General features: G+C 44.9%; 4 protein-coding genes, 1 long non-coding RNA gene and 1 pseudogene across 5 annotated transcripts in view; 2 read left to right on the top strand and 4 right to left on the bottom strand.

The window, feature by feature from the left end:
- Window positions 1-11,833: 11,833 nt before the first annotated feature.
- LOC124654277 lies at window positions 11,834-12,691 on the bottom strand (annotated as a pseudogene).
- Window positions 12,692-14,966: 2,275 nt separating this feature from the next.
- Window positions 14,967-18,578, top strand: LOC124658316. Its single transcript, XR_006989121.1, has 5 exons — window positions 14,967-15,184; window positions 15,266-15,403; window positions 17,173-17,237; window positions 18,018-18,183; window positions 18,267-18,578. It is a non-coding gene; the product is annotated as an uncharacterized LOC124658316 (long non-coding RNA).
- A 10,808-nt stretch (window positions 18,579-29,386) lies between these two features.
- On the bottom strand, window positions 29,387-31,999 carry LOC124653477 (F-box/LRR-repeat protein 14-like). Its single transcript, XM_047192538.1, has 2 exons — window positions 31,882-31,999; window positions 29,387-30,977 (listed from the first exon to the last, which is right to left on the bottom strand). The coding sequence occupies exon 2, from the start codon at window positions 30,962-30,964 to the stop codon at window positions 29,519-29,521; it is 1,446 nt and encodes a 481-aa protein (XP_047048494.1). The 5' UTR covers window positions 30,965-30,977; window positions 31,882-31,999; the 3' UTR covers window positions 29,387-29,518.
- A 2,025-nt stretch (window positions 32,000-34,024) lies between these two features.
- Window positions 34,025-37,528, top strand: LOC124652869 (multiple organellar RNA editing factor 8, chloroplastic/mitochondrial-like). Its single transcript, XM_047191918.1, has 4 exons — window positions 34,025-34,377; window positions 35,268-35,365; window positions 35,470-35,535; window positions 36,614-37,528. Exons 1-4 carry the CDS (start codon window positions 34,025-34,027, stop codon window positions 37,243-37,245), a joined length of 1,149 nt encoding a protein of 382 aa, XP_047047874.1. The 3' UTR covers window positions 37,246-37,528.
- A 1,478-nt stretch (window positions 37,529-39,006) lies between these two features.
- Window positions 39,007-40,881, bottom strand: LOC124657309 (the record flags this gene model as incomplete). The annotated part of the gene is made up of 8 exons (XM_047195881.1): window positions 39,007-39,028; window positions 39,321-39,359; window positions 39,516-39,649; window positions 39,782-40,081; window positions 40,148-40,272; window positions 40,350-40,487; window positions 40,579-40,638; window positions 40,863-40,881. Coding segments are annotated over 8 exons (837 nt in total), but the record flags the coding sequence as incomplete, so codon positions are not given.
- Window positions 40,882-65,116: 24,235 nt separating this feature from the next.
- LOC124657308 overlaps window positions 65,117-71,689 on the bottom strand; it is an 8,360-nt gene continuing 1,787 nt past the window's right edge. The window contains exons 2-17 of the mRNA XM_047195879.1: window positions 69,769-69,879; window positions 69,530-69,667; window positions 69,299-69,429; window positions 68,923-69,198; window positions 68,626-68,777; window positions 67,945-68,000; window positions 67,665-67,718; window positions 67,436-67,573; window positions 67,234-67,358; window positions 66,872-67,174; window positions 66,609-66,742; window positions 66,157-66,195; window positions 65,899-65,937; window positions 65,620-65,679; window positions 65,364-65,402; window positions 65,117-65,159 (exon numbers count right to left, since the gene is read on the bottom strand). Coding sequence (XP_047051835.1) covers window positions 65,117-65,159; window positions 65,364-65,402; window positions 65,620-65,679; window positions 65,899-65,937; window positions 66,157-66,195; window positions 66,609-66,742; window positions 66,872-67,174; window positions 67,234-67,358; window positions 67,436-67,573; window positions 67,665-67,718; window positions 67,945-68,000; window positions 68,626-68,777; window positions 68,923-69,198; window positions 69,299-69,429; window positions 69,530-69,667; window positions 69,769-69,879 — 1,838 coding nt within the window. The remainder of the gene's footprint in view (window positions 65,160-65,363; window positions 65,403-65,619; window positions 65,680-65,898; window positions 65,938-66,156; window positions 66,196-66,608; window positions 66,743-66,871; window positions 67,175-67,233; window positions 67,359-67,435; window positions 67,574-67,664; window positions 67,719-67,944; window positions 68,001-68,625; window positions 68,778-68,922; window positions 69,199-69,298; window positions 69,430-69,529; window positions 69,668-69,768; window positions 69,880-71,689) is intronic.

Below are 71,689 nucleotides of genomic sequence, written 5' to 3'. Positions count from 1 at the left end.
GTGTGTGACGCTATATCTCCGCATTATATATCTACACATGGGTATGATTTCTTGCTTCCTATCTCAACTTCATATGTGTCAATGTCTTTTGTTAGAGCTCATGTTGGATATCTCTTATGTTGAGGCACCATACTCCTATGTGTTGTGTATTTGTATTCAAATGCAAATTACTTATATGCACACATGTAGGGGGAGTGCCTCTATGTCTCGCCATCATGCTTGTCTCTATTGTGATTCCTTGGCAAACCGTATATTGTCATCAAACACCAAAAAGGGGGAGATTGAAAGAACATCTCTTGCATTATGTTTTGTGTGTTTGATGTCAATATATGTGATACACTAATGTTTGATTAAGTGGTACAGGGATTACATAGTTTCATATTTGCGTGTGTTGGATTTGGTCGGTCCGTCAAAAGTTAACGGAAAAGTATGGCCAGGCCGGATAATCCGGGCCGGATATTCTTGAAATATCCGGCCCCCTGATTTTGGCTAAGTCTTCGAGGGAAAGCGGCGCGAAGGGGGGGCCGGACATTTGCCCGGATAATGTCCCGGTATTGTACCAGGGCCGGATTATCCGGGCCGGATATTTTGGAAATATCCGGCCCCCTCGTTTTTGGCTAAGGACTGGAAGAAATGTGTCTCTGGACAAGGGCCGGATAATTGGCCGGACAATGTCACGCTTTTGTTCTGAAGGCCGGATTATCCGGGGGGGCCGGATTATCCGGCCCCTACTTAGACCGGATTATCCGGCCCCCCGGAAGCAGCAACGGCTCAATTTTGGGAGGGGGTATAAATACCCCCCTTCTTCTACCTTGGTTGCTTGCTCAATCATTACACAAGAAATCTGCCAAGCCACCTCCATTAGAGCCACCTCAAGAAAGTCAAGATTTGCAAGATCTCCTTCCTCCCCCAACCAAAGCTCTTGATCTTTGGGGATTCGAAGGAGAAGACACCGATCTACATCCTCACCGAAGCGTTCTTCATTTCCCCTCTCTTGTTTGAGGGATCTCATGCTAGTGTTCCTATTTGGTTCCCTAGTTGATTTGTTGTTGATGTGTTGTTGTTGATTGTTGTATTGTTACAGATTTGGGAGCCTCCAATTTGGTTGTGGATGTGTGCCCCAAGAACTTTGTAAAGGCCCGGTTTCCGCCTCGAGGAAATCCCTTAGTGGAAGTGGGCTAGGCCTTCGTGGCGTTGCTCACAGGAGATCCGAGTGAAGCCTTCGTGGTTGTTGGTTTGGCTTGCGTAGCAACCACACTCCTCCAAACGTAGACGTACCTTCTTGCAAAGGAAGGGAACTACGGGAATCATCTCCGTGTCATCGCGTGCTACACTCTCGGTTACCTCCATCCCACTCTATCTACTATTGCGTAGCTATACCTTGCTTAGTTGATATCCTTGTCATATAGGTAAATTCACTTAGTTGCATATCTAGAGAATTTACCTTTCGTGTCAAGCCTAATTTGAAAAAGAACTAAAAATTGGTTAGCACCTATTCACCCCCCCTCTAGGTGCGGCATACAATCCTTTCGGAGGCGAAGCGACGCGGGCCCGACCCGTCGGCGGCAAAGGGAAAATTTGTCTCCCACTCCCGCCAAATCCCGCCCCTCCCGCCACATCGCGCCTATCCCGCCGCGCATTTCTGGCCTCCCAACACATATCCCGCCGCCGATTCATTTCTCCTATCCCACCAATTTGTTTTCCCCTCCCGCCGTCCACCCACCGCCGGTACCCTCTCCCCATTCCATGGCGCCGCCGACAGCCCCCCAAAAAGATGGCCAAGAAAGCGGCCAAGAAGCTGTCGGGCAATGAGACGAAAGGGGCGAAAGCGCCGTTCGCGAAGCCGCGGAAGGCGCCGGCTCCGAAGAAGAAGCCGGAAGGATGGACCGATGATCAATGTCAGCAAGATTGTCTGCGCCGGAAGATGGCGACGGCGGAGCGAAAAGGACGAAGGGCGGCGGAGCAGGAGAAGAAGGCTCTGGCGGCGCGCCAGCACCAGCACATAATGGCCGGGTGTATCGCCGCCACCAACGCGAGCCCATGGAGTACGTCCGTGCCGGTGTACGTTCCGGGAGTGATCTCTCCGTCGACATCCGTCTTCTACAACGACGGCCCCTCCGCCACTCCCGGGTGCGTGTCGCCTAACTTGTCGCCCCACTACCGGGATGCGCCGATGCATGGCGGCTTCAATCCCAACAACATCTTCTACTCCCCGGCGTACGAGCAAGCGCCTCAGCGCGAGCCGGGACCCGGTCCGGACGGCGCCCCGTTCACCGGCCGCAGGGGGCACTCGGATCCGACGGCGCCGATGCGTCGAGGAGGATGAGGACGGGGGTGAGGACGAGGAAGAGGAGGGGGTGGAGGACGAGGACGAGGACGACGAGGGCGTCAAGGAAGAGGACGAGGAGGGTGCCGGTGAGGATGCTCTTGTGGAGGTAGACGCGGACGGCGTGAGGACTAGGAAGAAGAAGAAGAAGAAGGCGTCGGGCACAGGAGGCCCCAAGTGGACGGTTTTGGAGGATCTATGTCTGTGCGAGTTGTGGGCGACGGTGAGCCATGACTCCATCATCGGCGCCAACCAAAAATACGGGAAGTATTGGGCGAGGATCAAGGCCGAGTTCGATGAGCGCAAGCTCATCAACAACGACTACAACAAAGTGACAATGAAGAGGAGCCAAAAGGCAATGTCGACGCGATGGGCCATCATCCAGGCGTCAACTTAGTGACCAGAGGCGACAACGGCGCCGACGTCGCCCAACTGGTACGACTCTTTCTTACATTATCTGTAGCGCCTACATTGTGTTCGATGAAATGATTCCGCTTCCTTTGGTTAGTTTGGCAAGGCCATTGATTTGTACCGGAAGAACTCGGAAGGTCACAAGTCTTTCACGCTGCTGCATTGCTATAGCAAGCTCAAAATGAACCACAAATGGCGGTTGACGCGCTCGTCGTTGTCCAAGGGGAAGGACGCCATTGATCCGGACGCGCCGCCGGCAACGTCGGCAGGCCGTCCCATCGGCAACAAGGCTGCCAAGGCCGCCAAGGCCGACGCTGCGTCATCTGAGAAGACGCATGCGTCGATCACGAAATGCCTCGCCGACGTCTCATCGACCTTTCTCTCCTGCGACAAAAAGGCCCACGAAAGGTGGGCGGAGCTGCTCAAGAGGCAAGAGGAGAGGTTGGAGCTCAAAAACACAGGGACGACATGTCCCTCGCCGAGAGCGTCGACAGAGGGAATGTCTCCCCGGACGCGGGCGGCGCACAACTTCTTCAAAGGCCAGATCCTCGACGACATCGAAGCCAAAATGGCGGCGGCCGAGGCGGCGGCCGACGCGGTGGCCCAGGCAGCGGCAACAACCACGGAGCAAGAGCCGGCAGACGCGTCTTCTACTGCTACGCCTGCATCGGCCTCTGCCTCTGCGTCGGCGACGGAGCAGACGGAGCATGCACAGCACCGGGCAGATCACGACGAGGTCATCGTGATCGACGGGCCTACGTCGACTCAGGATACATCGCCGTCGGCCAACCCCTTCTTCTAATTTAGCATGCACCACCGGTCTGTAATATGATCGCGCGCCCAGTACTTTGATCGCCGCTACTCTGATCGCGACGATTCGGCTGGAACGGTCTCTTTTGAATGCAAACTATTTGAATTTCTAATTAGGCGCTGCGTTTGCGGGGGACGCGGCTGGGAGCGACGTCCCCCAAACGCGGCACGAACAAAACACGTCGCTCAAACGGTCGATCCGACGCTCTTTGGGGACGCGACTGAAGATGCTCTAATAGATCATATTCAGAAGAGAACAACATTCAGAACACAAGTTATAGAACAGTAACAGCAACTAACATGACAATCATAATCACATGTCCACCATATCCAAATACATGGATATATCATTTTTTTTTTCTCTTTGGCCATGGGACAGGGGGTTTATTAAATAGGAACAATGTCTTTACAATCAGCAGCGAGCAGCTATGTAATGACAGGTGGTGACTAGAGCTGAAGAAACCGCAGCATCTACACCAACCCTTAGCAAACTGACCTAGACTATGAGCTACTCTGTTACATCCCCTGTTTACATGAGAAACCCGATCATCAGGGATCAGTCTACTTGACTCCTTTACCATTTCATACACCCCTTGTTGCATCACACCTTTAGCAGATTGCTTGACTATCAGATAAATAATGCCACACGTACACCCCTTGTTGTTTCAGCAACATTGTTCTTATTCTTGAAAGGGATGACACCAGCCATGCTGTAAGCACAGCTCCCACTGCTTCAGATTGTGTCCTAGCATATCTGAAAAGATTAGGTAGTTCTTTTTTCTTCAGCTCACTCTCTGTTCCTCTCAGCCTCGGAATGGAAACTTCAGAATCCTGTGCAGCAATCCTCTGCCACAGCTCGCTCCAAGTAGGGTACAAATAGCAGTACTCGTGCAACATGAGCCCTCTCGTCCACTCACGGTACCGGCAGTAGGTGGCCAGATGATCAGCAAGGGTGAATGGCCGCACAGAGGTTGGGAGCACACCCTTCGTAATGTCTTGTGACTGGTGTACCGTCACTGTGCTCTCCAACGAGCCATCGTCAAGTGAGTACACCATGACGGGGTGCTCGCCAGGCATGGCGAGGTAGATAGAGTTGCCGCCGATACAAGGGAGATCCCTGGACGAGACGGAGAAGCACCGGTCACGGCTGATGAACAGGGCCCGGTCGCCAAGGCTGGTTACCCGTGTGAGCTCCTGGCGGGGGAGATCAACCCTGAAGAGCGTGCAGGTTAGCGAGTCATCAACGTGCCCGGCAGCTCTGTGCAGGACGACAACAAGCATTGCTCCCATGGACTCCACAAGGAAGTAGATGCAGCGCTCAGGGTGACCACCAAGCTCCTTTGGTACTTGGGCAACCACCGGATTGGCAAGTGGATCATCATGAGGATACTGTAGAAGTTAATCTTGTCGTTCGTTTTAGGAAGGTTTAAACCGTATACGTACGGGTCACGTCGTGTTGGGTTCGGTTCGTGAGCCGTGTTGGGCGTGGAGTCTATCTGTAAAACGCCTATAAAAGTTAGAGAAGCAAGGAAGGAAAAATAAGAGATATGCACCAAACGAAAATCGTTCTTCTCTCGTTCGATCTAGGGTTTTTGTATCTGTTGTTTCTCGCTGTGTTTCAGGTCACGAGCTCGCAAGGATCTAGGGCAAAACCAACAAGTGGTATCAGAGCCCTGGTTGAACTCGAGGCCTAGCCAGTCGAGAGCACATGTCGGACGCCGACAAGGCGAAGGCGGAGGCGGAGCAGAAGGCTCTGGTCGAAGCGCAATCAAGCAGCAAGCCGCTTGTGATGATGCCAAGGACGAACGCCGTGCCGATCCAATACCCGATGCTGAACGACACAAACTATCTGGTTTGGGCCACCAAGATGAAGTTCATCCTTCGAAACCTCCGTGTCTGGAAGGCGATAGAAGGCGAGGAAGAAGTCGACGAAGAAGTCGATGGGGGCGCTATGGCGGCCCTCTCGCAGTCCGTACCAGACTCGATGGTGATGACCCTCGCAGACTATGCGACGGCAAGGGAGGCTTGGGATGCAATCCGGGAGATGAGGATCGGCGAAGACAAAGTAAAGCGCGCCCGTGCACAAGTGCTAAAGCGGCAGCTTAACAAGTTGGAGATGTCAAAAGGAGAGACGATCGCCGAATATTCTCGTGAAGATCACGAACCTGGTCGGTGAGATCAAGTCTCTTGACGGCAAAGTCACAGACACGGAGGTCGTAGAGAAACTGTTTGCCTCGGTCACGGATAAATTCACAGATATCATCGGGACCATCGAGCAGTTCACAGACATCACCAAGATGACTGTGCCTGAAGCGATCGGCAGATTGCGGACGCACGAGGAAAATCAGAAGGGGAAGAAAGATGCAAAGGACAGCGGTGAAAAACTGCTGTATACACATGCTGAGATGGAAGCTCGAGTAGCAAAAGAGAGAAAGAAATACCAAGCCTCAGGCAGTAAGAACAATGATGGTCGTGGCGGCGGTAAGGATCGTGGGCAAGCACGTCCGCGAAACCCTAGCCATGGCAAGGGTGACCGCTTTGTCGATGAACGCAGGCCCCCCGATCATGATGTTTCGGAGGTGAAGTGCTTCAACTGCAATAAAAAGGGGCACTTTGCAAAGGACTGCAAGGAGCCAGATAGAAGGCTGAAGGCTAATCTGGCAAAGAGAGGCGATGATCATGAGGAACACATGCTGTTGGCAGAAACCTGCGTTCTGACATTAGATGATGCTTGTCTGAACCGTAGCAGAGTATTCTTGCATGAGAGGAAGGTTTTTCCAAAGTTTAAAGGCAATCAGAACACGCGGTGGTACCTTGATACCGGAGCCAGTAACCACATGACAGGCTGCGAAGAAAAATTCACTGAGCTCGACAGAGGTGTCACTGGTTCAGTTAAATTCGGAGATGGCTCCATAGTGGAAATATGCGGAAAAGGATCTGTCCTGTTTGAGTGCCAAAACGGCGAGCATCGTATACTCACCGAGGTGTATTACATACCACGGTTGAAGAGTAATATAGTAAGTATTGGCCAGCTAGATGAATATGGCTGCAAAACTTTGGTCGTCGATGGTTATATGACTCTATGGGACAGGGCAAGGAAAGTGCTTGCAAAGGTTAAACGCTCGAGCAACCGGCTGTATATTCTGAATATCAACGAATCCAAACCGGAGTGCTGGGCAGCAAAATCAAGGGAAGCTTCATGGCTGTGGCATGGAAGGTACGGTCATGTGAACTTTCATGCCCTAAAGAAGCTAGCTGACAAGGAGATGGTGCTAGGGATGCCACACATTGATCAGCTAGAGCGTGTTTGCGATGGTTGCCTCGTTGGGAAACAGCATAGGACGTCATTCCCAGCTGTGTCAAGCTTCAGGGCGTCTACACCGTTGGAACTACTCCACGGTGATCTATGTGGTCCGATCACACCGGCCACAAATGCGGGGAAGAAGTACTTTCTCCTGATTGTGGACGACTTCTCACGGTACATGTGGATAGTCTTGATAAGAAGCAAAGATGAGGCTTTCGAGGCATTCCTGAAGGTAAAGGCAGCGACAGAGATGGAGCTGAAGCTGCAAGTGCGCTCCTTACGCACTGACCGTGGAGGAGAATTCACATCAAGGGAATTCAATGACTACTGTGAAGAGAAGGGTATAAAGAGGTTCCTTACTGCTCCTTACTCACCTCAGCAGAACGGAGTAGTTGAGAGAAGAAATCAAACTGTGGTGGCTATGGCTCGCAGTTTGCTCAAGAGCAAGAATCTGCCAAACTCGTTTTGGGGAGAGGCGGTTACCACGGCAGTATACCTGTTAAACAGGGCACCTACAAAGAGTGTGCCTGATAAGACTCCCTATGAAGCTATCTATGGGAGGAAGCCAAATGTGGCGCATATAAGGACGTTCGGCTGTATTGGACACGTCAAGAAGCCAACGCCTCACCTAACCAAGCTTGAAGATCGCAGCACAAAGATGGTCTTTATCGGCTATGAGACGGTTGCACACTCGAAGGCATATCGGATGTATGATCCGGTGACAAAGAAACTTCACATTTCTAGAGATGTGGTGTTCGAGGAAGAAAAAGCTTGGAGATGGGACAACGAACCGGACGGGGCTAATGCTAATAATGAGCCGTTTGTTGTTGAGTTTTCTACTCACCTTGATGCAGGTGTTGAGGTGGCTAAGGATGGTCTGCGAGATGCTCCACAGGAGATAGAGAACTCAGAGGATATTGGTGTGTTCGATACACCTGCCGATGATGGTCTGACCGAAGATGGTGATGGTTTTGCAGACCACTATCCTGAGCTTGAAGTTTGGAACCCTGAAGATCCTCCGGCAACGCCTGTGCAGGCTGCGCCGAACTCTCCAAGGACGCCGGCGGCTGCGTCGGTGGGTGCATCCTCGGAGAGCGAACCACTACGTCTACGCAATGTCTCCTCAATCTACAGGGATACGGTTCCTATAGACTTTGAGTATTCTGGGCTATGTCTTCTCGGAATAGAAGAACCAGGAAACTACAATGAAGCAAAGGATGTGCCAAGTTGGAGACGTGCTATGGAAGAAGAGTTGTCATCTATCAATGATAACAAGACGTGGACATTGACCACATTGCCTGCTGGTCACAAAGCTATTGGTTTGAAGTGGGTTTTTAAACTGAAAAGGGATAGCAAAGGAGAAATTGTGAAGCATAAGGCGCGTTTAGTGGCAAAAGGGTATGTGCAAAGGCAGGGCATAGACTTTGAAGAAGTGTTTGCACCTGTAGCTCGGACCGGAAACGATGAGATTGCTGATAGCTATTGCAGCTCAAGAAGGATGGCAAGTGCATCACATGGATGTGAAATCAGCGTTTCCGAATGGTGATCTAGTTGAGGAGGTGTATGTGGCCCAAGCGCCTGGCTTTGAGAAGAAAGGAGAAGAGCACAAGGTGCTGAAATTGCACAAGGCGTTGTATGGACTCCGTCAAGCGCCTAGGGCATGGAATTCGAAACTGGACAAATCGCTAGTTGCTCTTGGTTTTGAAAAGTGTCCATTAGAACATGCTGTGTATAAGAGGAGCCGAAAAGGAGATAGACTCTTGGTTGGAGTTTACGTTGATGATTTAATCATCACTGGAGGAAGTGCTAAAGAGATTGATGCTTTCAAAAATCAGATGAAGACGATGTTTAGCATGAGTGATCTTGGTTTGCTCAGCTACTATCTTGGTATTGAAGTGCATCAAAGCTCCGGTAAAATTTCCTTGAGTCAAGCGGCATATGCAGCAAAGATCTTGGACAAGTGTGGGATGAAAGATTGTAACCCAACTTTGATTCCCATGGATCCACGAGCAAAGTTGAGCAAGGAGAGCTTGAATCCTCTCGTGGACAGCACTCAATACCGAAGCATAGTGGGAAGTCTACGCTACCTGATTCATACACGGCCAGATATAGCTCACTCTGTTGGCATTGTGAGTCGCTTCATGGAGAAACCGACTACTGAACATCTTGCAGCTGTGAAGCAAGTGTTGCGGTATGTCAAGGGGACTTTGGATCATGGATGCGTGTATGAAAAAGGAGAAGAAGGGCTGAAGCTTCATGGTTATTCGGATAGTGATTTGGCAGGTGACATAGATGATCGGAAAAGTACATCCGGAATGGTATTCTACCTTGGCTGCAACCCGATCAGTTGGTGCTCTCGAAGCAGAAAGTAGTGGCACTTTCCTCATGTGAAGCAGAATATATTTCTGCAAGCTCAGCAGCGTGCCAGGCTTTGTGGTTAGGAAGGCTATTGGCTGATCTGATGATGAAGAAGGAGGTGGAACCAGTTGTGCTCCGGATAGATAACCAGTCAGCTATTGCACTTTGCAAGAATCCGGTATTTCATGAGCGAACGAAGCATATTGAAATTCGATATCATTTTATCCGAGACTGTGTGGAAGCTGGAAGCATAGATGTGCAATATGTTTGCACAAACGAGCAACTTGCAGATATCTTGACAAAGGCGTTGAGTAGGCCGAAGTTTCAAGAAATGAGGTGCAAGGTTGGTGTTCAAGAAATAAAGGAAGACAAGAAGCGACAAGCTTAAGGAGGTGATTGTAGAAGTTAATCTTGTCGTTCGTTTTAGGAAGGTTTAAACCGTATACGTACGGGTCACGTCGTGTTGGGTTCGGTTCGTGAGCCGTGTTGGGCGTGGAGTCTATCTGTAAAACGCCTATAAAAGTTAGAGAAGCAAGGAAGGAAAAATAAGAGATATGCACCAAACGAAAATCGTTCTTCTCTCGTTCGATCTAGGGTTTTTGTATCTGTTGTTTCTCGCTGTGTTTCAGGTCACGAGCTCGCAAGGATCTAGGGCAAAACCAACAGATACACCCGCACCAGCCGCCTCCCAGCTCGCGTCACGCCGTATTGCCCACCATTGAACGGCAACGTGTTGGAGAACTGGATACGAGTGTGGATGATCTTCCAGCCTGTGCTGCCGGGCTGCGCGCAGATCACGACGGGCATGTTGGGGAACCAGATGACGACGGCGATGGAGCTGGGGCTGGCGACGCACACGGTGGCGTTGATCCAGACGATAGAGTCCATGGTGACTGATTTCTGCTTGCTGAACAGGAAGTGAACGAATGTAGCGAGCTGGGGCAGCTCGACGACGACGCCGGTGAAGGGGTGGACCACGCGGATGACAGCGGCGCGGGTGTCGAGCAGGATTAGAAGGCCGTCGGTGATGCCGACGATCCGGTGCCCCCGGAGAACCGGCAGGCTGAGCCGGCAGACCCTGCTTGTGGCGGTGTGGAAGAAGGTGATCTTGGCATCTTCGGCCGGGCGGACGCCGTTGCCGTCGCAGAGCGCGACCCAGCCGCGCGGGTGGAAGCGGCGGTCGGCCAGCGTGGCGTCCCGCGGGGTAGCCGTCGACGTGCGCCAGTGCGAGCACACGGAGCGGAACCGCATGTACTCCGTGACGTCCTCGGCCAGCAGCCGCTCGGCGATGAGGTTGGTGATGTCGGGGTGGAGCGACGTCCAGTCCGGCGCCCGGCGCTTGCGAGGGAACGCGTCGGCATCGCCGTAGGCCTTGCGCTTGCCACCGGATACCGGCGCCCCCATCCTCTTCCCCTGTGGGCCGACCCTCCGTCCACACTCCGCCGGCGCCGGAATCAAAAAGTAGAGAGCTTTTCCCCGGAAACGATACCTAGATCTCGCGAGAGCGAATGAATTACCTCGCCTCAGACACGGGCGCACCCCTGCCGCCCCTGATAATATATAGAGACGCTGGACAGTAAGCACCGCCCAGAGATGCAAGCCGTCTCCGACTCCGACAACGAATCCAATAGTGATTGTTCGGATAGCAAAAGGGCTAGAGGGATCACCGGATCAGATTTTTAGGAAAATCAGTTTCATTAGTGTTTCGGTTCTAAAAAAAGGAGTATTAGAGCATCTCCAGTCGCGTCCCTCAAAAAACGTCCGGCACAAATGATTTGGGGCACGTTTAGGACCGCGCCGGACAAAAAGAGATCAAAAATCTGTACAGAAAAGAGACCCTTTCCAGCCGCGTCCCTCAAACAGCGTCCGGATGCATGCATTTTAATAGAAGGGACCACCCCATGTGGGAAAAGTAGGTAAGAGAAAATGTGGGGAAAGAGAATGGCATGTGGGGACTAGGGGCTGCATGCATGCATATGGGCTCTCATTTTGTGTCCGGCGTCCCCGGTAGAGACTCTATACATAGAGTCTCTACCGGGGACGCCGGACACAAAATGAGGCGTTATTTAGCTTTGGGGGACGCGACTGGGACGCGATTTTCTCCATTTCTTGTCCGCCGTCCCCCAAACGCCGTTTGGGGGACGCGACTGGAGATGCTCTTAGGCTGGTGCCAATGCATAGCCTCACTCTCACCCGCCACGTCAGCTTTTTTCCTCACTCTCACCCCACTCTCACCCCACGGTGCCAATGCACGGGCTATAGTGGCAGCTCTCACTTCTCTCTCCTCCATATCAGCTTTTCTCTCTCCTCGACATCAGCATTTCTTTTTCAGATTACAACATTAAAAATAATGCAAGAAAATTATTTTATTGAACTAAAATTGTTACCGATTACATCATAAAAAAATTACATAAAAATTTGAAAAGATTACATAAAAAATTGAAAAAATTACATAATCTAGGCATTAGCCCACACATGCTCAATCAAATCATGTCCGGAGCTATGTATACATCGGTGAGTCCCTCATTTCGTTGTCCATCCGAATCCTGGCTGCTAGGTTTGGTGGTGCATGGTTCAACTGTCTCATAGATGTTCTCCAAATTTGTACCACGCTCATCGTCGTCGATGATCATGTTGTGCAGAATGACACATGCACGCATGATCAACCCAAGAGTACGCTTCGAGTAGGAGCGTCCCGGAACTGCTAGAATGTTGAACCTAGCCTTCAGCACTCCAAAGGCACACTCGACATCTTTGCGCCAAGCTGATTGAGCAGCAGGTGAACACTCGGCGCTTTTCACTTTGTGGAAGAGTAACACCTTTCATGAACACCGGCCAGGAGGGGTAGATGCCGTCGGCAAGGTAGTAACCATAGTTGTACTCGTGTCCATTCACCGTGAAGTTCACTCCGGGTGCTTCTCCCCTAAGGACATCAGTGAACAACGGCGACTGGTTGAGTACATTGATGTCGTTGTTGGACCCGGCCACTCTAAAAAAAGGCATGCCAGATCCAACGGTCATACGACGCAACGGCTTCTAAGATTATGGTAGGCTTCTAAGATTATGGTAGGGTGCTTGATGTCTCCCCGTGTGAATTGACCAGCATGAGCCACTGGGCAGTTCCTCCACTGCCAATGCATGCAATCGATGCTCCCTAACATGCCCGGAAAGCCACGCTCCTCGGCTTTCGCTAACAGACGCTGGGTATCCTCGACAGTTGGTCGACGGCAAAACGTCTCCCCGTAACACTCAATGATGCCTTCACAGAATCTATCTAGACAATCTGATGAAGTTTGTCTAGCTAACTTAAGCCACTCATCTATTGTATCTGCAGCGGCTCCATAAGCTAACAGACGCAAAGCCGCAGTACACTTTTGCGAGGGAGAAAAACCAGCACGGTTGAGAGCATCATTTCTTTGGGTGAAATACGGAGAGTATTCACCCAATCTATCCACAATGCGCAGAAAGAGGGATCGTCTCATCCGGCACCTTCGCCGAAAGTAGCTCGGAGGGTAATTGCAGTCGTCGGCGAAGTAGTCCTCGAACAGCCGATCGTGGGCACCAAGACGATCACGCCTGATGAACTCTCGGCGGCGTCGCGGCCGTCTTGGCTCCGGCTCCTCGTTGAGCATCTCCTCCTCATACTCCGCCTGGAATGCAGCGATCATATCACCCTCCATTCCGTCGCTCGAACTCATCGCTAGACGAAGACATGGCGTTGAGAGGAGTGGAAATGGAGAGTGGAGGAGATGAAGTGAGGTGTGAAATGAGTGAAACCATATGGGGGTATTTATAGGGGGTTTTGGCATTTTTTTCAGGATTTTTTGAACCCCAACGGCTAGCTGAGGTGGACGAATCAGATCGCGCCACCTCAGCTAGGCGTTACACACTACCGCCCGCCTCTTGCCCGCTCTCGCCCGCCTCTCGCCCGCATCTCGCCCGCCTATCGCCCGCCTACCGCCCGCTCTCGCCCGCCCTCTCGCCCGCCCCTCTCTCGCCCCGCCCCCCCCACGCTGCCGCCTCGCTACCGCCCTCTCTCGCCTCCCTCTCGCCCCCAACGCAGGCGTTGGCCGGCGGGAGCGGGCGCTACCGCCGGGCGCCCGCGCCGTCGCTCGTCGGCCGGCCTCTCGCCCCACTCCCGCCTCTCTCTCGCCTCGACGCCGCCGCTACCGCCCTCACTCACGCCCGCATTGGCACCGGCCTTAGTTGGGAAAGTGCCTTTGGCACATAAGCATCGATTCTCCTTGGTTTTTAAAAACTTTAAAAACATATTTCTTAGACTCAAACAAATCTTAAACTAAATATGCACCTGCATATACCAATCTCTAAGGTATGGTATATGTTTCAAGGAAATATATATTGTATTTTAAATTATACGAAAAAGATAAATTTCTCACTAAAATGTGAGTTTTCAAACCTATACATACAACCACAAATTTATTTCTTTTCCACCTCAAAAGACAACACAATTTCTACTAAAATTAGTTAGGTAGTACAAACAATCCCGCAAAAAGAGAGAATAATCCGAGCAGAACTAAGTACCTATTTGGGTAACAATTATGTTCACTTTCTTTTGTTTATCATATTTTGAATTGATTGTCCTTGTATGCATCTCTTAGGTCGTGTACAAGCATGTGAGTCTATGTGCGTTTCAACAATATCACCTTGGAGCCTACGATGGTGGCTTCTTTTGGAACATCCACGAGGTTCCATTTCTATATTGTTCATGGCACTGGAAAAGAGCAACATTTATTTAAATAATTTTTAATGATTGATATATGAAAAATGCGTAGCAAAAAAAATGCAATCACTTACTTTGATTGTGGAACCCCTATTGTTTTGTGGACATCTTTAGGATCCTTCGTGTACAAGAGGGCGAGTCCAAACAGGTTCTATGGATGGCGTGTACCGCTTTGCTTTGGATGTTGTGGAACCTTGAGAACAAGTTTACGATTGACGGGGTGTTCCCTCGCCAACTCTGCTGATGATTTATACAAAATGTCTATGTATCTACGGGTGTGGAAGCCGGTGGCTAGGAGGAAGGACCGCGAGGCGGTGGAGTGGACGATTGGGCGTCTCCGCGCCCTCCACTCGACCATCAGGGACATCGAGTAGTAGCCCTCCTTCCATGGTCGTGTATCTCCGGTGGTGGCTTAGGCGGTGTTGGGGCACTTGTTTGCCATAGATGTCTTATGTTGTGTTAGCTTTTCGTCGGTTGTATGGATGTGTGTCCGTTGGTACTTTCTCTGTGTTTGTTCGTGTTGTACGCTGCCGTTGGGGTTTTATTAATTTAAAGCCGGGCTCTGCTCGAGCCTTCCGTCTTAAAAAAATAACACTACATATCTTCTCTTTCTTAATAGATGAGTCCAGTTTCCTGCTCCCACAATGTGCCACGTCACCGTCTAAAAAATTACACCCTCGCCAGACCCACACCCGATGGCGGCAGACGAACGACACGCCACTCCTCGCGACACGCAGACGCACATGACCAGATGCCCGTGCTCGCCGCTCGCCAGGTGACGCGCACACACCCGATGGCCCGCGCGTGGACCAGATGCCCGTGTTGGCTAGGCGCCGAAGCACAATGGGCCGACAACGGCCCATGAACGGGCCGATTCCCTTCGTCCTCGTCGCCTCAACTCCGTCTGTCCCCATCGATACCGTATGGACGATACACCACCGCTCCGCCTCGGCCGCCTAGGGTTCGTCTTCGTCCCCCACAACCGCCCCGCCTCCGCCTCGGCCGCCTCGGTTCGTCTTCTTCGATCGCCCCCGCTCGCAAATCGCAATGGCTCTGCTCTCATCCAATCTCCTAGCATTAAACACAATAAATCCGTCTTCAAGGCAATAGAAACTGCTCCGAAAATTTCTTCCGCCGCCGCCGTCTTAAAGGGCCGCGATGGTGCTGTCCGCCCCCACAACGAACTGGCCAAGCTACGCCGCTGCAGCCAAGACGGGCAGCTGCTTGAACGCCGGTACCTACCTCTCTCCATTATTCTTCCTCCTTCCTTTTCTACAATCCCTAAATCCCTCACTCCAGCTTAACAATCTACCAGGTTCATCTCCGCCTACGGAAGTTGTCGCGGCTCCGGATTTCGGCTGCTACCCCAGGCCCTACGGTTTTCTTGGAATTGATTTCGGATTGATTTGTACACCTGTTCATCATCCACAGTGTACACTGCATTCTTCAACTGGTACGCCTCCTGTGATCTCCTCCTCTTCTTTTGTGTGGAACGCCATTTGCTAGCAACAGACGTGAAAATCACGTTACAAATGTTGAAGAGCACATAACCAATGTTACTCTGTTTCAAATAAATGCCCAATTTAGTGTCTTCGCATATATTTGAGATAGTAGTCAAGTTTATCTGAACACTCAAACTTTACACAACCAGATGTAATATGTTGAATATTACAAGAGGATGGAAGGTAGTAGGCGTGCTCGACTGGACGCAAAGACTGATTGCCATGCCACCCTGCAGAATCCAGCACATTAAAACAAGTACAGATGATTGACATGACGCCTAAGGTAGTACCAGTCGTTTGATACTTAGTACTGATGCCCCACCCCACATACATGATGCCAAATTTCATTATCGATAAATTCCCTTGATCTTTTGTTTAGACAAGCTTGGAGCAATGTTCGTGTGACTCATTTTGGATTGGATTATAATATCTTCTTACTGTCGTTGCCAACTTTGATTGTCTTCTTTATGGCCACTAGGTTTGTCCTTCAGAGTCCACATACAAACCTTTAAAAAGTCCAGACATGAATAGACATGCAGTAGTACCATTGGTATGGTGAAGTTCCCAGACCAAACTGATAGGTTTTATATCGCACCTTGGACAAAAAACATAATAGAATCATCATAATAGTGTACTGTCTCCTCTGTTCTCACTGGTTTGCTTTGCTTAGTACAACAAACTGCAAGTGTTTTTGGAAGTGCTTCTCAGATTTGTTTATGCCTAAACTTGGCTTCTTTTCGAAGGATGCATAGTTGCATACCATATGGTTGCTGAGATGCATATGGATTTTACAGTCAAATCACTTGAAATCAGTACCGCATAGCTAACTGAATCAAACTACTTAGAGATCAAAGACAACATATATATATTGCTACTGTTTTGACAAGTGCACATGGGCCTATCCCTAAAAATGCAATGAGCACTTATCCTGAACTGAGGAAAGATTGTTAATTCCTCATGCTCAGTACAATCTTCTGTGCTGCTTATTTTTAATTTACATGTATCTGTTCCGAAAAGATGATACCCCGCCGGCGTCGCTGCGGCACACATATCAATAAACCGGTGAATCATAAATAAATAAAAACATGTTTGTCCTTAGAATGTTTATCTGGAGGGATACCGTCTGATAGCACAATTGCATATGCCTGGGAGAACATTGTTCGGCAATTCATGTACACAAATCATAGAATATTATTTACAAAGAGAGTGGTGGAACACAATTTTTTTCATATGCCTGGGAAACCACACAATCTGATAAAAATATTTCCTATGGTTATTTATTGGTACATGCCCAGCTTTTGGTATGATAAGACAAATATTGGTTCTTTTTCGTTAGTTTTCCGGAATACCAGTGTTCTATTCGCCGATATTTTGCAGTCTGTTTACAAGCAGAGGGATTATAGAGAGAAACTGGCATAAAAGGTCTCAATTGAGTGTTTAGGGAGTCAGGCCAGTCCTTCAATTTTCTCACTTTCTCTTTCTTTCCCGACAAAATGTACTTGAATGAACCTTACTTCAAACAAATTCACGAAGGAGATATCAAAAGCCGCATGTTCATAACTATTCGCCTACTGTAATCTCCTCCTCTTTATTTCAAATTTACATCTGTTCAGCGTGAATTTATTTGTTATGCTCAGTCCAATCTTCTGCGCTGCTTCTTTTTAATTGACATGTATCTGCTCCCAAAAGATGGATAGCTCTGAAAATAGACAACCTGCAGGTTGATCTCCGCGTACGGAATTTATTGGTACATGCCCAGCTTTTGGCCAACTTTGTGAAGGCAAGGTACTATGTTCTCATGTAACAACTACTTGCTCGCATTGTTTCTAGGTACATGCCCAGCTTTTGGCCAACTTTGTGAAGGCAAGGTACTATGTTCTCATGTAACAACTACTTGCTCGCATTGTTTCTAGCATTTTTACCGGCAACAGTGCATATAGAGTTTAAGGGTTGATGACAACAGTCCGCTCTGACTCTGTCTTCAGGACATTGTCTGTATCACTTTCAAATGAGTACACATCCACTTTATTAAAATTTGCATACATATTTTCTATATGTTTTATGTTTAAATTATATTGTTTGTTGGTTTCATATGAAAATTGACTGACTTGAAGAACTGTGCACATTTGAAAAATTAGCATAAAGTCAGTATCCTCCTTTACAATAATAAGCTGTAACATCAGACATATTATTCATTTCCTCTTATGCTTCTACTTTCGTGTGATGGAAAAGTGACACAGTTTACTGAACGTAGGTGGTGAGGTGAAAGCATGTATTCTGTCACACTACGCCATATTAATTTCTCTAACTTTCTCTTTGTTTCTTTCGATCATGTTGCGTGTGTTGCTCTCCTGATCTGCCTACCTCTTGATCAGGTATTTCCCCAACTGACAGTTTGATGCTTATGCAGTCAAACGCTACAAATTAAAACACACATAATTACATATTAAATATAGCACTAATTTCCAATAAATGCATTATTCAATTTCTTTGTCAAACGTACTATATACCATTAAATTTGCAACAAATGATTGATTCTATTATTTGTCAACCCTCTATTTTTAGGTACCGTAATTACGGCTGACCACATTAAGGACACCGCAACATCCCTCTATATAACAGAACACCAACAATACCAATTTATCTGTCCATATCAACATACATAACCAACTTTCAACCCGGAGGCTTCACCCATCACCCGGCACATGGACCAACAAGGAGGAAAAAACAGGTAATCCTCAGTCATCCATACATTCATATTAACACATATATATTTCTAATTCCTATCTTCATATACAAAATCTCTTTATGCAGCACGCCAATGAGGCCTGCCGCGTCCGTACTTCCATCGGCACCAAACCGTCAAAGAGAAGCTAACAAGATGTACATTAAAGCAATAGAAGAACTCAAGAACATCAAACGACCACTGCATATAACTTTACAGGAGGGTGACCAAGGGGAGCCTTCACGTGCTGACATGAAAAACATACTTGGAAAAGATGAGTTCTTCACAATGGAGTACATCAAAGAAGGAAAGATACAAGTGACAGCTATCATTTCTGCTGAGTATTTTTTTTAGAAAGGCAATAAGTAGTTACCAATTCAATAATCAGGTCCTCACATCATGTAACTTTTTTTAATCAACTTCCAAATAATGAAATGAACTCCCTTTAATCAAATGTTCAGGGTATGCTTACCCTATGAGTTGTTTGCTTTGCCTTTTCTTTGTTCCGACATGGTAATTTTTTCTGGGACCATATCAGCTTATTGTACTCTCCCAGTCTCCAGCAGCCATGCTTGCGACGCAACCAGAAATAGAGGTTCATCCTCCTTCTCTCTTTTCATAGAATTCCGTTTTGTTCGTACATAGTTTTGTATGATTTATTTTATAGGAAGCTAATTCCATATCTGCAGCCACATCCAATCTATTGCTGGATATTTGTTTATTGGAGTGCCTGGGATATGCTCAACAGAATGACTTTCTCACGTGCATCCATCACCATGTGAATATTTTATGAAAAGAGATGTTTTTTCATTAATTTTCAAGGTGAGGAGATGCTATGTGTGCTCTGGTCAATATTGTGCAAAGTGTACTTCAGATACTGTAAAATGTATGCTCACCACCACGTATGCAGGTAATTTCTTCCCATGTTTATGAACATCTGATTTTGCTATCATTCCTATACAAAGCAACTAGGTATGTAGCTGTAAAAATAGTAACTAGATATGCCAGTTCCCGTCTTTTATGTCTCCAACAGATTATGTAATCTTATGCAAGTCAGATTTCATGGGTTAACTGGCTCATAAATGTATTTTTCCATATAGACTTTTTGTACTGAACCTACGATGATGAGATTTCGGCATGGAAAGTGCAGAAATGTGGTGAACAACCATCTGATTTTAGAGATAAGGGTGTCAGATTCTGCATGTTTTGGGCTCATGAGACGTAAACAATTGACATCGCTACCTACTCCAGTTTGTATAATTGTTCTCTAAAATTAGTTATGAAATCTGTCATGCATTCACATGGATGTTATATTCTTTATCTCCGGAGCTACCTTTCATTTCCCATTTATGTGTTCTAATTTGGTTCAGACATGCCTTTTGCATGATTTATGATGCTTTATTGTTTCTTCATTTTTATGTATCTCCGAACATGCTTCTTTGATCTGTAAAATATCTCAAGTGAATTTTGCACTCTTAATCTGAACGTACACATGTGAAAAACAGTTAGAAATGAGCTCATCCTTAGTAAATATAAAAAAATTCACTTACTGTGAGTCATTTGTAATCAACTTCAAAGAATCTTTGTTCTTACCTGAAATAAGGCAATCCTCTTCAAATCAGTCAAATGTACAGGTGCACTGGTGACATTTGGTTCAGTTGGAGACCAACAATAAACTTTATAAAGTTCAGGTTTGCAAGATACTGATATCTGTGGCCACCAATGGTTTGTATTTTCAGATTTTGGTAAATATTCGCATTCTAACATATGATTGTTCTTCTCTTTTCTATCTTATTGTGCAGGGAATGAGGAATCACAAGATAATTCTTTGCGCCGTATAAATCGATAGAGATTACAGAATACTGTACACTAAGATTGTTAGAATGCTGAAGTATGGACAGGCGAGTACATCTCTCCTTTGTTTGCATCGAAATAGCGCTAAATTTTTTTTGGGAGTAAACAAAATATGTTGTTTCACAATGTATGATCAAATAAGCCAATGTATGCCTTCACAGTGTAAATATTATTTTGCAAAGTACTATCGCTGATGATTGTTTATCTCATCATCTGCATTGAAGTTGGTTTTCTCTAATATTTACTTGCAAGTGTCTCTACAGACCAAAGGTTCTTTCTATATGAGGCTCATGCTTCGACTAAGCATATCTTCTGTATTTGTGTTTTACATCTACTAATAAACAAAATACAGGGATGTAGCAATTGACCGCCTCTTTGGATATGTGTGCACATGGATGCATACTTTGACCATCGATGATTGTACAGTTTAGTTAGCAATACAGAGCATTGATCCAATCTTGGATCATGTGCACACAGAGGTCATAGCGGTGTATTACTAAATGAACAAAAAAAATCTGAACATCAACAATTGCACATTGTATATTATAAGTCATATCCTCTATCTGTCATGTCTTAGATCTGAGTCAAGTCTGTTTAAATGCTTACAATTTAGCATTTTTTGGATATTTCTTCAGAAAAATAATGTGTTTATCTGTAATATTTTTTTCCTAGCAACTTACTTGATAACACGACCGTGTAATTGTTTCCAAGAGCAACCTGTGCACTTAGTCACATTGTTTCCTGTTTTTTCATACTATATACATTCTAAAAAAATATGTTGCTTTCCTGAATAAATGTGCTGCAGCAACGCGCAGGGTATCATCTAGTTTACAAACAAGGACAACCTTCAACATAAACTCTGAATACACTCTCATGAACTCCTAATCACAACCTATTGTTTCAATTAACTCAAGACAAAAAAAAGTAGACCAACCAGGCACTGATACATAGTAGCATTGTTTAAAGACGAACGACCAAGAAACTAGTCAGAATATGAGACCTTCTACATTTGCGACACTCGGTTAGCTAATAGATCATATTCAGAAGAGAACAACATTCAGAACACAAGTTATAGAACAGTAACATCAACTAACATGACAATCATAATCCCATGTCCACCATATCCAAATACATGGATATATCAATTTTTTACTCTTTGGCCATGGGACAGGGGGTTTATTAAATAGGAACAATGTCTTTACAATCAGCAGCGAGCAGCTATGTAATGACAGGTGGTGACTAGAGCTGAAACAGCATCTACACCAACCCTTAGCAAACTGACCTAGACTATGAGCTATTCTGTTACATCCCCTGTTTACATGAGAAACCCGATCATCAGGGATCAGTCTACTTGACTCCTTTACCATTTCATACACCCCTTGTTGCATCACACCTTTTCAGATTGCTTGACTATCAGATAAATAATGCCACACGTACACCCCTTGTTGTTTCAGAAAAACATTGTTCTTATTCTTGAAAGGGATGACACCAGCCACCGCGGAGGATTCTCTATGCTGTAAGCACAGCTCCCACTGCTCCAGATTGTGTCCTAGCATATCTGAAAAAATAAGGTAGTTCATTTTTCTTCAGCTCACTCTCTGTTCCTCTCAGCCTTGGAATGGAAACTTCAGAATCCTGTGCAGCAATCCTCTGCCACAGCTCGCTCCAAGTAGGGTACAAATAGCAGTACTCGTGCAACATGAGCCCTCTCGTCCACTCACGGTACCGGCAGTAGGTGGCCAGATGATCAGCAAGGGTGAAGGGCCGCACAGAGGTTGGGAGCACACCCTTCCTAATGTCTTGTGACTGGTGTACCGTCACTGTGCTCTCCAACGAGCCATCGTCAAGTGAGTACACCATGACGGGGTGCTCACCAGGCATGGCGAGGTAGATAGAGTTGCCGCCAATACAAGGGAGATCCCTGGACGAGACGGACAAGCACCGGTCACGGCTGATGAACAGAGCCCGGTCGCCGAGGCTGGTTACCCGCGTGAGCTCCTGGCGGGGGAGATCAACCCTGAAGAGTGTGCAGGTTAGCGAGTCGTCAACGTGCCCGGCAGCTCTGTGCAGGACGACAACAAGCATTGCTCCCATGGACTCCACAAGGAAGTAGATGCAGCGCTCAGGGTGACCAAGCTCCTCTGGTACTTGGGCAACCACCGGACTGGCAAGTGGATCATCATGAGGATACACCCGCACCAGCCGCCTCCCAGCTCGTGTCACGCCGTAGAGCCCACCATTGAACGGCAACGTGTTGGAGAACTGGACACGAGTGTGGATGATCTTCCAGCCCTTGCCGCCGGGCTGCGCGCAGATCACGACGGGCATGTTGGGGAACCAGATCACGACGGCGATGGAGCTGGGGCTGGCGACGCACACGGTGGCGTTCATCCAGACGATGGAGTCCATGGTGACCGATTTCTGCTTGCTGAACACGTAGTGCACGAATGTGGTGAGCTGGGGCAGCTCGACGACGACGCCGGTGAAGGGGTGGACCACGCGGACGACAGCGGCGCGGGTGTCGAGCAGGATTAGGAGGCCGTCGGTGATGCCGACGATCCGGTGCCCCTGGAGAACCGGCAGGCTGAGCCGGCGGATCCTGCTTGTGGCGGTGTGGAAGAAGGTGATCGCGGCGTCCTCGACCGGGCGGACGCCGTTGCCGTCGCAGAGCGCGACCCAGCCGCGCGGGTGGAAGCGGCGGTCGGCCAGCGTGGCGTCCCGCGGGGTAGCCGTCGACGCGCGCCAGTGCGAGCACACGGAGCGGAACCGCATGTACTCCGTGACGTCCTCGGCGAGCAGCCGCTCGGCGATGAGGTTGGTGATGTCGGGGTGGAGCGACGTCCAGTCCGGCGCCCGGCGCTTGCGAGGGAACGCGTCGGCGTCGCCGTAGGCCTTGCGCTTGCCACCGGATAACGGCGCCCCCATCCTCTCTCTTCCCCTGTGGGTCGACCCTCCGTCGACACTCCGCCGGCGCCGGAATCAAAAAGGAGAGAGCTTTGCCCCGGAAACGAGACCTAGATCTCGCGAGCGCGAATGAATTAGGCCAATAAATCACCTCGCCTCAGACACCCCTGCCGCCCCTGATAATATATAGAGACGCTGGGCAGTAGGCACCGGCCCGAGACCGAGATGCCATCCGTCTCCGACTCCGGCAACGAATCCGATTGTCCGAAGTTGGGAACTCGACTGGGGCGATTAGATCGAGAGGCAGCCGCGTCGATCCTGTCCGATTCATCCTCGGGGCGCGTGGGAGGTGGGTGGGGAGGGGTTGCTCGCCGCCGTTGAGTATTGGTGGGGCGCTGAAAGGGGAAAGAGAAGAACCCACTGGGTTAGTTGGGCAAAGTTGAATAGAGCAAAATCAAATGGTGGCATGGGCTTCAGAGATATGAGGCTATTCAACCAAGCCCTTCTTGCGCCAAGCTTGGCGATTACTGGCGTTTCCTAACAGCCTGTGTGCACGGGTGCTCAAAGCCCGGTATTTCCCGAATGGTAATCTTGTTGATACAGTTTTTACTGAAAATCCATCCTCAACCTGGACAGCCATCTCATATGGTCTGGAACTTCTGAAAAAAGGATTGATTTGGAGAGTGGGAAATGGTCGTAGTATAAGAGTATGGCGGGATAACTGGATCCCGAGTAGTTCATACTTCAAAACTCTTACGCCTCAGAGTAACCGGCGGTACCGTAGGGTATCACAACTCATCAATGAGGAAGGCCAATGAAATGTGGATTTGGTACGTAGTCTATTTGTGCCTATAGATGCTGATGCTATTTTACTGATCAAACCATCTAGACGTTTTGATGAAGATGTGCTTGCATGGCATCCTGAACGATCGGGGATGTTCTCTGTGCGTAGCGCATATAAGCTAGGCCTCACGGTACATGCCGATCAATGTGCTATCCCTGAGTCTAGCTGTCAAACCAGTTCATGTTGGAGGAAAATTTGGCGGGCTGCGGTGCCACCGAAGGTCAAGACGTTCGCCTGGAAGGCAACGTCGAATGCACTTGCTACGGAGTCCAACAAAGTGCATCGGCACATGCGAGGTACTAGCCACTGCAAGATATGTGGATCAGATGTGGAGGACGTTGCTCATGCCCTGTACAATTGCCCGCACGCTCGCAGGCTCTGGGAAGAGATGAAAACTATCTGGTGCTTACCAGCTGATGCTGATCTTCAAGGGTCTCCCTTTAATTGGTTTCAAGCTCTTCTATCTCAAATACCTGATCATATGGTTGATACGACATTGTTGGTGGCTTGGCGAGCCTGGTTTGCTCGTAATGAGGTGACACATGATAAACCTCTCCCTCCGATTGAGGGTTCAAAACGTTTTCTTGCTAGCTACTTGAAGATGATTCAGAACTCTAAAGACTCTTCGACGGAGTCACTTATTAAAGGCAAGAACCCAATGCTAGATATTGGGACATCGCGACCAAGGAAGGTGAAGAAGCCCCCGGATATTCCATGGGTGTTTCCTCCGTTCGGGTGCGTGAAGTTAACTGTTGATGGCTCCTTCCGTTCTGAAGACAAATCTGCGGGCATCGGCTTAGCGCTTCGCGACGCTGATGGTATGCCGATCTTTACTGCATGTCGTTTTATGAGGGATTGTAATTCTCCACTTGAAGCTGAACTTCGGGCATGTGCGGAAGGATTGGAGCTAGCTCTACAACAAAGCGAACTGCCGGTTATCATCGAAACTGACTGCTCCCAGTTGGTTGTGGCTGTATCTTTACCGGGACAGAACAGATAGCCTCTCTTACATTTTGTGTCCCAAATTAAATTTCTAGCTAGTCAAAGGAGTGAGTGTAGTTTTGTAAAAGTGGAACGTTCGCAGGTGAGGGTTAGCCATGATCTTGCAAATCTAGCAAGACTAGAGAACCTCAATGCTACTTGGTTAGGTACGGGACCTGAAGCTATTTCTCAGGCTCTTGGCCTTGATCGACTTGTAATAATAAAGTTCCTATTTTACCCGCAAAAAAAAAAAGAACGGTGCAGGGGTGGAAGATGGAGTGAAAGAGGGGGGAAATTCTCGCATAGAATTATTTTCCGGCCCGTAGGCTTGTTTCTATGCAGCCCGTACACCCACGCAATGGAATTGATTCCGCCCAAGGAAGGAAAAGGCTATACACAACTATTGTACTGTAACGAAAACTCTAAACGGGCTGAGCTACATGTAGATTTTTATTTTAAAAAAAATCAAAAATTATAGTAGTTATAAGTTTTCAACAAATATGGAAAAAAAATTCTTGATGTTGACAATGATGAAATTTACAAACGTGAAAAATCTCAAACGGAAATTATTTGTATTGTATACTACATAAAATTGATAAAATCTAGCAGGCTGTATAGTTTTGAAATATGCACTATTCACTATTCTCAGATCCACATGTAGCCTAAATTATTAAGAATTTCACATTAAGATTTTACATATTTGTAGATATCATCATTGGCTGAATCTAGATTTTTTTTACAGAATATTTTAAAACTTAAAAATATGATTTCCGAAGTTTTGAAAATAAAGAGCTACATGTAGCTCTGCCTCCATTTATCCACTCTCACTATTGTAATAGGTAATACATCTGAAACCAAAAAAGCTACAATACTACAATTGCATCAGGTGGTTCATCTATCTACTTCCTCCGTATCTATTTAACAGATGCGCACGCAGTTTAAGGTAAAGTTTAACCATTAGTTTAGTCAACAAAATATAAATTAGATGTCTATAAAACTTATACAATTAGATTCATATTCAAACAAGGTTTTCAGTGACATATTTTTTATGACATATTTCTCATATTTTATTGGTCAAATTAATGGTCAAAATGTTTTCTTAAACTACGTACGCTGTTAAACCGATATGGATGGAGTAGATATTTTAGACTGAACCTTTTGCTAAACTAGCTAACTCATGAGCTACAGAAACTCATTTGCTTTATTCTGTAGTCAAGCCTTAAGGACATCGCTCTCGTAATTTGTAGAGGAGCTCCTGTGATTTGTAAAGGAGCACCCTCTGTAAACGATACTCCTTTTGGATTTGATACATAACCACTAACGAGTTGTCCTGCTCCTATCAAAATACTAAGAATTAGAGCAGTGCAGCGCTAATATTCAGTGAAGCGCTTGGTACTGAGCAGAACCGATGCAAGCGTACCATGGCGGTGATGCCAACGTGCAACATCTGTGGAAGGGAAACGGAGGACGGATTCCATGCAGTCGTGGCATGTACCAAGACCCGTGCACTACGTCATGAAGTTAGAGAGGTTTGGGACATACCGTCTGAATCGTCCTTCGTCAGAACATGTGATGATTGGCTCCTGATCATGATAAGTGCAGTAGATGACCTTACACGATCTCGCCTTTTGCTGCTGTTTTGGAGATGCTTGTACCTACGTAATGATATAGTCCATGCTAAAGGAGACGTATCAGTGTCACAGTCTGTCGGTTTTCTTCAGAACTATTGTGACTTACTGTTCAAAATCCGACAAGAGGATCGAAAGAAAACGGAGAATCAGGGGCGAAAGGGTGGCCCTCGGGCATCGGCTTGGAAGGTTCCACCAGAGGGCTGGGCAAAGTTGAACACCGACGCGAGTTTTAATCTTAAGTCTGGAGAGGCAACTGCTGGCTGCATCATTAGGAACTGCAGAGGAGAGGTGCTTCTGTCGGCTTGGTTTAATCTACCTAAATGTGCTGCTGCGGAAGAAGCGGAGTTCCTGGCATGCCTGCAGGGTGTCAAGCAAGCTCTGCAGTGGTGTGATATGCTACTTGTGCTGGAAGTCGACTGTTTGACACTTGCGGAAGGACTACGGGATAGTTGAGATCGGTCTCGTTTTGGACCCATTCTGCTGGAGATTAAACAACCTAGCCGTAGTTTTCGTAATGTCGTGTTCTGTAATACGAATAGGGAGAGTAATAGAGTGGTTCATGAGCTCGCGCAATTAGCTAAGAGGGGTGCGGTAGCCGCGGTATTGCGGCTTGAGGCTCCCCCGTGTATTGATGAGCTGCTTGTAAAGGAGCATACTGTTTTAAGTTAATAAAACTCCCTGTTCATCGCAAAAGAAAAAAAAAATTCTCTTACAGTGCCATGGCATTGCAAGGTCAACTGATAAAATAAATCCAAAATTTATCTATTACCTCTATCCATAAAAGAATGTCAAAAGTTTGTCTAAATTTAGATTTATCTAGATACTATTTAGCGTATAGATACATCCAAATTTTGATAAGTCTCCGATAACTTTTTATGGACTAAGAGCATCTCTAACAGAATCCGTCAAACTGGCTGAAACCGAAAGAGTTCGACGGAAATACGGGTTCAGGCCGATACTGGGCCAAAACGGAGCCCGAACTCGCGGCCTGGCCTGTAAAACGAGTTCGGGGGCCCGAAAAACTCCGCGGGCGTCTCGTATTAAAAGGGGCCGCGAAGGGGAGTTCGGTTTTCCAAACCCTACTCCCCTCCGCCGCTTCCACTCCCTCTGTCGCCGCCTGCTTGTGCTACGGCGAGCAATTCCGCTGCAGCCGTCGCCGCTCCGCTGCTGTCGCCACCCCCCTCCGTCCGCAATGGGCCGCTTTAGACGCGTAGGTAGGGGAGGGGCCGAATCGGCGGTGGGAAGCCAGCTCCGCGTCCGTCGGGTGTACGGTCGGATGCAGACCGCGCGAGGCGGGTGCGCTCCGACGACGCTTGGAAGTGGGCGGCACGGAAGTGGCCGCGAACTTTCGCGCGCCGGGCAGCGCGCGAGGAGGAGCGGGAAGGAGAAGCCGAGGAGGCACCCCCTCGTGCAACCCGCCGCTGCCGGCGTTTCCCCCTCACGGTGACGGCAACGACGACGACGACGCAGACGGGCCGCCCCTAGCCTGCGGGAGCTCGGCGGAGGCGGCGGCGTTCGAGGTGGCCGCGGTCATCGTCGCGCAGGAGGCGCCGACACGGAAAAACCCTCCACTGCCGCAAGAACTACCCCGGTGACAATCCGGGGCATAATAAGTAGTTTAGGTCTCAAATTATGGAATGTAGCTCAAACTGCTACGTATTTTGGCTAGTTTAATGTAAATTATTGACAAATGTAGCTCGATCGGAGCAAAATGGGTTCAATTTCGCAAGATCATATTTTCCCGTGACGTTTGGTTTCGTTTTTTCAGCCGCGAGTTCAGTTTCTATCTCCGCCGTGACAAAATCCATCTAAACTGAACAGTTCGGAAGACCGAACTCTGCGTTTTCGGTTCAATATACGAGCTTGCTAGAGATGCTCTAAGGGAGTAGTAACTTTGTCATCTTGGAATCTCATTGCGCTAAGGGACTAAGATGAAAATGAGCAGTTCACATGTCACTATGTTAATTGAAAAGGGCCTCAGAACATAGTCCCATCACAATTCTTCCTCATATCCAACTTGAATGCACAAAATCCTCCAATAGAATCAGTATCAACAACAAAATAACGAGCATGCCAACTTTCTACATGGTCATGTGAAACTTCGATAACTACACTGATCCATACCAAATTGCCACCCGAAAAATAGCAGGCAGATATACATGTCTTCAAAATCACTTCCGTAATAAAAAAGAAAAGGGTTCAACACATTTGCTAAGAGTCCAAAAACAATAAAAACCAAAGGGTCATAGTGAGATGCAACAAGTATATAAACCAAAACTGGGAAAACAGGAAATCTTGGGGCCAGATTATCCAAAACGGCTACAGAGAGTAGAAATTAAGCAACAAGTATATAATGCATAACTGGTGGCTATTATTCAAGATGCATTCATCAGATGCCGCACAAAGTTCATAGCTAGGCTGTCATACAGGAGAAGTAAAGGTAGAAGGCAATAAGAAGTTCAGAGAGTGAATCTGGGTCGAATGATGGGCAGCTTTGTCCAATGCTGCAAACTCAACAACTTAATGACTTCAGGAGCATCAACAGCCGCTACCCAAACCTATTTTCCTCCTCCGAGAGAAGCAAGGTTCAAAAAAGCGCTAGGCGATAAGCGAGCGGTGAGGCACTGCTTAGAGGAACTGTTGCTTAAGCGAGCTTAAGCGCTCAGGCTAAAATTGTACGAACATGAAACAACATGAAACGGGAAGTCAAAATGGGCACATATAACCCTATAATATGCTGTAAATTTTTATCTTAAGCATGTAATGCTACATTTCTGAGAAACAAGAGGATTAATACCTTGGTTAGCCTCGGTTTTGCTCCAATTTTCTTATAGAGACAAGCAGCTAAGCAAACAATGTAACAAACACAAATAAGCAGCTAAGCAAACAATGTAACAAACACAAACAAGCAGCTAAGCAGTACTGGAGTAGCAAGCAGCTAAGCAAGACCTAATCAAATTAACATAGCATCAATGCGTCGAGCAAGGAGCAGAGCAACACAGGCAACACACGAACACTCGCATAGAGGAGATTCTAGCACAAAATATGACCAGATTCTTTGTCTCGCTTAATCGAACGCTTAGGCCAAAAGCGAAGCGGAAGGCAACCGCTCAGCGCTTAAGCGTACCTAGGCGTACGCTCTTTTGAACCATGGAGAGAAGTCCTGGGAGTAGAGAACTGACTTGGCAACACCCTGCACACCTTGCAGAGAGACTTGGCCACAATAGTCAATGACCAAAGACTCCAACTTATGTTCGCGTCCCAGTTCAGCCACTCCAACATCAGTCACCTTATGACACACTCGAAGTGTGAGATTTCTCAAGCATGGGGTGTGTGCAATGAAGCGCATCCCAGCATCAGTAACCGCAGGACACAATGTAAGCTCGAGTGTCTCCAGATGTGGTGAGGATGAGATGGCCTTCATCCCCTCTTCATCCAAGAAGTTAGCGGTGTCTAGCACAAGAACACGAATTGGGCAGGACCGAATTAGTGCCAGAAAGCCCTTCTGTGTGAATCCAATTTCTGATGGCCAGTCACGAGAACATCCATCAAATTTGAAGTCTACGATCTGAAGCATACGACAGTTAACGGCTAGGGAGTAAAGGCTCTTATCGGTAAATGACGTCCTGACTTCACCAGCGCTGACGTCACTAGAGTAGTACTGAATATCGAGCCAGAGTGAGATGCTTTTAAGATTGGTGCAGCTCGTTGATAATGCAATCATTTCATTGTCATTCAGGGCATGAACATACTCAAGGCAAAGCTTCTCAAATGCTTTACACTTCCCTAGGACAACACGAAGTCCTACTTCTGGCAAAGTTTTTATATGCGCCAACCTTAAATACTTCAAACTCTCACAGCACCAATCATATATATCCCTGCTGTGAGCATCGTACGAGGAGTCATAGACCGTATCACCTTGAGAAATACCATAGAATCCTCTATTCCCCTCAAACTCAAACTTCTGGAGCTTCATCCATCCTGAACCAAACTTAAGGAGGTCATGGTGACTGATTCCTTTGCAATTCCTCACTACAAGCTCTTCCAACGATCCATCCCTACCAAGGTATTCCAACCACTCAACACTGTCGATTTTCTCGCAATCGATAAGGTGGAGAGCAGAGAGACTCGTGCAACCAACTGCAACAAAGAGAAGCCCAATTGACGTTATTTGTGGTGTGGAGATCAGCCTGAGAGACACCAATGTCTTGCAATGAGCTAAACAACCAAGCCCATAGTCATTGATGTATGAGCAGAAGCTTAAGGTGAGGTCAATCAGCGAGGAACAGTGAGATGAAAACACAGAGAGGCCTTTGTTGTTCAACTGATGTACACATCTAGGTACACAACCAGAGTAATCGACTTCCACTTTCCGCAGATTTGGGAACCGAGCGCACAATGTTGTCAGTGCTTCTGTAGCAGTGCAAAGACCGGAACCAACACGGATAGCAGCCCTTTGATTCCCCTCTATTTTGTAGAGCTGCTTTGACACAAGGGAAAGAGAATTCAGATCACTTGTACTGGTGATCTTGTTGAAAATCTCTGCCGCCAGATCCTCTGGTAGGTCCTCCATCGAGCAAATTCAGCTGTACCAATCAGGTAATATCAAGGTTTAGAAAACAACCGAGGAGCTGGACTAAAACTTATGATGTCAGGATAAAGCATGTGAAGATGGGGATTGTGCTGGCAACACAGGTTATGAATAACTTTGTGCATTTACTGAATCAATCAAAACTTGTTTGTTATTCATAAGAATGGACATGAACTATTAAAGTAGCCAACACCTTATCTATCTCTAAATTGCTAGTAACTTCGTAAGAAACAATGAAGCTACAAGCCCAACCATTAAATGAAACTACCACCGTAAGTAGGAGGAGAGCCTGAATAACAAACGAAGAGAACAGAAAGAAAAATTGAGTAATTGATGAAAGCAACTCCAGAAGACGAGACTCTTGTGCTGAATCTGAACCTACTTATTTGGAGGCACCTAGTAAATCACATGAAAACAAGGACATGAAATTAGCACTTGTAGCTCCCGGGCAAGATAGTAGGGATTCAAACAGAAACGAATTAGAGATGATTTTTTTACTACTAGATAAGGCCCAGCTTTGTTCTTCAGAACTATACCAGGGTGGGGATCCCCACCTGTATGTATTCCTGGAATTGGTGCTTGCAAATTCGCATGAAGCGAAGTTAGGTGATGAAGCCACACCAGAGCGTTTCCCTATAAATCAATATGTACCACCGATCTAGTATCTGTTCAACTACAAATTCATACTGTTTGCTGCAACCTACGCTGGTATAGTGGCATTCCATCGCAAAACGCTTACTTTCTACACAGGAGAATGGCTTTAAAACTAAAATGGATGATGCTGCCGGTTTCCCCCCTGGCAAGTCTCAATCAAGAAAGCGAATCGAAAAAAGCAAACCATGTACATGTCGATGGGGAACCAACGAAGAGGGGACAGGAGAACCAAGAAACGGCGGTACCTTCACCACGACCGGCCGGGAGATAGGAACGGCGACGGTAGGGAATAGGGGACCTTCGCCGCCGCTCGACCTTGGAGATGTCGACCGAGAAGACGAGTCCGCAGGCCGCAGCGGCGGTGGAGAGTGTAAACCCTATTCTTGCTCGCAACGCCCTTCGTCTCTTTTCCGGCGAAGAAACTGGGTCGTGCCGCTTATCGCGAGCTGTAGCGGCGCCACGCTCAGTCGCTCACATGGGCCAGCCCTTGAACGTTGAACTCTGAACTCTGAAGAATTGGGTTGTGTAAAAAGAAAAGTCTGAAGAATTGGGCAGCACTTTGGTCCGACCCATTAACAAGTAGGAGTAGTACAAATTGTTTTAATTTTTTATAAATCAAAAATATTTTTTACGGTAACGTGAGCTTTATTGATCATGAAACAATGTTGTTACAATCATTCATGATTATTGCTGACACGCAGGTTGGCGCTGAATCATGTAAAATACCACTACACTCACGCTAACCCAACTTCGCAAGCTCATGCGCAACAATATTACTTTCCCTGTCAAAAATATATTTATCTCAGTAATTTCATATAATTTTGTGATGAATAAGTAAAATGTTCCGGTGCTATAAAAGATGTTCATGCTTACCAAAACAAATGATCTTGCTTTTTTTTAAAAAAAAGTTCTTATGTGCGAAAAGAAATGTCATGTTTCCATATATTGTCCAGAATGTTCTTGTATGTAGAAATAAATGTTCACATGTTATAAGAAAACAGAAGTTCCATTATGTATCAAAATATATGTTCTTGTATATCACCATGTGTTTAAATAAGATTCTTAAATAATACAAAAATTTAGATGTATCTTATATGGATTTCATGTTTCCAAAGGAAAGTCTTCATGTATTCGAAAACTAGTGTTTGTGCATCTCATAAAAATAATCACATATTAACCTAGGAAAAAAATATACAAAAGGGAAATAGAGATACAAAAATAGAAGAGGAGGAAAAATAAATGGATTAGAGAAAAAAGACGATATGGCCTTATTGAGCCTCATATGTGAGCTCCTAGTATGAGCTGCAATAACGAAAACTCAAAATTGATGCCAGGTGCAAAATTTGTCTCGAGAAATTTGTACCCGGTATATACTAAACATACTTTTAAAAAGTAAAAAGTTTAGGAAAACAATTCACATTTAGAGGGATATGTTGTATGTGCGCACGTAAAGTTTCACATAAAACCGATATTTTTTTACCCTGTGTAAAAAAGAGAAAAAAAATGTCTCGAGAAATTGATTATTGTAGAACCAAAATTTGTCTTTTTTACATAGGGGACAAAACATGTTAGTTTTTTCTGAAGCAATTTCATGAGCATGTAACATGCCAAGATATACACGAGATATTTTTTTGTATTTGTTTGACATTTTTAAATATATTAAAAATGCATTTTCAAATAAAAGATGCATATGCACCCGGGTGCAGAAACACCATGTCTGTGGTATATAGTGTCTATGGAAGAAGATGGTCATGACAATGTTCTCACGAGAGTATTAACCCGCGCCTAAACTGACCAAGAATTTCTTTATAGAAAAAATGTTAACTATTCGATTATGTTGGTAAGTCTATTTGTACTTGGTATACTTTAATTCCCGAACATTATGTCATGATTTCCACAAAGGCACAAATTTTGTGCTACTCTTCATAAACCATAGCTTCTATGGAATGCTATCTTCTTTAAAGAAGAGACGATGTAACCGTTTTTACAACCAATAAGTCGCCACGATGACATTCCCTCCAAATAAATAAGTAAACTATGAAATTCACTTATTTTTTTATTTATCTGAGGTCATTTTTTTGTTGACGACTTTGATCCGAGGTCAATTCTTTTTTTTGTTTTGAAATCATCCGAGGTCAATTCTTTAGTACAGAGAAACTCTGTCCATCATATCCTGTTTTGCTGTGATGTCACTCTTTGGAAGGCCCATGTCCATGATACCACAGATCACACTTTTCACAGCCCAAGCCCAGTGTATAGAGATATTTCCGGCCCAACAAAACACGAGCCCTTTCTATAAACCCTAGTATAAGCCAAAGCCTTAAACCCCATTCCCATCTCCGCCCCATTTCCCCAACTTCCCCACTAGGGTTTTCCTTTCCATCCGCCATGGCGTCGGCGTCGCGCGCGCTCCGCCTCTCCAAGCTGTCGCTCCTCCCCGCCGCCGCCCCCTCGCGCTTCCTCCGCCCGCTCGCCGCCGCGGGGAGCCTCCTCCCGGCCGCGCCCCCCGCCGCGGCGCCCGCCAGGGGGTTCACGACGCAGCCCGCGGCCTCGTCGCTCAGGGACAACTCCCCGAACTGGACCAACCGCCCGCCCAAGGAGACGATCCTCCTCGACGGCTGCGACTTCGAGCACTGGCTCGTCGTCATGGACCCGCCGCCGGGCAACCCCGCCAACCCCGACGTCCCCCGCGAGGAGATCATCGACACCTACATCAAGACCCTCGCCCAGATCGTCGGAAGGTACGATGCCTCGCACCGCAGTCTCCATCCCCGTCCCGCGCTGACGCTACGCCTCGCATCCGCGAGTTTTTTTTATGACGCGAGTGTTTCGATCTGGTTGCTGTGGAGGGGGTTCGGGGTGTGGGGAATGGCGAGCGATGTGAATGTTGAGTTATCGTTGGCCGTGAACCCTGTTTGTGCGCATAGAAATGAGAATTGCCAGTTCCCGGTGTCACTTGCCAGGGTTTTGTTATGTTTTATATGCAGTAACAAGTTAATAATGGTAGATGAATGTTTGAAATTACCATGTCAGTTAAATAGAGACACCAATTTGATGATCTGGTCACCACTACAACTGTAATTTGAAATATTAACATGTTCATGTATACTAGGTTTTTTAGTGATTGTCTCCTCATATATTTCGTCTACATTATTGACTATGTTAGTATGGTCTCATTCTGATGCGCAAATATATTTGTAAGTGCTTGAAGATCAGAGGGTGAAGAAACTGAGTTGAAGAGGGCTCAATGAAGTTCGGTTATTTTATATATTTATTACTTATGGGTGACCAATTGATGATTTATGGCTTGAATTAGTCAAGTGCGAGAACTGTTTGTTGCTACCTGTTTTCTAAATTGTGTCATTTTACCATTACATGATGCTTTATATGCATCTTCTCTGAAGATTCAAGAATCTCATTTGTCACTTGTGCTGATGTTGATTCTTACTTGAGGACCATGCTTTAGTGTTAGTTTTTGAAAGAAAAAAAGACAGCTATAAGTTCACTAGACATCTGTTGCAGTTTAACCATGCTTTTGTATTTTTATTTGTCTCTTGCAATCGTAGCAAAACATGGGCTTCAGGTCATTATTTATAACGTATCCATATCTTGAATCTGTTCTATCTTCCAGTGAGGAAGAAGCAAGGATGAAGATCTACTCTGTCTCAACTCGGCATTATTTCGCTTTTGGAGCCCTGGTATCTGAGGAACTCTCCTACAAACTCAAAGGTATTGTGGTCCTTGCATGAAATTCTTTCTACATGATCTTTCTATTCTATGAAGGTGACTCCAAATGGCCTTGTTTTGAACTATTGCCACTACATTATTTCCAGAGTTGCCTAAGGTTCGATGGGTTCTTCCTGATTCGTACCTGGATGTCAAAAATAAGGACTACGGAGGTAATGATCATCTGCTTTGTACCTGACTGAATTTCCTTACTATAATACTTTTGGAATGGTTGTTGCTTTTCTGCTAACTAGTTAATGGATTTACTAGTATGTGCTGCTAGCTTTGATTTTCTGTTATACTATTTTAATTGCGTGTTGCCGTGTTCCAGATTTAGGAATTTTCAGATTTCCTATGTAATATTTTTTTATTCTGAGGCTGTAGTTTCCTCTGGCACATGCTTTTAGGACTCATATTAATCAAAGGCTTAAGACATACTTTACCTGTTTCATCCATTGGTTAATGATCATTATTGGTATCCTATTTGCTGCTGCCGGTAGTTTATGTACCCTATTTTTTGTTCTAGGTAGCTAGTGATGGACATCTCATCATTGATACGGTGTGGTATTTTTAGTCTTGGAGTATAATCTTGACTGCTCTCTGTATCTTCACTTTACAGTATCTAGTAAAGGATGTCACCAGTATCTAAGATACCTATTCAACTATGAAAGTAATGGCGATTGGTGACAACTTGGTTATTTGTGTTAAATAAAGTAGGGATTGTTTGAGCCGCTGTCACCTTTTTGTTAATGTTACCGACCACAAACTTCTGTCGCTGAAACCAGAATATTACGCAGTACACACACAATTGATTTTTAGAGCTATATGGCAGCGATTGCTTCTGTATTTGCTAGTGTTTTTCTGAAGTATAGATTGTCTTCCTATTGGTATGGTATTTGCGCTGCAGTTGTCTTATTATGGAATCAGAGTATATCTAAGGTAAGAGTTTAAATATGTGCTTTGGGGGAAGATGATATACTCCAAGATAAGAGTACATTATTTGCTGCAGTCGCCTTATTTTGGATCAGAGTATATCCAAGATAAGAGTTCGAATATGTGCTTGGGGAAGATGATTTACATTATTTGCTGCTTCTTTCCTAAGCCTCTGAGCCCATGAGGTGGCAGCTTTAACATTTTAACCATTTGTTTATTTCGTGGATGATTTGAGCTTGCGCACAATTTTCAGTTTTTCATCTGTGTCCAAATGGTTAAGAGATCTTGGTGTATCTAATGCCTTTTCTTGTATTTCAGGAGAACCATTCATAGACGGACAAGCTGTTGCTTACGACCCTAAATACCATGAGGAGTGGGTGAGAAACAGTGTCCGTGCCGGTGAAAGAATCCGGCGCAACGACAGGCCTCGCAGCTTTGACAGCAACAGGCCAAGGGGCTTCGACAGAAGGAGTGGTCCTCCTCCACCCCCACCCCCAGTGCCGAACCAACAGATGCCACCCCGTGATGCTCCTCCAATGCGCCCTGCACAGGGAAATTTCCAGCCCCAGGCACCACTAAACCAACAGCCGGGCTATGGTCCAGGGGTTGGACCAAACTATCCGAATGCCCCACACCCTGGCTACCAACCTGGTAACCAAGGTTACCAAGGTAACCCTGGTGGCAACATGCAGAGTGGGCCAGGCCCAGCCTACCAGGGCAACAACCCTGGGTACCAGAGTGGAGGACCTGGCAACCCGCCTCCACCCCCTTTCCCAGGTAGCAACCAGCCTCCTCCTTACCAAGGTGGTGGTCGTGGCTATGCTAGTGGTGCACTGGAGCAGCAAGGGCAAGCAGGTAACCCAGGCTACCAAGGCAGCGGTAACTACAACAACAATGCTCCCTTGCCTGCCTATGAGGGGACGGATGGGCCCGGGAGGCATTACCAATAGAGAACTGCTAAAAGAATGTCGTATAGGAAGCTAGTATGAGCTCTGGTCGAGGTGGTCTATGTTGCTCTCATGGACCTTCATGCGTATATTCTCTATCCCTGGTGATGTTTTGAGTAGAACTACTACAATCTTAGTTAAGTGTTTACGTGTTATTTTTATTCTCTTTGTTGAAATAAATACAGTGCTGACTATGTTTTGGTATAGAGCCAGAGCCTTGTTATTTGTTGCCTTATTGTAATAGCAACATCTTCTCTGTGGTCTTTCTACCAGATCTGTTGATTTATCAGGAATGTTGGTACTTTCCTATGTTATGTTTATCTGAGGCGCTCCTGTGTGGTTGATCATATGCTATAGCTTGTTTGTATTGGACCCTAGGAGACCACTTACTGGTTGCGGCAGTGGCTTGGGCTCTGCGCTCTGTCTGCCATTTCTAGCAGATGCATTGTATCAGAACCTGGGAGCTCTGATCCAGATTTTTGCAGTGGTTAATGGGTGAGTTCTGTTTCTATGGTTTTATGGATTTCGGAACATCCAAAAGAATTCTAGGTGGGTGTCGCATGACATTACAACTTCAGTAAGAAGAGAAATTTCTATCATGCAGATTTAGTCAACTATATGATTGACACGGTACAGATGAGGACATGAGATACATTCACTACCAGAAATAAGATACATTCACTACCAGAAATAAACAACAAACTATTAGCCAACATGGTTTGAAGACAAGCCAAACCAACAGGTTCACCACTGGAACTGATCAGAGCTCATACTAGCTTCTCCGAGAAGCCGCACTAAAAATTTAGGCGGCTTCTCCGAGAAGCTGCCCTCCGGGGCGGCTTCTCCAGGAAGCTGGGGGGAGGGCAGCTTCCCGGAGAAGCCGCCAAAAGAACTGAGCCCTAGATGGATAACTCTCTCAGCTGCTCAAACAAACAAGCGCACCAGATTGACGACATGAGAGCGCGAATCGAACAGAGGACCATCAAAAAAAAAATCAAGCAGAGTCACTGTTAACCGTTGATTTAACATGTACTGATATCCACCTTTCATCATTCCATGCTCGGTCAGATCGGGCGGCTGTAGTTAGTGGGTGTCGCCACCACTGCATTCAAGTTCTTCATAGTGCGCATATTCTGGAAGCTGCTTGCCTCTTTGCAATTGCTCCACCTCCCGTAGCACTTATGATATTTTTATGGGCGTGACAGATCAGGCTATTGAATTTTAGTTGCTACTCATGTTACACTAGCACAGATCATAAGACAAATCTAATAGTCTTGAGGCATTTTTCTAGTTGCAACCCAACTGAAAATTTATGGTAGAAATTCCAGTGTTGCCTAAAAATGTTATTTGAAGGGTATTATGATACAAATTCGTGGAACAATGGGGCACATTGCAAGCGAAGATGGAGCCTATAAGTATATATTTCGAAACCTAGATGGGACGAGGTGAACATACAATTTTTAGGTTTATAAACCTAGATGGGCCAGGAAGATTTGACTGTCCATTCTCAAAAGAAATTTTGGCCAATGGCCGCACAATATTACAGTTACGGTTACACTACAAAATACCACCAAAATGGAATAAGTATATATTTCGACTTGAAGAACAGTAATTACTGCATGCATATTAGTTGACTCCATCTGTTCGCACATAAAAATGTTTTTCAAACACAGGGGAAATGTTCAGGTATCACATAAACTAGCAAAAACTAGAGCTATGGATGACGTGGATTCACTCGCTAAACACCAAAATATCCGAACATGGTTAGAAGATAGAAAACTCTGAACTGCTCAAACAAACAGGTACACAAGACCAGATTGAATAAGACAGAGCAGAGCAAGCGCAGGATGACATCTAATGGTAGTCCACTCTGACTCCATCCGAATATGTGAATCCGAACGGCCCAGATTCTTCCCCATCGCCGGGTGGGAGCAAATCTTTGACTTCATCGTCTGGGTGGCGCCAACATGGTTTGGGTAGAGGCCACCTGTTTCCGTTATTCGATAGTTTTCCGCACATAGTAATGTTATCAGCATATTCTGCTTATTCAAAATATCGAAGTGATAATAAGTAAGTACCTGATTGGTGTACCACCACTGCCAGATTCATCAATGGTCCTGACACAGTAGCAAGTTAAGGCTAGATTTAATAAAAAGTATTTTTCAAGAAATCGTAAAATATCATGTTCATGCACTAATTTCAAATCTGAATACATATACTTAAAACATGACAGGCACTTCAACATGCAAAACAACAAATCTAGGTGTACATACCTTTTGCCCTCAAAATGTTTCAGAACTCGAATAATACAGTCCCTAAACATGAATGGGGTTCCTATTTTCTTATCATAGAAGTTCATGCCAATAAATCTCCCACTAAAGTCAACCAGAGGTCCTCCAATCCCAGCCTGGCAAACAAAAGGTGATATTGAAGCAGTCTCAATGGAGAAGTGCATATTTATATTAATGAAGATATATAAGGTTTAGTACATCATGTCATGGATATGTCAACTAAGAATATTCGCAATAGCAGTACTAACCTTAGTAATCTTACAACTGGAGTACCTAAGATCCCTGTAATCAAGCACGCCCGACCAGTCGGTTCCTCTCCCACATGTAGCCATTAAGACTCCCGAGTCAAAACAGCACCCCACAGCTACTACATTGGGATCTTTACGAGATCTTTTGGGATCTTTACGAGTTCTATTCAACGGATCTTTAATTCTAAATGAATGAAGAGGACAGAAATCCTTGACACTGACAAGAGCAACATTGTGGTGCAAACTGTAGTGTTGCAATATCCCTTCTTTGCATTGTTTGTTTGGAAGCAAAACTTTAATCTGCAAATAGCACTGTGAGACCTAAGCAGAAAATGTAAGGGACCAGCTCGACTATCGTGAACCAACCTTCAATTTTTCAGCAATCTTGTTTTCATCGTTAGGATCCCTAACCAAACTCGCTGAAGTCAGAATGATTGTGCATCCATTCCATTCAATAAATAAGCCCGTGCACGCGAAAAACCTCGTTTCTCCTGCATATATACAAAAGTTTTCATTGATGACCAAATTCAAATGTGGGATAGTGAGTAGCATATTACTGTGAAATTACCGCTGAATGAACCAAGTGAGACAACAGCTCGACATAAGTTCTGACAAACTGTTTTGTCGAGTTGGCTCCAAACACCTTCACCAGAATCATACAGGTCACCAAAAGTCTCTTCGAATGTATTAACCAATTTCAAGCCCTCTGTCCAATGATAGATGCACAGTAATCGTTAGTGGCAGAACAAAGCTGTAAACAAGCGCAACCCGTGACCTACTTACAAGCGCTAACTCACCACTGATAGTAGCTGCTGAAGGCTTTGGATAACTCCAGGAGTCTAGATCCCCAGATCTGTCTACAACCCCAAATCAAATATATCCATGAAGATAGTATAGTAGGTTAGCTGATTAGCACCAAGGCCAGGAGAGTACAAGTATAAAAGACTAAAGTAGATTTCAGTTATTATCAGAACACAAATGTAAAAAGCAAGTTTGCGCCACTTCTGAGTATCTTAAAAAAATATCATCAGAAACAACCAGGAAATGGAAAATATCGTGAATGATCTTGCTGTGTACTGACCTCTTGGGTAGCTGCAATAGGGCCAAGGATGCACCCGTTTCTGGAATTCTACATGCCTGTGAAAATTCATAGTAAATTTGCCAATCCTCAAGCATAAAGCAAATGGACTAAAAACAGCATTAGGCAATATCTACACAAAATAGAATTGCAGAGAACTGAGCATTTCCACTATACAAAACCTCTAGGATCAGGAAAAATCATAAATCCTACTACTGTCCACATTTTAAGTCTGAAAGAACAAACTTCTTTGCATTAGAAAAATCTTCAACATGAAATAATATGAGTATTCTTGGTAGAGGCAGAAAACAAGCAAATTGTTATCTAGGGATAAACAATTAAAAATGCAAAGAAACTACAACCACCATAAATAAATCCACAAGAGGAATGAAAAGACTACTAGCTTCTTCATTGAAGCAATACAAGTATTCTCTGTAGAAGCAGCAAAGAAGCAAGTTGTTATAAAGGAAAAAAAATGAAAACTGCAAAGAAATTCCAAATGCCATACATAACACAAATGGATCGACACACCACAATCCAGATTCTTACAAAATTAATAAGCCTTGAAAGCTGTTTGGCAATCAATATAGCTTACCATATGATTGTGCTCAAATATTACGCTGAAAAAATATCCAGGAAGGGCGAAGTTCATTCGATGAGGGAGAAATATAGGTAAGCAAAATAAATGGAAATACACAAGATATACCTGAACGTCATAACTTCCTTTTTTGGCATATATTTCTCCAAACGTTCGATAATTATACTCCTTGGCACAAAAGAAGTTCCTTCGCCATCCAGAAAAAGGTTCATGCCAACAAAGTTCCCATCACAATCAAAAAGCGGCCCACCTTCCCAAGCCTACAACAAATAAAGTGAGAAGCAACAAGGGTTACACTGGGACAGAAATAGGATGTGGAGCAAGATGTGCATTAGGAAAACATCATTTTTATGCCTCAGAGCTATGTAGTTCAGTGAAAATAGTTACAGATAAAATTACTCAGACCATACTGCAAGTGTACCTTAGAGATTTTACAAGTGGATAGCATAAGCTGTTTACCATCCTCAGATCCGCTTGAATCGCCGGTAAGTATCCCAGTCGTGGCCATTAATGTGCTAGAATCGGCACGCGCAACAGCTACTACCTTACTACAGGGAAGAAATTCCACCTGATGATAGAGATCCACCGGATGAACATCAAGGGTAACGAACACTATGTTGACAACAGCAATCCCCTTATCTGAACGATAGCTTCCCAATATCCCTCTGGCAACATCACCGTTGCGACGCACTTCTATCTATAACGAGATTTAAAAAGAATATAAAATGGTGACGAAATTACAATTATCTTAAGCAAACAAGCAGAATAATTGAAGGATGATTAGCAGCACCAACTTTCAAGCTACCATGGCCTTCTCTTGTATTATTATCATTGAAAGCTATAACCAAACTTTCTGAAGTCAGAAACCTTGTGACATGAAAGCCGGACTCAAAGGCTATGCCCGAGCATGCAAATAACACCTTAGCCCCTACACAAGATTCTAATTTTAATAATCTGCAACTAGCATTGTTAAATTACGATAAGTGTTCTAAAACTGAAAATAATAGAGTATAGCAGCATATATAGTTACCATCGGACAAAGCAATGGAGACAACATTCCTTGAAAATTTTGAAGTAACTTCTTCGCCGAGCTCACTCCAAACACTTTGGCAGGAGTCACTAAAGCTGTCGATCGGTTCTTTCGAATTGACATCCTGACGTAAGTCACCTAGTTACACAACATGACGGAACACAGTTGTGAATGCTTCAGTACAGCTGTAACGAAACTTGTACAGAAAATTGAAGTGTTTGCAGACCTGACATTATGAGATCAGGTGTCTCTCCTTCACCAGGGTCGATTCTTGTTTTCTTTTGGGAGCTCTCTGTGAGACCATCATCGCCAGCTCTCTTCCTTTGCAGCATATTGCCAACACTGAAGCGGAACAAGATAAAATCAATTTGTTCAGTCAATACCAGTAGAGAAGGGTCGTAGAACCATCACAGGTCATCAATGAAAAGGGTGCCAAATTTAAGTTTGCAAACCCACCGAATTCACACTGCCAGACTGTGTTCAATTTCCTACATTGTATGAATATCCCTAGCCAATCCCCTATAAACTGTTAGAGGAGTAAAAACCGAATTTTTCTTCTCTAAACCACATCTAGCCAAACCCCTTTACTCCTCGACCGGGTGGTCGAGTATAATTTCCCCACTCTCCTTCCGCTCACCGAGCTCCTCCCAAATCGCTATGACGCCCCACCGCAACCCTAGGTCCACTAGGGCTCCCTCCATGGTTGTTCCCTCCCGCCATCGTCCCCCTCCACCGATTTGGAGTACCAATCGAGGCGGTCCCATGGAGGCTCCTCCCGCGATAGCATGTCCGGTTCAGGCTACCCTGACCTGCTGCCACCGCCAAAGCGGAAGTACCACGGCGTGCGCCAGCGCGTGTGGGGACGTGGTGGCGAAGATCACCGATCGAAACAGCCACGAGCGCATTTGGACACCGATGACTAGCAGCGACGAAGGCTTTTAGGTTTGGTTTTTAGAAAATGAGGTTTATCTAGTAGTTTAAATAAATTCAATGTACCATTTTAAATCATTAACAATGTACAAAAAAATTTTGGGATTAATTTGAGTTTGAGGAGTTTATTAGATATATATATAAGGGCTAGAAACGACCATGATTTAGAAGACACCTCTAAATGACAGGGGATCGGATCGAGATGCTCTAAGGGAAGATCTAGATGGTGTGCATCAGTGCATGTGCATCTAAACAAACGTGATCTTTTAATGGAAATTAAATTTGTGGAACTTGGTATGTTTTTTGTTTTAAAATCGAGGTGGAAGTAGTACTTAGTCTGGGATTAAGTGAAGACCTAGATAGAGAACGAAAAGCTCATACCTCTTCAATAGGTTGTGGTGGACGAGCGTGAGCAGGAGAGCGGCAGGCTGGGTCCTGGGAGAGGAAGAAGATGCGATCGCGATCGCGGGCGACGGCTTGGCTGCTGCGTTGTGTTGTGAAATGTGCGTGCGTTCAGCGTTGAGAGGATCGGAGAGGATGCTGGGCTGGGCTTGGGCTGCAAGCTGCATCTCCACGTCGTCCAACTCGGATGGGCTTGGGTCGGCCAGTTAAGCAGCCCTGGCCCATATCGCCTGGTTGATTACCTCGATTCGATTCTGTCTCTCCCCCGACTAGGTGAGCAGTTAGTTGATTTCGAATACGGATCCGTATTTGAGATGAGGCACTCTCTAGTCTATCACAGATCAGAGCATCTCCAGTCGCGTCCCCCAAACCGTCCCCCAAACCGCGCCGGATCGAGCGTTTGGGGGACGTGTTTTGTTCGTGCCGCGTTTGGGGGACGTCGCTCCCGACCGCGTCCCCCAAACGCCGCCCCCAATCGGAAATTCAAATAGATGCATTCAAAAGAGATCGTTCCCGCCGGTTCGTCGCGATCGAGTAGCGGCGATCGATCAAAGTACTGGGCGCGCGATCATATTACGGACCGGTGGTGCATGCAAATTAGAAGAAGGGGTTGGTCGACGGCGTCGTGTCCCGAGTCGACGCGAGGCCCGTCGAGCACGACGACCTCGTCGCGATCCGCCTGTTCCTGTGCATGGTGCGTCCGCTCCGTCGCCGACGCGGAGGCCGACGCAGTGTAGCGATAGAAGACGCGTCGACCGCTCTTGCTGCTGCGCCGCCGCCGCCGATGCCGATGCCGCCGCCGGGGCCGCCGCGTCCGCCGCCGCCATTTTGGCTTCGATGTCGTCGAGGATCCGGCCTTTGAAGAAGTTGTGCGCCGCTCGCGTCCGGGGAGACATTCCCTCTGTCGACGTTCTCGGCGGGGACATGTCGTCCCTGCGTTTCTTAAGCTCCGGCTTCTCCTCTTGCCTCTTGAGCAGCTCGGCCCACCTTTGGTCGGCCTTCTTGTCGCGGGAGATAAAGGTCGAGGAGACGTCGGCGAGGCATTTCGTGATCGACGCCTGCGTCTTCTCGGACGACGCAGCGTCGGCCAAGGCGGCCTTGGCAGCCTTGTTGCCGTAGGGACGCCCTGCCGACGTTGCCAGCGACGCGTCCAGATCAATGGCGTCCTTCCCCTTGGACAACGACAGGCGCGTCAACTTCCATTTCTCATTCACTTTGAGCTTGCCATAGCAATGCGTCAGCGCGAACGGCTTGTGACCATCCGAGTACTTGGCGTACAATTCCATAGCCCGATCAAACTAACCAAAGAAAGCAGAGTCATTTCATCGAACACAATGTGGGCGCTACGGATTATGGAAGAAACAGTCGTACTCGGCTTGGCCGACGTCGGCGCCGCCGTCGCCTCCGGTCTCTAAGTCGTGATGGTACCCATGGAAGGAGTTCACCGACGCCCGGATGATGGCCCATCGCGTCGACATTGCCTTCTGGCTCCTCTTCATTGGCACTTTCCGGTAGTCGCTGTTGATCGGCTTGCGCTCATCGAACTCGGCCTTGATCCTCGCCCAATACTTCCCGCCTTTTTGGTTGGCGCCGATGATGGAGTCATGGCTCACCGTCGCCCACGACTCGCACAGACAAAGATCTTCCAGAACCGTCCACTTCGGGCCTCGTGTGCCCGACGCCTTCTTCTTCTTCTTCTTCATCCTCACGCCGTCCGCGTCTACCTCCACGAGATCATCGTCACCGGCACCCTCGTCGTCCTCTTCCTCGCCGCCCTCTTCCTCGCCGCCCTCTTCGTCCTCAACGTCGTCCTCCTCGTCGTCCTCCACCCCGTCCTCTTCCTCGTCGTCCTCCTCCTCAACCCCGTCGTCCTCCTCGGCACCGGCGCCGTCGTATTCGAGCGGACCCCCGCGGCCGGTGAAAGGGCCGCCGTCCGGACCGGGTCCTGGCTCGCGTTGCTCGTACGCCGGGGAGTAGAGGTTGTTGGGGTTGAAGCCGCCGTGCGGCGGCGCATCCCGGTAGTGCGGCGACAAGTTAGGCGTCACGCACCCGGGAGTGGCGGAGGGGCCGTCGTTGTAGAAGGCGGCTTGCGACGGAGAGAAGACTCCCGGAACGTACACCGGCACGTTCGTACTATATGGGCTCGCGTTGGTGGCGGCGATACACCCGGCGTTTATGCGCTGTGGCCGGCGCGCCGCCGGAGCCTTCTTCTCCGGCTCCGCCGCCCTCCGTCCTTTCCGCTCCGCCGTCGATAGCTTCCGGCGCGAGCAATCTTGCTGCCATTCATCTTCGGTCATGCCTTCGAGGCTTCTTCTTCGCAGCCGGCGCCTTCCGCGGCTTCGCGAACGGCGCTTTCGCCCCTATCGTCGCATTGCCCGGCGGCTTCTTGGCCGCTTTCTTCGCCATCTTTTTGGGGGCTGTCGGCGGCGCCATGGAATGGGGAGAGGGTAGCGGCGGCGGCGGGTGCACGGCGGGAGGGAGAAAGAAATCGGCGGGATAGGAGAAATGAATCGGCGGCAGGATATGTTTTGGGAGGCCCGTGCGCGGCGGTATAGGCGCGATTTGGCGGGAGCGGCGGGATTTGGCGGGAGTGTGAGACGAATTTTCCCTGTGCCGCCGACGGGTCGGGCCCGCGTCGGTTGGCCTCGCTTCGTTGTGTCCGGCGTCCCCGGTGCGTCCCCCGTGGGACGGGGACGGGCTCGGGGCGCCGGACACCGTATCGGGGCGCGCCGGACAAAAAAGGGCTTTGGGGGACGCGGCTGGAACGCTTTTTTTGTCCGGCGCGCCCCAAATCCCTTTGGGGGACGGTTTGGGGGACGCGACTGGAGATGCTCTCAGAGAGGGAGAGACAGAGGAGAGCGATAAAATCTTGGTGGATCTGAATCGGCTCATGTCCATGCTGCGGGAGCACAAGGGGAGTCGCGGGCGCCATAGCCAATCGCAGAGTAACCTGTCTTGTCTTGTCCCCCTTCGGCCTCTCTGCTAGTAGTATTCATCTATATGTTCTGCTGTGTGTGTATATATCTATCTCGCACCTCTTGTCCAGTTCAGATTTCAGAGCATTGTTATGCTCGGCTGCTACCGATTTACTGGTGTTTACCAGAATACCTGTTGCTCAGTTTGCAGCAGTTTGATTTCCATAATACTCCAAAAAAAGCCGAGTCTTCCAAATGTACTTCATGTTACGGCACAAACATTGGACCCGCGACTAATCCTGGCATTTGTGTGTTGCAGATGGCTCCATGATAGCTTCATTAGCTACAGGAAACAACTCGCCCTGCCTAAACAATGCAGGGCCAGACCTTCCAGAGGTAGGATATGGGACCTCTATTGCTGGTGAAAAAAAAAAAATAACAGCAGAGCCAACAGCTAAAGAATGTCTTATGGATATACCTTTCACCGCTGCAGTTTACCTAACGCCCTAGTGTTGCTTTGCTTTGGCCTGGGAATTGTTTTACAAGATTTATTAGATCACTGTTATCGTGTTTCCCCTAGTGCTCCTATGTTTCGTTTTGCCGTGATTGCTGCAGTTTATCATACCCACTCTTTCTCTGTATACACTTAACATAACAGAACCCTTTGAAACTGGCTCTTCCACTTGTGCATGCAGGAAATCTGGCAACATTTATGCTCTCTGATGCCAATGCGAGACGCTGTCAGGGCGGCCTGTGTGTCTCGTCTCTTTCTAAGCTCCTGGAGATGCCATCCCAACCTCACCTTCACCAAGGAAACAATGTTCTCAAAAAAGAAATTACGCAAGTGGGCACAGGACCCGACTGATATAAGATATGACAGAGAGTACAACAGAAATATTGACCGTACTCTGGCAAACCATAGAGGCCCTGGTGTGAAGAAACTCATGCTTCACTTCCATGGCCCTTACAATACCAGATCCTTTAATCGTCTCAATAGTTGGCTTCAGACTGCTATTACACCGGTGTTGGAAGAACTTACCCTTTTCTTCCTCTTGTCAGAGAAGTCAAAGTACAGCTTTCCTTGCTCACTTTTATCTGACGGGAGCGGAAACACTATTCGGCATCTCTACCTTTGTAATTGTGTCTTGCGTCCCGCAGTTAACCTTAGTTTGAGATACCTGACGAAGTTGTATCTTCATGAAGTGTGCATTGGGGATAATGAATTATTGCACCTTCTTTCCAGTTCATCTTCTCTGGAGAGTTTGATACTCACACGATGTGAGGATATAATTCGCCTCGAGATACCTTGCCAGCTGCAGTGGCTCAGATGGCTGAAGGTGTTTGACTGCCCGAGTCTTCAACTTATAAAGAACAAGGCTCCAAATATCTCATCTGCGATTTTACGGGTGATGAAATACAACTCTCGCTTGGAGAATCATTGCAACTGAAGAACCTTACATTGAACCGTAGGTGTGCCATCAAATATGCTATCGACAAGCTTGCATCCAGTGTGCCAAACCTTGAGACTTTCAAGTTATATTCTGTTCGTGAGGTACGCTTTTGAATTTCAGGTGATAAATATATACATATATCGCATCTTGGAATAATTAATCTGAGACGTCTTTATACAGATAGTCGACGCACCGATGGTTCCTAAGCTCCTCCACCTCAAGGTTTTGCATATTCATATTGATAATTGGAGCAATGGTCAGGAATATGATTTTTTATCTTTGGTTTCTTTCCTCGATGCTTCTCCTTCGTTGGAGACCTTTAGCTTGTTTTAAGTCCCTGTTCATCCTGCAATGATTATTTAGTAAGCGTGGTGGAATTACTAAGTCAAACAGCCCGGCCATTTCATCTTCAGGTACGAGTGCAATTAAATTATGACTTCATTGCTGGAGACCCCTCAACCCTGAGGCAAATGCCTGGACGTCACCATGAGAAGCTCAAGACCGTGACAATCACTGGTTTTTGCCGACAAAAGAGCTTGGTTGAGCTAACACGGCATATTCTAGAGAGTGCGACGTCACTGAAGAGCCTTACGTTAAACACTATTGATGCAGAGTATTGGTTCTATGGGCACATCAGTATTAGGAAATGCACAACCCTAGACAAGGAGTATTGGTTCTATGGGCACATCAGTATTAGGAAATGCACAACCCTAGACAAGGAGTATATCAGGGACGTGTGGGAGTCAATCAAGGTTGTGAAGACGTACATTGAGGGGAAAGTTCCATCTACAGTTAAGTTCAAGGCTTATGGGCCCTGCAGCCAGTGTCATGCTTTCTGAAATCTTAGAGATCCAAGTATTGTACTGCCTCTATTTCACAATGCAAGACGTTTTGGCAAACTAAAATAGTGTGGGCAAAGGTGAGGGTCTAACCTGCGGTAGAAGGAGGCTGCAGGGAGGAACTCTCTCTCCTTAGGATTAAAGAGATAGACGCACCTTATATAGGTTAGGACTGGGCTGGGCCAGATGGGCCACAACAGAGAACAAGAAGACAGCCCAACAGATACATCAACAGTTATCCAACACTCCCCCTCAAGATGGGTGATAAATGTCAATCATCCCCATCTTGGCACAGGCAAGATTACACTCCTTTGGTCCCGGTCCCTTTGTTAATCAGTCTGCTACTTGTTGTCCTGATCTCACATAAGCCAATGAGATAATCCCTGTCAATCTTTTCTTTAATAAAGAATTTGTCTATCTCCACATGTTTAGTTCGCTCATGCTGGACAGGATTGTTTGTTATATTTATGGCAGACATTATCACACCACACTTTCAAGCTTCCTTGCCTTAAAATTTTCAGCTCTCTTAGAAGGTTTCGTACCCACAACATTTCTCCCAGGCCCTGTGATATAGCTCTGTACTCTGCTTCGGCTGTTGATTTCGAGACAACAGATTGTTTCTTACTTCTCCATGACACCAAATTTCCTCCAACAAAAACAAAATACCTTGAGGTGCATCTTCGATCATCTAAGCAGCTAGCCCAATCTGCATCACAATATCCATCTACATTTAGGTGTCCATTACTTGTAAACCACAATCCTTTTCCCGGAGTGTCCTTCAAGTATCTCAAGATTCTTTGAGCTGCTTCCAAGTGTCCATCCCTTGGGTCATGCATATAGCGACTTACTACACTCACTGCAAATGATATATCTGGTCTCGTGTGGCATAAGTATATTAGTCTTCCAACAAGTCTTTGATATTTCTCCTTGTCTATGGGTTCTCCAGACTCTGCTATTATTTTATTATTTTGGTCAATAGGTGTTGAAGCCACTCGGCACCCTAGCATGCCCATATCATCTAAGAGATCCAATGTATACTTTCTTTGAGATAGTGATATCCCTTTCGACGATCTTGCAACTTCTATTCCAAGGAAGTATTTAAGTTTTCCCAAATCTTTCACCTCAAAGGCTTGACTCAAGCATCCTTCCAGTTTTGCGATTTCCACATCATCATCTCCCGTGATAATAATATCATCAACATACACAGCAAGGATAGTGATTTTCTGCTCAGAATGTCTGTAAAATAAGGTATGGTCTCCATTGCATTGATCATATCCCATGCCACACACCACTTGTCTAAACCTGTCAAACCAGGCCCGTGGAGATTGTTTGAGACCATATAGAGATTTCTTCAGTCTACATACCTTTCCTTTAGTTTCATGTCTGACAAATCCTGGTGGCATCTCCATATACACCTCCTCTTGAAGATCACCATGCAGAAATGCGTTTTTGACATCAAGTTGATGCAAGGGCCATCCGAAATTTGCTGCACAAGAGATCAATATTCTGACAATGCTCATTTTTGCCACTGGTGCAAACGTCTCATCATAGTCAATGCCATTATATCCTCTTGCCACAATTCTTGCCTTATATTTCTCCACTTTTCCTTCCGCATTTGTTTTACAGAATAGATCCACTTACAGCCTACTGTATTCTTTCCTTTAGAGAGATATGTCAACTCCCATGTTTTATTTTTCTTCAATGCCTCTAATTCTTCCATCATTGCATTGCACCATCTCGGGTCCAACCTGGCCGCCTTCCAATCCTTAGGAACAGATACAGTTTGCAGCGAAGCAACAAAAGCCCAAAAAGAGGGTGACAATGCCTCGTAAGAAATATAATTTCCTACATCATAGTCATCATAACTAAGTCGCCTTGGGGGCCCAACTTTTCTTATCCATTTCCTTATTGCAATTGGCAAGTCTAGGCTATTATTGGACTCAGTTTGAGATTGATTCTCCTCAGCAGAATCTACACTTCCGCTTCCTTGATTTTCAGGTCCAATGGGTTGCTCCCCTGCCCCTGGTCTTGTTGCTCCTCCAGTGCATCTACTTGTTTTCTTTGTACTTGTCTTCTAGAGTACACAAGTGGATTCTGAAGCCATCTTAATTTGTGGTGGTACGGGTCTAGGTGGTGTAGGTGTACCAGGAATTGCAGGAATCTCCACAACAATAGGAATTTGTTGATGTTGCTATTGGTCACCATCTTGCTGCTCTTGATCACCACCTTGCTGTTGCTCCCCCTCTTGAGCATCACCAAGATGGTCAAGCCCCTGGAACAAGCCACTAAGATCACTCTCACCGTCATAAAATAGTTCGACTCGTGAAACGTAACATCCATGCTTACAAATGTCCTCCTGTCAGTGGGACTCCAACACTTGTAACCCTTCTGTCTGGAGGAATAGCCAATAAAGATACATTTGATAGCCCGATGATCCAGCTTGCCAACAGATGGCCTGTGATCCCTTACAAAACGTATACAGCCAAAGAGTTTGGGTGGTACAACAAAGTCATTGTTATTTAGAAGGAGTTGGCAATGAGACTGCATACGTAGAATCTTTGAAGGCATTCTGTTGATCAAATACGTAGCAGTCATAACTGCCTCACTCCATAAGAATTTGGGAACATTCATGGTAAACATAAGAGATCGAGCCACTTCAAGGATGTGCATATTCTTCCGCTCAGCAACTCCATTCTGGGAGGAGTGTCATGACATGAAGTCTGATGCAGTATACCTTGCGAAGATAAGAAAGTAGCAAAAGGTTTGTTGATATATTCAATACCATTATCAGTTCTAATCACTTGCACCTGAACATTGAATTGGTTTTTCACATAAGCACAAAAACTCTAAAAACAAGTGAACACTTCATCTTTGTGGCGCATAAGATAAATCCAAGTCATTCTGGAATAGCAGTCAATAAAAGTCACAAAGTACTTCATGCCACTTACTGACACAACAGGACACGTCCATACATCAGATCAGAGTGCACTAACACAAATGGGGACACACTTCTGATCCCTCTACTAACATAAGAGGTTCTCGTATGCTTAGCATATTCGCATGCATCACAACATAATTTGGTTTTGTCCACTCCATCCATTACATCAGGAAAAACTCGAAACATTTTATCAAACGCCATGTGGCCCATTCGACAATGATGAACTAGTGTCATACTCTCCTTTCCTCCAACAATCGCATCAAGCACAGAACTAGCATCATGCCCCATCTTGTCACGATTTATGTGCCAAAGACCTATATGCCTGGTTGCAGTCCCAATCTTCTTGCTGCTCTCCCCCTTTTCTGAATTATACACATATATCTATCAACTATTATACGGTAGTCCTGCTGATCAATCAAGGCATTTAGAGATAGCATATTTACTGGAAAAGCAGGAACATGTAGAACTGATGACAATTTTATGTTGGGTGTACATTGCACCGACCCCTCCCCTTTTATAGATTGTGTTGTGCCATCTGCTGTTTGGATAGTGCCTCTATGTGTGGGAGGATACTGAGTATAAGAGTCAAACTCACTAATATTCCAGTAACATGTTTGGATGCTCCAGAATCAAGAATCCAATCTGGATTAGCATTATGAGTGGCTATAGAAACTCTATCAATATTACCTTCATCTTTGTAGACATAGTGAGCAAAGTTCCCAAAGGTTGCTTCATTTTGTCCTTCTTCCTTTGATTGTCCCTGAGAGGTACTGGTAGTTGGCTCTGAAGCTGCTGCCATATGTGCCTTGGGTGCTATCGCATGCTGTTGTCCACCACCCCTGCCATATTGTTGTCCATATGGTCGTCCAGCACCTCTGCCATCACCTCTTCCTCTGTAGCTTCCTCTGCCATGTGTGTATCCTCCTCTCCCCCTACTTGGTGTAGCAAAGGAGGTACACTGATGCTTCAAGTATCCCTTCTGTCCACAAGTATAACTGTCTCTCATCTCTTGTCTCTCAGTTGTGTAGAAGGTCGGATGAGAGACAGAATCGCTTCCCTTTATCATATTCAAACGCACTTCCTCTCTGGACATAGCAGCAATGGCTTCTTTGAGAGAAGGGGTAGTGGTTTGATGCAGTAAAGCAACCCTTCTCCCCTCAAAATCTTGATTAAGACCTTTTAAAAACTTCATGACTCGCCGACGTTCAATCCAGCTTGCAGCAACACTCACACATTCCCCATGGGCAAGTTCCAGAGGACCAACATGATCTAAATCTCCCCAAAGATGCTGCAACTCAGTCACATATGTGATGACCCACAAGTATAGGGGATCGCAACAGTCTTCGAGGGAAGTATTACCCAATTTATTGATTCGACACAAGGGGAGACAAAGAATACTTGAAAGCCTTAACAGCGGAGTTGTCAATTCAGCTGCACCTGGAGACAGACTTGCTCGCAAGAGTTTATCAGTAGTAACAGTTTTATAGCAGTAGCAGTAGTGAAATAACGAGTAGCGAGTAACAAAGACAGCAGTAGTGATTTTAGTAAACAGCGAGGATTAAAATACTGTAGGCACGGGGACGGATGACGGGCGTTGCATGGATGAGAGAAACTCATGTAACAATCATAGCAGGGCATTTGCAGATAATAATAAAACGATATCCAAGTACTAATCAATCAATAGACATGTGTTCCAATTATAGTCGTGCGTGCTCGCAATGAGAAACTTGCACAACATCTTTTGTCCTACCAGCCGGTGGCAGCCGGGCCTCAAGGGAAACTACTGGATATTAAGGTACTCCTTTTAATAGAGTACCGGAGCAAAGCATTAACACTCCGTGAACACATGTGATCCTCACATCACTACCATTCCCTCCGGTTGTCCCGATTTCGTCACTTCGGGGCCATCGGTTCCGGACAGCGACATGTGTATACAACTTATAGGTAAGACCATAAACAATGAATATCATGATGAAACAATAACATGTTCAGATCTGAGATCATGGCACTCGGGCCCTAGTGACAAGCATTAAGCATAACAAGTTGCAACAATATCATAAAAGTACCAATTACGGACACTAGGCACTATGCCCTAACAATCTTATGCTATTACATGACCAATCTCATCCAATCCCTACCATCCCCTTCGGCCTACAGCGGGGAATTACTCACACATGGATGGGGGAAACATGGCTGGTTGATGTAGAGGCGTTGGCGGTGATGGCGGTGATGATCTCCTCCAATTCCCCGTCCCGGCGGAGTGCCAAAACGGAGACTTCTGGCTCCCGCGACGGAGTTTCGCGATGTGGCGGCGTTCTGGAGGGTTTCTGGCGACTTCGACCTCTCCCCGTGCGTTTTTAGGTCGAGGCAAATAAGTAGTCCGAAGGGGGGCGTCGGAGGCCGACCGAGGGGGCCACACTACATGGCCGCGCCGCCATGTAGTGTGGGGCCCTCGGGCCTCCACTTCAATTGCCCTTCTGGCTCCGTCATTATTCTGGGAAAATAGGCCCTTTCGTCAAAATCCCGAGGTTTTTCCCGAAAGTTGGATTTCTGCACAAAAACGAGACACCGAACGGTTCTGCTGAAAACAGCGTTAGTCCGTGTTAGTTGCATCCAAAATACACAAATTAGAGGCAAAACAATAGCAAAAGTGTTCGGGAAAGTAGATACGTTTTGGACGTATCAACTCCCCCAAGCTTAGCTTATTGCTTGTCCTCAAGCAATTCGAGTTAACAAGCGAGCGATAAAAGAACTTTCACGAACACATTTGCTCATATGATGTATATATTCTCATGATATGGCTAATACTTGAGTAGTTCATAATAAGGTACATGCAAATAAGATCATCTAACAGCTATGTCAATCATGAAGAGGTACCAACAATTAATAATAAGCATCATGAATCATGTATATATAAGCAGGATTGCAATGTTCATAAGAGAGTATGATAAAGTGGTATCTCGCTTGCCTGTATTTGATTGGCAAAACATAAATGCCCGGGCACCTTTGAAGTTCATAGAAAGTCTAGAAGTAGTGATTGTCAAAGATAAAAGCATCAAAGTTATACCACAATCAATCATATTTTGAGACAAGCATATTATACTAAGAATGACAGTTGTGCTCTCAAGAAAGTGCTCAAAGAAAGGATGGAGACACAACATAAAAGTAAAAGATTGACCCTTCGCAGAGGGAAGCGGGGATTAACATGCGCTAGAGCTTTTCATTTGTAAAGCGGGAGTAAAATTATTTTGAGAGGTGTTTGTTGTTGTCAACGAATGGTAATGGGTACACCAACTACCTCGCCAACCGGACTTTCAAGAGCGGCTCCCATGAATTATTGCATATTTATTTGGCACTCCTTCCAACCTTTCTTGCACAAACCATGGCTAACTGAATCCTCGGGTGCCTGCCAACAATCTCATACCATGAAGGAGTGCCTTTTTATTTTAGTTTTATTATGATGATGACACTCCCCCCAACCTTTGCTTACACAAGCCATGGCTAACCGAATCCTTCGGGTGCCGTCCAACAATCACAAACCATGGAGGAGTGTCTATTTAAGTTTAATTAATTCGGGACTGGGAATCCCATTGCCAGCTCTTTTTGCAAAATTATTGGATAAGCGGATGTGCCACTATTCCATATGAGAGTCCGTCAAAAGTAAATGACAAGGTTGAAAGCTAAACACCACATACTTCCTCATGAGCTATGAAACATTAACACAAATTAAGAAGCATTTTGAAGATTTTAAAGGTAGCGCATGAGAATTTACTTGGAATGGTTTGAAATGCCATGCATAGGTATTTATGGTGGACAATCTGGAATGACTTGGTTTTCATGTGTTTGGAGGCACGAGCAGCGTTCCCGCTCAGTACAAGTGTAGGCTAGCAATAGACTAGGGAGCGACAAATCAAGAGAGCGATGACTTGTCATAATCATGCTTGCGGCAAAATAAATTAACAGAGGCATAAAAGTGATACAAGAACTCGAAGCAATATAGATCATCGAGGCTTAATTGACTTTTTGTTCAGTCATATGCATGCGTGAGCATGTGCCAAGTCGATATAAATGAATTATTCAGAGGAGGATACCACAATGCCATACTTACTTATGAATAAAACAATGCAAGCAAACATCCATGACATGCTACTTATATTAATAGATTGGAGCTAAACATGAGAGATCATAAACTACTAGACTTTCTCAAATAACATATACCTCACATGAACCAACTAAGCATGCTCACATGGATGAGTATATGTACAAAAAATGAAAACAAATAGAGTTCATACCAGCCTCTCACCACAATCAGATTGTCGTAGATCGTCATTATTGCCTTTTCACTTGTGTAGCTTGGATAATATGAAATGAAAACCACGCTCCAGCCACCGAAGACCATTGAACTCATAAAGAACTTTACAAACCAAAGAAGAACAGCAAATATTTTTGGTGTTTTCAAATTGCAAATAAGAACAAGAGGAAACAAGCAAACAAAGCAAAATCTTTTTGGGTTTTCTTATAGCAAACTAGCAATAGCAAATAAAGCGAAACAAATGCAAGAAACCAAAGCAAACAAATGGTGAAGAGAAACAACAGAAATATTTTTGGTCTTTTTGTGTTTTGGGAAAGAAACAAAGCGGAAACAAGGAATAGCAAACTAAAAGAAACACAGAAAAGCGAGATGGCAGAAATCTGCCAAAACCTGACAGCAGTACAGAAATCGATTTTTACAAAAATCTTACGTTGCTCAGTTCAAAAAGTGTTCAACTAATGAAAGTTAGATAACAACCTGGGGAACATGCACAAAAATTTGCAACTCAAAATAACGTTCTGGCTGGGCACACGAATTTTTACGGTAACAGCCCAGAATCTGTTTTCAGGCAGCACTTCCCCAAACATCATCTTCCTCTCATTAGAAAACCACTCAAAGAGACTAAACAAGTATATACAAGTATCCAGCAATCATAATATGCAAAGAATGAGTGATGCCAGCATACCTCCCCCCAAGCTTAGGCTTTTGGCCTAAGTGGAGTTCAATCTCATCGATCCCATGAAGTAGTGTCTCCGTAATATGAAGATGGGTCGTATTCCGGGTATGTGCTAGAAGAAGCCCCCGGATATGTGACGATGTGGTCGTAGGAGGTCCCGACGTCCTCGGAGTCATGTTGCTGGTGGAACTCTTGTATCTTCATATGTTCATCCACTTCCTCCTTGGTGCACGACCATGATTGCTTGTCAATACTTAGCAAACCTGGTTGGGGAAGAGGGATTTCCTTCTCCTCCCCGTCAGAAAACAACATTCTATATACCATATTATCTAAAGTAGAGTCAGTTGTAACAAAATGATGACTCTTCATAGCAGTAATATCGAGTCTCCTAGGGGCCAATGGCACATCATTAGGATCAATAGGAAGATTAAGAAATGTTAAAACACGCAGTGCAATGGTTCCTCCAAAAATAGGCCCCCTGGTAGTCAGGCGGCGAGCAATAAGAGCACCGAGGTGATAGGAGGTTTGACCAGTAAGTGCAATATTCAGAAAAGCAAGATGGTAGCTAGAGATATTACTAGTGTTCTCCCTACCAAGAATGCTAGTAGCAATGTAGTATGCAAAATACTTAATGGCGGGAAGTTGGATGTTCCTTATCTTGCCCCGCTGAATGGTGCGACAGTCATCATCGGTGATCCCTCGGTAGAGCTCCAGCAAGTCCCGGGGGTTGTCATCAATCCTACTTGCTGTACCTACAGGGGCAATATCCAAGGCACAACAAAAATCCTTCAATGGCATAGTCACAGTATTACCATAGATCCTAAATGCAACCGTTGGCTCATAATGTTTGTTGTTGAACTGGAAACTCTCGACGAAGGTCTTGGTGAGCAAGTAGTATTGCTCCCTTTCATCGCCCATATAGGTAGTTAACCCTGCCCTGTTGACAAGGGTTAAGAAATCCTCCAATATTCCTGCATTCCTTAGAAAATCATAGCATGGAAAAGTAGAAGCATTAGGAGGCCCGTTGTCCTCTTCGGGCGCGAAGCTAGGCGCGAGGATGTCCTCGTTGTACGACCGCCTAATTTGGGTGGAGGACCTAGAAGGCCTCCCGGTGCTTGGTTGTTCCCTTCTTGAACAATTCTCCAAATTTGAACTTCTTCATTTTCTGAAATTTTTAACAAACAATATAAAACTTGATTTGGTGACATATAATTGAGGGAAACTACCATAGGAACTTGCTAGAGTACTAATCATGCATCAAAACTAATTTTTACTACTTAGAACAAGCATGCAAGCTCACTAAACATGTTACCTACAGCTGCAAAATATTCAAGATATACTCAACCAAACAAAATTCTATTTGGATAATCGAAGGAGTCACATACCAAGGAGCAAATGTGCCAAATTTCAGACAGAAATCTGGGCTGAGCAAAGAGATCGAGAAATCTGGAGCTCTGGAGCAAAAACGCGAGAGAGATGAACTTGGTACGAGTTTTTTCGGGAGAGAGAAGGTGCTGGGAGAAAGAGATGACAAAGTGGGGCAGAGGGGAGCCCACACCACATGGTGGCGCGGCCACCATGCTGGCCGCGCCGGCCTGTGGTTTGGCGCCCTCTGGTGCCCCACAGGTCATCCTCTGGTACTCCCAGGTGCCTCGTCGAAAAATAGGACCAACGGTATAATTTTCGCGAATTTTTGAAAACTTTGAAAAATGCACATTTTCTGGGTATTAAGTTTATTATTACTGGCCAGGAAAATTTTTGAAATCTCAAATCAACTAAGAAACTTTGCAAATTAAAAGTGCTACAGCAACTAAAGCAAGTGGAGAAAGAGAGAGATGTTGTTTACCTCCTCTATGCATATAAAAGGTATTTGTTAACAAGGTTGATCAAGTCTTGCCACCAAATAAATTTTATATAGCATATGAAGAAATAAACCTCAAATCAATCATGTTACCTTGAATCGTATTGATATGGATCCAATCACAAGAGTTTGATATTCTTCTTTAGGCTCATATATGGGACAATCAATAGTTCCCACTTTGATAGTTCTCACATGAGAGATAGTATTAACTCCGCACGCTTTCTCAATCCTCTTGGGGAAATAGACGGTGTGTTCCTTATCATCAACATTGAAAGTAACCTTTCCTTTGTTGCAATCAATAACAGCCCCTGCGGTGTTAAGAAAAGGTCTCCCAAGAATAATAGACATATTATCATCTTCGAGCATTTCCAATACAACAAAATCGGTTAATATCAAGCGAGTTAGTAGTAACTTGAACAGGGAACATCCTCACATATACCAACAGGAATAGCGAGTAGATTTATCAGCCATTTGCAAAGATATATCAGTAGGTATCAACTTATCTAAGTAAAGTCTCTTATAAAGAGAAAAAGGCATAACACTAACACCGGCTCCCAAGTCACATAGAGCGGTTTTAACATAATTATTCTTAATAGAACAAGGAATAGTAGGTATACCTGGGTCACCCAACTTCTTTGGAACTTTGCCATTGAAAGAGTAATTAGCAAGCATAGTGGAAATTTCCTCATTGGGGATTTTCCTTTTGTTAGTAACAATATCTTTCATATACTTTGAATAAGGAGGCAATTTAATAGCATCAGTCAAAGGGATTTGCAAAAATAAAGGTTTCATCCAATCACAAAATTTATTATAGTGTTCCTCTTCCTTTGATTTTAGTTTCTTAGCAGGAAAAGGCATTGGCTTTTGCACCCAAGGTTCTCTTTCATTACCATGTTTCTCAGTAATAAAATCTTCTTTAGTATACTTTTTATTTTTAGCATGCTTTTCAGGTTCTTTTTCAACCTCTTCTTTATCGGGAGTATCATTCTTATCATTATCTTTATCATTATCATGTTCATTACCACTTTCGGTTTCAGCATCGAAATAGAAATACTATTAGGATCATTAACGAGGTTCCAGAGGATTCTACAACATTTTTATGTTTCTTTTTCTTTTTCTTCTTAGAATGAGCACTAGGTTCAATGCGTTGAGAATATTGTTCAATTCTTTTGGGATGCCCTTCAGGATATAGAGGATCCTGGGTAGAGACACCACCTCTAGTTGTTACTTCATAAGCATGTTTCTCTTTAGAATTATTCCCTAACAAGTCATTTTGCACTTTAGTGAGTTGATCAATTTGAGTCTGAATCATTTGAAAATGTTTGACAAGCATCTTAACATCATTGGAGGTTCTCTCCACAATATCATGCAATTGACTAATAGCTTGAGAATTTTCCATTAAATGATTCTCTACTCTCATATTAAAATTTTCTTGCTTAACAATATAATTATCAAACTCATCTAAGCATTGCGCAGGAGGTTTTGAATACGGAATATCTTCCCTAGTAAAGCGTTGGAGGGAATTTACCTCAATCATGGATGAAGGGGGAATTATCTCACATATATCTTCTATAGGAGGTAGATTCTTTACATCTTCAGATTTAATACCTTTCTCCTTGAGAGACTTCTTGGCTTCCCTCATATCTTCATCATTCAATTTAATTAAACCCCTCTTCTTCACTATTGGCGTTGGAATTGGTTCAGGCGTATTCCAATCATCATAATTCCGGCTTATTTTAGCCAATAATTCTTCAGCGTCGTCCGGAGTTCTTTCCTGAAAACACAACCAGCACAACTATCCAGGTATGCCCTAGACTCAATGGTTAGTCCACTATAAAATATATCAAGTAAATCATGCTTTTCTAGATCATGGTCAGGCAGAGCTCTAATAAGAGGGCAAAATCTTGCCCAAGCCTCAGGCAATTTCTCTTCATCTTCTTGATCAAAATTATAAACTCTCTGCAAAGCAGCATGTTGAGCACTAGCAGGAAAGTATTTCCGAAAGAAAACAGCAAGTAATTCTTTTGGACTTTTAATAGAACCAGGTGGCAAACTATTATACCAAGTTTTAGCGTCATCCTTTAATGAAAATGGAAAAATTTTAGCAACAAAGTAAGTACGCTTCTTAACATCATCAGAAAACAAGTTACTCAAAGTAGATAACTCAGTCATGTGTTCAACAGCACTTTCTTTTTCAGTACCACAAAAAGGTGTTTTCTCAACAATAGCTATATGAGATAGATCAAGAGAAAAATCATAATCTTTATCCCTAATGTTTATAGGAGATGTGGCAAATTTAGGATCGGAGACGGTTTATATCTAACGAGTATGTTACTGCAAGCAACTTTTTAATTTTTCTTGCATCAGTAGTAGCATTGCATTTTTCAATAAAATCATCATCAAGTTCCACATAATCTTCATCAAGATCATCACTAGAGTATTCAAGTTCGGGTGAATTAACGGGTGTAGTAGCATCGGGAATTTCAGCATTTTCAATTTGTCTAGACCTAGCAATGGAAGCATCTAGAAAAGTTCCCAATGAACCACTATCATCAAGCACAGCGAAACATTATCAATATTATGAGAGTGTTCAGATTCAGCGAGATGTACCCGCATGCGAAGCATGTGGCGGTGAAACAAGTTTATCAATCACAGATGGTGAATCAAGTGTAGCGGAGGTACTCAGAATTGTACCTTTTCTTGTAGTGGATGGTAATATGGCGACCTTAGTATCGCGAGTTTTACCCATGATGGAGAATTTGCAGCGAACAATATTAATCCAAGTGAACTTCCAAATAAAGCTATGCTCCCCGGCAACGGCGCTAGAAAATAGTCTTGATGACCCACAAGTATAGGGGATCGCAACAGTCTTCGAGGGAAGTATTACCCAATTTATTGATTCGACACAAGGGGAGACAAAGAATACTTGAAAGCCTTAACAACGGAGTTGTCAATTCAGCTGCACACGGAGACAGACTTGCTCGCAAGAGTTTATCGATAGTAACAGTTTTATAGCAGTAGCGGTGAGTGAAATAACAGTAGCAGAGTAACAAAGACAGCGAGTAGTGATTTTAGTAAACAAGCAGGATTAAAATATCGTAGGCACGGGGACGGATGACGGGCGTTGCATGGATGAGAGAAACTCATGTAACAATCATAGCAGGGCATTTGCAGATAATAATAAAACGATATCCAAGTACTAATCAATCAATAGGCATGTGTTCCAATTATAGTCGTGCGTGCTCGCAATGAGAAACTTGCACAACATCTTTTGTCCTACCAGCCGGTGGCAGCCGGGCCTCAAGGGAAACTACTTGGATATTAAGGTACTCCTTTTAATAGAGTACCGGAGCAAAGCATTAACACTCCGTGAACACATGTGATCCTCACATCACTACCATTCCCTCCGGTTGTCCCGATTTCTGTCACTTCGGGGCCATCGGTTCCGGACAGCGACATGTGTATACAACTTATAGGTAAGACCATAAACAATGAATATCATGATGAAACAATAACATGTTCAGATCTGAGATCATGGCACTCGGGCCCTAGTGACAAGCATTAAGCATAACAAGTTGCAACAATATCATAAAAGTACCAATTACGGACACTAGGCACTATGCCCTAACAATCTTATGCTATTACATGACCAATCTCATCCAATCCCTACCATCCCCTTCGGCCTACAGCGGGGGAATTACTCACACATGGATGGGGGAAACATGGCTGGTTGATGTAGAGGCGTTGGCGGTGATGGCGGTGATGATCTCCTCCAATTCCCCGTCCCGGCGGAGTGCTAGAACGGAGACTTCTGGCTCCCGCGACGGAGTTTCGCGATGTGGCGGCGTTCTGGAGGGTTTCTGGCGACTTCGACCTCTCCCCGTGCGTTTTTAGGTCGAGGCAAATAAGTAGTCCGAAGGGGGGCGTCGGAGGCCGACCGAGGGGCCACACTACATGGCCGCGCGGGCCCCCCGGGCCGCGCCGCCATGTAGTGTGGGGCCCTCGGGCCTCCACTTCAATTGCCCTTCTGGCTCCGTCATTATTCTGGGAAAATAGGCCCTTTCGTCAAAATCCCGAGGTTTTTCCTGAAAGTTGGATTTCTGCACAAAAACGAGACACCAGAATAGTTCTGCTGAAAACAGCGTTAGTCCGTGTTAGTTGCATCCAAAATACACAAATTAGAGGCAAAACAATAGCAAAAGTGTTCGGGAAAGTAGATACGTTTTGGACGTATCAATATGCCATCACAATTTTGTTTTCTTGTTGCAAGTCATGCACTTTATCCTCAATCTCAGCAATCAACATAATGTTTCCCTTTCCAGAATAGAGATTTGATAGGGTGTCCCATACCTCTGAACCTTTTGTGAGTGCCTCTACAGAAGCAGCAATGTTAGGAACCAAAGAGTTAAGCAACCATGCCACAATCAGAGAATTTATGGCATTCCACTTTTTCCATTCCGGACTGGTCTTGTCTGCTGGTTCTGCAGCTTCACCACTCACACGTTCATCCAGCCCTTTCGAGTTCAAAATCAACAGCGCCCTCTTTGACCACTGGAGATAGTTAGTTTCTGACCGATGTCGGTATGGGGAACGATTGCTCCCCCTCCAGCAGATCCTCCTCCATCTTCTTTGGTAGTGATAAGTTCTGCTAGCTTCTCCAGAGCCTTGGCCATATCCCCGTTGTCCTCCATGCTTGACACCAAACTAACCTCTCAGAAACACCAAAGGGCTTACCCGCAGGATGCCCTCTTCGTCTCCTTACTTGTCACTGCCTTCCCCTCCTTGCTGCCGCAGCAGCCTGCTCCCTTCCTCTTCCTCCCAGCCACCGCAGCAGCCTACTCCCTTCCTCTTCCTCTTCCTCCTAGCTGCCACAGCAGACTAGGCTTCCAGATCAGCAGTCCTTCCCGTCGCTGCCCTCACTGCCCCTTGCTCTCATACCATGTGGGCAGAGGTGAGGGCCTAACCTGAGGTAGAAGGAGGCTGCAGGGAGGAACTCTCCCTCCTTAGGGTTACAGAGATAGAAGCATCCTATATAGGTCAGGACTGGGTCAGATGGACCACAACAGAGAACAAGAAGACAACCCAACAGATACACCAACAGCTATCCAACAAATAGTTTACAAAAAACATCTTATATTACAGAACAGAGTGATATAGTTTCCTAAATCCTAATGTTCATTTGTGCGATTGTAGCTGTAATGTGCTTTACTTCTTACATTAGTTACCAGAGCTGTCCAATGTTTGGGGTCCTGTACCAGTATATATTCTTATAATACTTAATAGTACTGCCGATCAGCCGATGTACATAAAATTGCTGCCCTGGATTCATTGCCTTCTAAGGTTATAATACTGCCATGTAGATTTGTGGAATGATGGTGCACATTGCAAGCGAGCATTGAGTTATTAAGTTCTTAGTATTGTTGGGCACACGTCCATACAAGAGGGACGAGGTGAACATTCAAATTTTAGCTGTAAACCAAACGCCGCCCCCTAGATGGGTAAAGCCACACATCAAATACCCCCTCTACTTTAAAATTAAGGACAGAATTTTGACAATCCACTCTGAGAGGAAATTTTGGCCAATGGTCGCACAATATTGCAGTTACAGTAACACTAAAGTACCACCGAAATGGAATCAGTAGAAATTTTGACTTCGACAACATTAGTATAAATAAACAATTACTACATGCATATTACTTCACTCCGTCTGTTTGCACATTCAAATGTTTACAAACACTGGGGAAATGTTCAGCTGCCACAGAAACTAGCACACACTACAGCTATGGATGAGGACCATGAGGTACATTCACTCCCATACATAAACACCAAGTTATTGGAACCTGGCTAGAAGCGAGACAACTCTGAACTGCTCAAACAAACAGGTACACCAGATTGACATGGAGAGCGCAAATCAAAAAGAGCAGACCAAGAGCAGGATGACATCTAATAGTAGTCCGCTCTTTGTCCATTCACATACGTGAATCCAAACCTCCCAGACTTTTCCTTATAGCCAGGTGGCAGCGAATCTTTGCGCTCGTCGGCTGGATGGCGCCAACATGGTATGGGAACAGGCCAACTGTTTCCACACATAGTAATGTTATCGGCAAGATATGCTTATTCACATCACAGTGATAAGTAAATAAGTATTGTTGTCATATCATGCACTCATCTCAAATCTGAATATGTATATATAATTAAACATGACAGGCACTTGAATATGCAAAGCAAAAAACTTCCATGCATAGTGATGTTATGTAGGCAAATTCTGTTTATGCAAATATCAAAGGGATAAGTAAATAAAATGACTACCTGATTGGCCTATGATCAGCGCGGACCTTATCAACAGTGCTGTCAATCAAAGTAGCAGATTAATAGATTTTAGAGAAAGTACTACTTTTTAATGCAAAATATCATGTTATGCAGTCATCTCAAGCCTAAATATATATGCTTAACATGGCACTTGAATATGCAAAACAAAAAACTTCCACGCATGTTATTTAGTAAAATTCTGTCTATGCAAATATAGAAGTGATAAGTAAATAAGACGCATACCTGACTGGCTTACCATCACCGCAAACTTCATCAACAGTGCTGTCAATCAAAATAGCAAATTAAGGCTAGATTTTAGAGAAAATACTATTTTTCTTAATGCAAAGTATCATGTCATGCACTCAAATCAAGCCTAAAAGTATATGCTTAACATGAGAGACACTTGAATATGAAAAACAAAAAACTTCCATGCATAGTGATGTTATAGGCAAATTCTGTGTATGCAAATATAGAAGTGATAAGTAAATAAGACGCATACCTGACTGGCTTACCATTACCGCAAACTTCATCAACAGTGCTGCAAACTTCATCAACAGTGCTGTCAATCAAAGTAGCAAATTAAGGCTACGATTTTAGAGAAAGTGCTACTTTTTTTAAAGTAAAATACCATTTTATGCACTCATCTCAAGCCTGAATATACATGCTTAACATTACAGGCACTTGAATATGCAGGACAAAAAACTTCCATGCATAGTGATGTTAATAGGCAAATTCTGTGTACGCATACATCTAAGCGATGAGTAAATAAAACGCATACCTGACTGGCGTATCATCAACGGTAACTTTATCAACAGAGCTGTCAATCAAAGTAGCAAATTAAGGCTAGATTTTAGAGAAAGTGCTACTTTTTTGAATGCAAAATAGTATTTTATGCACTCATCTCAAGCCTGAATATATATGTTTAACATTACAGGCACTTGAATATGCAAAAAAAAAAACTTCCATGCATAGTGATATTATATGGGCGAATTATGTATACGCAAATATCGAAGCGACGAGTAAATAAAACGCATACCTCATTGTCTTGCCATCACCGGTAACTTCATCAACAGGGCTGTCAATCAAAGTAGCAAATAAATTAAGGATATATTTTAGAGAAAGTGCTACTTTTTTTAATGCAAAATAACATTTTATGCACTCATCTCAAGCCTGAATATATATTCTTAACATTACAGGCACTTGAATATGCAAAACAAAAAACTTCCATGCATAGTGATGTTATTATATACGCAAATGCTGTTTATGCAAACATCGAAGCAATAGGTAATAAAGCGCACACCTGATTGGTTTACCATCACCACAACCTTTGTCAACAGTGTTGTCAATCAAATTTGCAAACTAAGGCTTGATTTTAGAGAAAATACTACTTTTTTAATGCAGAATATCATGTTATGCACTCATCTCAAGCCTGAATATATGTTCGACAAGCACTTGAATATGCCAAACTGAAATTCTAAGTAAGCATACCTTTTTCCCTCAAAGTGTGCCAGCACTCGAGTAATACAGTCCCTAGACATGAATGGGGTTCCTATTTTCTTATCATAGAAGTTCATGCCAATAAATCTCCCACTGAAGTCAACCAGAGGCCCTCCAATCCCAGCCTAGCAAATAAAACGAACATTCAAGTAGTTTGCATGGAGAAGTTCTTATTTATATTAATGAAGATATATCGTTTAGTACATCATGTGATGGATATGTTAACTAGGAATATCCGCAAGAGCAATACTAACCTTAGTGATCTTACAACTGGAGTACCTAAGACCTCTGTAATCAAGCATGCCTGACCAGTCGGTTCCTCTCCCACATGTAGCCATTAGGACTCCTGATTTGAAGCAGCGTCCCACAGCTACTACATTGGGATCTTTACGAGTTCTTTTAGGATCTTTACGAGTTTTGTTATTCCACCGATCTTCAAGACTAAATGAACGAAGAGGACGGAAATCCTTGACACCAACAAGAGCAACATTGTGGTGTAAACTGGAATGTTGCAATATCCCCTCTTTGCGTTGTTTGTTTGGAAGCAAAACTACAATCTGCAAATGGCACTGTCAGAACTAAGCAGAATAAAGTAAGGACCACATTGTGAACCAACCTTCAAGTTTTCAGCAATCTTGTTTTCATCGTTAGGATCCCTAACCAAACTCGCCGAGGTCAGAATGATTGTGCATCCATTCCATTCAATTACTAAGCCTGAGCATGCAAAGAACCTTCTTTCTCCTGCATATATACGACAGTTATCATTGATAATAAAGTTTAAACGTGGAATAGTATGTAGCATATTACTGTGAAATTACCACTGAATGAAGCCAGTGAGACAACAACTCGACTTAAGTTCTGAGAGACTGTTTTGCCAAGTTGGCTCCAAACACCTTTACTAGAACCATATAAGTCGCCAAAAGTCTCTTCAAATATATTAACCAATTTCAAGCCCTCTGTTCAATGATAGACGGCACAGCAGTTGTTAGTGGCAGAAGAATGCTGTAAACAACTGCATCCCAGGACCAACTTAAAGTATCAACTCACCAGTAGCTGCAGAAGGCTTTGGATAACTTAAGCAGTCTAGCTCCCCAGATCTGTCTATATCCCAAAATCGAACAAACCCATGAAGAAAGTATAATAAGGCTAGCTAATTAGCACCAAGGCTATGAGAGTACAACTATAAAAGGCTAAAACAGCTTCTAGTTATTATGAGAAAAAAAAAGTAAAAGCTAAGTTTGCACCACTTGTGGAATCTTAAAAAACGATATCATTAGAAACACGGAGGAAATGGACAAAAGCAGAAATGATCTGACTGTGTACTTACCCCTTGGATAAGTGCAATAGGGCAAGGGCTGCACCTGTCTCTGTATTTTTACATGCCTGTGGAAAGACATAGTGAACTTGATATAAATTACATCCACATGCATAGAATAAAATGGACTAAAACAGCACTAGGCAACATCTACACAAATAGAATTGCAGAGAACAGAGAGATTCCCCTATACAAAGCATCTAGGGTCGCGAAAAGATCATAAATCCTACTACTGTTCACATTTTAAGTCCGAAAGAAAAAGCTTCTTTAAAAATCTGCTAGCTTCAACATTGAAGTAATATGAGTGTTCTTGGGAGAGGCAGAAAAGAAGCAAGTTGTTATCTAAAGATAAACAATGAAAAGTGCAAAGAAATTACAAACACCACATATAAATCTAAAGAAGGAACAAAAATACTACTAGCTTCAACATTGAAGTAATTATTATAAAGGGACAAACAATGACAACTGCAAACAAATTCCAAATGCCATCCAAAAAGATATAAAAGGAACAAAAACCCACGATCCAGAGTCTTGCACAATTAATAAGCCTTGAAAGCTGTTATGCAATCAATATAGCTTATCTTATGATTGTGCTCACTTATTACTCAAAAAAAAGATCCACGAAGGGCGAAATGAATTCAGGGATGGACAAACCATACGTAAGCAAAATAAATGGAAATACACAAGATATACCTGACCCTCTTAACTTTCTTTTTCGGCATATATTTCTCCAAACGTTTGATAATTATACTCCTTGACACGAAAGAAGTTCCTTCCCCAACCAGACAAAGGTTCATGCCAACAAAGTTCCCATCACAATCAAAAAGTGGCCCACCTTCCCAAGCCTAGGAAAAAATAGTGACAGGCAACAAGGGTAAAATTGGGACAAAAAGAAGATATGGAACAAGACGTACATGCGAAAAACATCAATTTTATGTCTCAGAGCTATATAGTTCAGTGCATATAGATCAGACCATGGTGCAAGTGTACCTCAGATATTTTACAGGTGGAGAGCATACACTGTTTACCATCTTCAGATCCACTTGAATCACCGGTCAGTATCCCAGTTGTGGCCATTAATGTGCCAGAATCAGCACGTGCGACAGCTACTACCTTACTGCAGGGAAGAAATTCCACCTGATGATCGAGATCCAAAGGACGAACACCAAGGGAGTAGATCGCTATGTTGACAAGAGCAATCTTCTGATCGAAATCATAGTCTCCTAACAAGCCTGTGGCAACATTGCCGTTGCGACGCACTTCAATCTATAATGGGACAGCAAGAGAAGAATACCAAATGGTGACACACTGACAGTTATCTTAAGCAAACAAGCAAAACAAGTGAAGCATGATCAGCAGCACCAACCTTCAAGCTACCACAGCCTTCTGCTTTCTTATCATTGTAAGCTCTAACCAAACTTGATGAAGTGAGAAAGCGTGTACCAAGAGGTTGGCGTTGTAATGCTATGCCCGAGCATGCAAATAACACCTTATGTCCTACACAAGACAGTTAATCATCTGTAACCAGCACAGGATTAAATTAAGATAAAATAAAACAATGAAAACTAAGAATGCTAGAGTAGGACAGCAATGGCACCATCAGACAATGCAAGGGAGACGACACTTCTGGAAAATTTTGAAGTAACTTCTTTGCTGAGCTCGCTCCAGACACTTTGGTCACAGTCTCTGAACTTGTCAATCAGTTCTTCCGAATTGATATCCTGATTTAGGTCGCCTAGTTGGAAAAAAAATATGATGGAACACAACTGTTATTAGTGCACCAAAATTGAAAGAGCTGTAATGGAACATGTACAGAAAAATGAATTGTCGGTTGACCTGCAATTATCAAATCAAGCGTCTTTCCGCTGCTAGTGTCGATTCCTCTATTCTTTTTGGAGCTTTCTGTTAGATCAGCATCGCCAGCTCTCTTAGTCTGCGGCATATTCCCTACATTGAAGCAGAAGAAGAAAAAAAAGCTGAAAACGATATGTCATCATCACAAGTAACGCAAGGTTGTAGAGCCATTACAGATCGCTGTATACCAATGTGCGCATCTTAATGGGCTACAGGAAAATCTAGATGGTCAGCAAGACAGCAAGTGTGCCCAGAATTTTTCTGAACTTGATTTAGCGAGCACGCAAAACCTTTTGAACTTAATTGGTTTGGGATTATAACTAATTGAACAATGGATGGATGAAGAAAATCTCGTACCCGAAAAAAACAAGTACAGTATTGCGGTCGGGCTGGTGGAAGAAGGAAGGCACGCGACGAGGTAGACGGGAGCGTGAGCGGCGGAGGAGAGCACCGTCCGCGGTGACGCCGGCAGCTCTAGGGCACGAGCACGACGGCGATCATGAGAGATTTTCGAGAAGCGTTAGGATTTGGGGAGGATACAACGACATGGGCCTGGGCCTGGCTGGCACCGAGACATTCTTGATGGGCTTTGGGCCTTTAGCCCTCCTTATGGGCAATCGACGCCGCAGGAGGGAGGACACACAGGGAGCGCCTATACACCGCTTTAAGCAGCGCGGGGCGCTAGCGCCGCGTAAGCGTTGGCTGCTGGGCTGGACCCATGTATTCTCCTACCGAATATGGCTGTGTCATGCGATCGACCAACAACATCTGGCTCCTCTCACTTTATCCTTTTCTTTCCTTTTTTATTTCAGTTCAGATTTTAATAATGTTTCAAATCGAATAATGTTCAAATATATACAATTTTTAAAAGTTCCGACATCCAAAAAATGCTTAAACCTAAAAAAGTTCAAATTTTAAAAAGTTTGGGTTAAAAAATATAAAAAAATGTTCAGATTTAAATATGTTTAAATCTGCAAAAAATCTAATTTTAAAAGTTCAAATGTGGAAACGTTCAAAATTTAAAAAAATCAAATTTAGAAAACTGGATAAAAAATGTTCATATTTAAAAATGTTAGAATCTAAAAAATGTTCGAATCTAAAAAACGTTCGAATCTGAAAAATGTTCAAATCTGGAAAAGTTCAAATTTGAAAAAAGTTCAAAATTCAAAAAATTCATGTTTTAAAAAATTGGTTTAATTTTTTTTAGGTCTCAAATATGTTCAAATCTAAAAAAATGTTTGAATTTTAAAAGTTCGAATTTTTAAAAATTCAAAATTTGAAATTTTCATGTTTTAATTTTTTTACAAAAAAAACACTGTTCAAAAACTAGGCCGAATCAGCGATTAATAGGCCGATTAATCGCTACTAGGGGCCTGACTGTGTCGATTACCTCTAATCGCTTGCATTAATCCTTTAACCCGATTAATTGCTTTGACAACCCAATTACTAGGAATGTTCTCGATTAATTAGTCCTCATTGGTGAAAAAAGTTGCAAAATTTTCAACGCAGATCGCCTGTCCAAACGCTACCCGTCCAAATCAAGTAGGTTTGCAAAGCTTCAACTCGATTATCGCCTCGAGGAGCTCGATTCCGGTTGTCGCTGAAAAATTGCTCATCGTTGCTGACCAGATCTTGGATACAAGATCTCGACCGCCTTGAGGAGCTTGTCGAAGAGATCCAGGATGCCTTCAAATAGGGTTGGTTGTTGAGGTGCAAGAGGGCTAGTACCCATATAGGTGGTAGGACAAGAGAAACTTCAGAGGGCAAATGACAAGGGATTAACTTGTCAATGCCTACGGGTTATAGGCTAGGGTTTAGTTAGAAGTAGAGGGCAAGTAGATCTCGAAGGTTTCAGCCGAAAAGTACTCGACGATTACGAAAACTAGGGTTTGTGAACAATGAT

The sequence above is a fragment of the Lolium rigidum genome, chromosome 5 (assembly GCF_022539505.1).
Source record: "Lolium rigidum isolate FL_2022 chromosome 5, APGP_CSIRO_Lrig_0.1, whole genome shotgun sequence".
Taxonomy (NCBI): domain Eukaryota; kingdom Viridiplantae; phylum Streptophyta; class Magnoliopsida; order Poales; family Poaceae; genus Lolium; species Lolium rigidum.
This window is presented reverse-complemented; position numbering and strand designations above follow the sequence as displayed.

Coding starts and splice junctions, on each gene's coding strand:
- LOC124653477 (XM_047192538.1), bottom strand. CDS start 30,964: ATGGAGGACCTACCAGAGGATCTGGCGGCAGAGATTTTCAACAAGATC.
- LOC124652869 (XM_047191918.1), top strand. CDS start 34,025: ATGGCGTCGGCGTCGCGCGCGCTCCGCCTCTCCAAGCTGTCGCTCCTC. Junction 35,366..35,469: donor ACTCTCCTACAAACTCAAAG/GTATTGTGGTCC, acceptor CATTATTTCCAG/AGTTGCCTAAGGTTCGATGG. Junction 35,536..36,613: donor CAAAAATAAGGACTACGGAG/GTAATGATCATC, acceptor CTTGTATTTCAG/GAGAACCATTCATAGACGGA.